Source organism: Alosa sapidissima, chromosome 9 (genome assembly GCF_018492685.1).
Source record: "Alosa sapidissima isolate fAloSap1 chromosome 9, fAloSap1.pri, whole genome shotgun sequence".
Classification (NCBI taxonomy): domain Eukaryota; kingdom Metazoa; phylum Chordata; class Actinopteri; order Clupeiformes; family Clupeidae; genus Alosa; species Alosa sapidissima.
The window spans coordinates 37398563-37458562 of record NC_055965.1 but is presented as its reverse complement, the minus strand read 5'-3'; the positions used below and the strand labels follow the sequence as shown (position 1 = coordinate 37458562).

Here is a 60000-nt window from a genome sequence, read left to right as displayed (position 1 = left end):
CACATACAGACAGACACTCACACACATGCATAAACATGCACACACACACACACACATGCATACACACACATGCATACACACTCACGCACACACACATATGCATGACACTCACACCCATGCATATACACACATGCACTTGCACACACATACAGACAGACACTCACACACACACACACACACATGCACACACACACACACACACACACATATGCATACACACACACACACACATACACACACACGCACACACACATACACACACACATACACACACACACGTGCATACACACACACATATAAACACCAGTGTTGCGCGGTCCGCCCGAAATTTAGCGGTCGCCCGCAGATTACGAGTCATAATTTTTCTTTTTTTATTATATACAGGTCATTTGTGGGCTGGTCAGTTAAAATTAGTTAAATATACATTTTTAAAAAATACTTAAAGTAACACTAGAAGGCTAGCATCAATATTTAACTCATAATTGCTTTTCAAAGATATCATTGGTTGAAGCATACAGTAGACCTACTCGCCACATGGGTGGAGAGGTAGAGATGGAGACTGTAGAGGTGGAGACTGTAGAGATGGAGACTGTAGAGGTGGAGAGGTAGAGATGGAGACTGTAGAGGTGGAGACTGTAGAGGTGGAGAGGTAGAGGTGGAGACTGTAGAGATGGAGACTGTAGAGATGGAGACTGTAGAGATGGAGACTGTAGAGGTGGAGAGGTAGAGGTGGAGACTGTAGAGGTGGAGACTGTAGAGATGGAGACTGTAGAGATGGAGACTGTAGAGGTGGAGAGGTAGAGATGGAGACTGTAGAGATGGAGACTGTAGAGATGGAGACTGTAGAGGTGGAGACTGTAGAGATGGAGACTGTAGAGATGGAGACTGTAGAGATGGAGACTGTAGAGATGGAGACTGTAGAGATGGAGAGATGGAGACTGTAGAGGTGGAGACTGTAGAGATGGAGACTGTAGAGATGGAGACTGTAGAGATGGAGACTGTAGAGGTGGAGACTGTAGAGATGGAGACTGTAGAGATGGAGACTGTAGAGATGGAGACTGTAGAGATGGAGACTGTAGAGATGGAGACTGTAGAGATGGAGAGGTAGAGGTGGAGACTGTAGAGATGGAGAGGTAGAGATGGAGACTGTAGAGGTGGAGAGGTAGAGATGGAGACTGTAGAGGTGGAGACTGTAGAGATGGAGACTGTAGAGGTGGAGACTGGAGAGATGGAGAGATGGAGACTGTAGAGGACTGTAGAGGTGGAGACTGTAGAGGTGGAGACTGTAGAGATGGAGACTGTAGAGGTGGAGAGGTAGAGATGGAGACGCTAAAGAAGCTGAAGACGCGAGAAGTTAAAATAATAAAGACACCCCTCCAGGAAAAGCCATATATGGGAAATATTTGGAAAGGTTCTTAAAGAAGATGACAGTAGTGCAAGATATATTTTATGTACTTCTTGCAAAGCCATTTAGAAGTATGACAGCCACAAAACAGGCACGACCAACATATAGTAACTCCTCACAAGCGCGACACTGGTAGACTAAGCCCTCCACACCAAACAGAGTAAGTGCAATTCCCAGACCTCAAGCAAGCAATAGATAGCTTTATATTCTAACCTGGAACAGCTTTTTTAGACTAGCAGCTAGGCGCCTGCAGGAATAAATGTTATGGTACACAGACTACACAGCCATATCTATCGGTATGTATAGGCCATATAGGTTTGCGCATGCATAAAAGTTACCTTAGTTTGTTGTGTCTGTTACTTTAAACAGTGTATGTGCTTCATTCAGCATTAGTTCTTATGCTAACATTTTGAACAGCAATATATCTCTCTTGCCTACCTTGCTGCCTTAACCATTTCTGTTTTCGAAAGAAAAATGTATGTCTATGGCCTTGAAGTCTTGTCTTAGTGTTTAGCTAATCCTTGGTGGTTGCGTGCGTGCTTGCGCTCTTATTCTCATTCTTTCTCCTGCGCAAACATTATGTCCTGCAAGCCTAGCTGTGTTTAGTTCTACTGCATAAAGTTTCGCAAATAAATTAGTTTGTTTTACAGAAATGGCCTGCTGTCACACTGCATGGTAGGCTATAACCAAAAGCACACATTTTGTAAATAATCGGGTCATATTGCGGGTCGGGTATAATTTTGTCTGAATTAATATTTGCGGTACGAGTTGCGGTCGGGTGATTAAAATATCGGGCGAGCTCGGGCCGCTTGTGACCAAATCCGCGCAACACTTAGGGCTTCTACACACAGTTGCGTTCCGTCAACACATGCCAGTGGGTGTTCCTGACGGTAGCTATGCAAATGACTTAAGTTATAACCGTAATTTGATTGGCTGGTGTCGTCTGTTGTTCACTTGTTGGTGGTGCCGTCCATCGGTGCAGCAACAGCTGAACTCCTCAACGCGAGCGACGGGAGCAACGCGACGCAAAGGACCCACAATTCAGTTCGGCAACGGATGACGTAAGCCCATGTAAAGTGAACCGGATGCGTCTCCAGCACTGCAACGCACGCAACTGTGTGTAGGAGCCGTTATAAACACACACCCACACACAACCCTCCACTCCCAGTAGTCCACACCCACCAGCCTCAACTGGAAAATCGAACCCTCAGCAGACTCCTCTCCTCTGACCTTGGAATGACCTTACCTTAAGCTAACCCTGGTCCAATGCTAATTAGGCCCTGAGCTAACCCTGGTCCAATGCTAATCGGGCCCTGAGCTAACCCTAGTCCAATGCTAATTGTGCCCTGAGCTAACCCTGGTCCAATGCTAATCGGGCCCTGAGCTAACCCTGGTCCAATGCTACTTAGCTGCCGTTTATGCATTGATCTATTGGTCTAGCGCCAAGCTAGGCTGACAGGAGAAGCGTGGTGAAGGCGTGTTTGGATATGCAAATCAGCAGCAAAGCATCGGCTTGTATAAATGGACAAACTCGACTCTGTGCTAGGCCAAAGTCTCCAAGCATGATGTAGCATTAGCAATACATGGAAGCCCTCTAGCATATGCTCTTGTGACAGGGCTAATATAAGCATGCAGAAGCTGGAGCTAGCACTACAATGCCAACAGCAAAGGCTGTAGCTAACGCTAGTACAACAGTGTCTAAAGCTAATGCTGTAGCTAGCGCTAGCACTACAATGCCAACAGCAAAGGCTGTAGCTAGCGCTAGTACAACAGTGTCTAAAGCTAATGCTGTAGCTAGCAGCATATGTGGATTAATGCAGTTTGTCGTTACTGAGTTTACATCCTCCTGTTCAAACCATGGGGCGCTTGCCCAGATTAAAGGAATTATCCAGAGTAAAATGCACTTTAGATCGATTTACGGATGATTGGGAGTACATACGTTGAGTTGACATCCAAATCATGTCATTCGGATGTGTTTTGAGAAAGTTCGATGTTACCGTTTTTAGTCAAAGCTCGTTAGCGTGGAAGTGAGAAGGGCATATTATTTCGCCACTACAAAACACTATTGTTATACCTCTTCTACAGTTCCAAACAACATTGCACTTACGTGGTAGTGAGTAGAGGGTCCCTAAAGCCAAACCGAAGTATCCCGAGGTCTTTATGTGGTCGGATAGAGAGTCCAGAATGAATTTCATCAAGCCAGTACCTGTTTTTTTTTTGTTTTTTTTTAAACGGCGACGAAATTGTGAATTTCCAGAGCACACTTGGCAATCGACTCCTACGGACTTTCCCCTTAATGTACTGGTTAGCACTCTGGACTTGTAACCGGAGGGTTGCCGGTTCGAGCCCCGACCAGTGGGCCGCGGCTGAAGTGCCCTTGAGCAAGGCACCTAACCCCTCACTGCTCCCCGAGCGCCGCCGTTGAAGCAGGCAGCTCACTGCGCCGGGATTAGTGTGTGCTTCACCTCACTGTGTTCACTGTGTGCTGAGTGTGTTTCACTAATTCACCGATTGGGTTAAATGCAGAGACCAAATTTCCCTCACGGGATCAAAAAAGTATACTTATACTTACTTATACTTAAGATGGCAGCAAAGATGGCAACATTTCCGGAAAGGTACTGTCTTGATGAAATTCATTCTGGACTCTCTATCCGACCACATAAAGACCTCGGGATACTTCGGTTTGGCTTTAGGGACCCTCTACTCACTACCACGTAAGTGCAATGTTGTTTGGAAATGTAGAAGAGGTATAAAAATAGCGTTTTGTAGCGGCGAAATAATATGCCCTTCTCACTTCCACGCTAACGAGCTTTGACTAAAAACGGTAACATTGAACTTTCTCAAAACACATCCGAATGACATGATTTGGATGTCAACTCAATGTATGTACTCCCAATCATCCGTAAATCGATCTAAAGTGCATTTTACTCCGGATAATTCCTTTAAGGACTGTGTTTTTTATCAGTGTATTGTTTTATCTTTCAGCGTGCATGTGTGTGTGGTTTTAGAAAAGTGTTTCTAGTGTGAGTGTGTTATGTGAAAACACCAAATTTTACATTCCATCACCTTGAGATGTCTGACTTTGTGTCTTCCAACTGTATATACAATGAAACAAAAACAACTGTATTTACAAACAACAAAAAAACATAGCATCAGAGTTTGTATTTATGAGTGTGTCTGTGGAGGGGGGTCATTGAGCAATAACTTTGTTTGCTCACTAAAGCTCTGTGTGTGTGTGAGTGAGACTGCGTGTGTGTGTGTGTGTGTGTGTGAGACTGTGAGTGTGTGTGTCTGTAGCATTAAGCATCAGCCCCATAACCTGCAGTCTGGCTCCCTCAATACCTCATCATCATTTGCTGTGATGCGGGACCTTTATCTGTGTGTGTGTGATGTGAGGTTTCTGTACATTCGACACCTCTGTATATTTAATTGAGTGTGTGTGTGTGTGTAAATAGCAGCAGTCTTCCAGATAGAATGCATATAGCATGTTAATGTGAGGGCAAGAACAACGTTCATGACTAAAAGAGAGGGATGAGAGGATGTGGAGGGAGGAGAAGAAGAGAGGTGATTAAATGTGTGTCAAGGGCTTCCTTTAATGGTACTCGCAGACTTTTGGGGAAATTAGCTTAGCATGTTAGCCTTTAGCTAGCCTATAGCTAAAAGGGAGCTATAGGCTAACTGGAACAACCCGCTTCCAGTCAATTATGATAAACTAGGCTAACACACAGACTTCTGTGGGAAATTAGCTTAGCATGTTAGCCTTTAGCTAGCCTATAGCTAAAAGGGAGCTATAGACTGACTGGAACAACCTGCTTCCAGTAAATTATGATAAGCTAGGCTAACACATGGACTTCTGTGGGAAATTAGCTTAGCATGTTAGCCTTTAGCAAGCCTATAGCTAGGCTAACAGTGTCAGACTGCAAATGCACACACTGAGAGGAGAAGGGTATGCCTAACTCTGGAGTAGATGGCTAATAAGCTAATTTCCTAAAATGTTGTTGTGTTCCTTTAAATCACTGATCCCCTCCAAGAATATTTTACTATGCAAGACAAGGCCGGGAATCCAGGAAAAACAATAACAAGTAAATAATAATTAAACAGTTTGTCAACTACAACGCATTGTGAACATACTGTTGAAAACTGGCACTGAAGTACTGTATTTATTTATTTTATTTTTTTGAGGACGGGTGGGGTTGTGTGTATTGTAGATAAACAACTGTTCTGACCCAAGATTGAGAAACACAAGTGGAGAAACACATTTGCAGTTACTTAAAGCAATTTAAGAAGATTATAAATACTTAGTGATTCTATTGAAGAAGAGTAGTGTATGGGAGATTATATATACTTAAAGCAATGATATTTAAGAAGATTATAAATACTTAGTGATTCTATTGAAGAAGATTATTGTATGGGAGATTATATATACTTAAAGTGATGCTATTGAAGAAGAGTATTGTATGGGAGATTATATACACTTAAAGTAATGCTATTGAAGAAGAGTATTCTATGGAAGATTATAAATAGTTAAAATAAAGAAGAGTATTGTATGGGAGATTATAGTGTATATACTTAAAGTGATGCTATTGAAGAAGAGTATTGTATGGGAGATTATATATACTACATTATGAGTGTATATGAGGTGGTGTATATGAGTGTATATGAGGTGGTGTATATAAGTGTATATGAGGTGGTGTATATGAGTGTATAAGAGGTGGTGTATATGAGGTAATGTATAAGGGAAATGTTCTGATGCATGCTGATGTGCTCATGGTATTAAAGCATTAACAAAGCCTCCAGTCTATTTGTGCTTTTTAAAAATGTGTCTAAAAGTGTGCGTGTCGTGAGTATTGTATGGGAGATTGTATATACTTAAAGTGATGCTATTGAATAAGAGTATTGTATGGGAGATTGTATATACTTAAAGTGATGCTATTGAAGAAGAGTATTGTATGGGAGATTATATATATTACATTATGAGTGTATATGAGGTGGTGTATATGAGTGTATAAGAGGTGGTGTATATGAGTGTATATGAGGTGGTGTATATGAGTGTATATGAGGTGGTGTATATGAGTGTATAAGAGGTGGTGTATATGAGTGTATATGAGGTGGTGTATATGAGTGTATATGAGGTGGTGTATATGAGTGTATAAGAGGTGGTGTATATTTAGGTGGTGTATATGAGTGTATATGAGGTGGTGTATATGAGTGTATAAGAGGTGGTGTATATAAGTGTATATGAGGTGGTGTATATTTAGGTGGTGTATATGAGGTGGTGTATATGAGCGTATATGAGGTGGTGTATATGAGTGTATATGAGGTAGTGTATATGAGGTGGTGTATATGAGTGTATATGAGGTGGTGTATATGAGGTGGTGTATATGAGTGTATAAGAGGCGGTGTATATTTAGGTGGTGTATATGAGGTGGTGTATATAAGTGTATAAGAGGTGGTGTATATGAGTGTATAAGAGGTGGTGTATATAAGTGTATATGAGGTGGTGTATATGAGTGTATAAGAGGCGGTGTATATTTAGGTGGTGTATATGAGGTGATGTATATGAGGTGGTGTATATTTAGGTGGTGTATATGAGGTGGTGTATATAAGTGTATATGAGGTGGTGTATATAAGTGTATATGAGGTGGTGTATATTTAGGTGGTGTATATAAGTGTATATGAGGTGGTGTATATTTAGGTGGTGTATATGAGGTGATGTATATAAGTGTATATGAGGTGGTGTATATTTAGGTGGTGTATATGAGGTGGTGTATATAAGTGTATATGAGGTGGTGTATATAAGTGTATATGAGGTGGTGTATATGAGGTGGTGTATATTTAGGTGGTGTATATAAGTGTATATGAGGTGGTGTATATTTAGGTGGTGTATATGAGGTGATGTATATAAGTGTATATGAGGTGGTGTATATTTAGGTGGTGTATATGAGGTGGTGTATATAAGTGTATATGAGGTGGTGTATATTTAGGTGGTGTATATGAGGTGGTGTATATAAGTGTATATGAGGTGGTGTATATTTAGGTGGTGTATATGAGGTGGTGTATATAAGTGTATATGAGGTGGTGTATATGAGTGTATAAGAGGTGGTGTATATTTAGGTGGTGTATATGAGGTAATGTATAAGGGAAATGTTCTGATGCATGCTGGTGTGCTCATGGTATTAAAGCATTAACAAAGCCTCCAGTCTATTTGTGCTTTTTAAAAATGTGTCTAAAAGTGTGCGTGTCTGTCTGTGAACGAAAGCTGATAATTGTGGTGTCACAGAAATGTGCTATTGTGTGTGTGTGTGCGTGTGTGTGTGCGTGTGTGTGTGCTATTGTGTGTGTGTGTGTGCGTGTGTGTGCGTGTGCGTGCGCGTGTGTGAGTGTGTGTGTGTGAGTGATTCTATCAGGGCGGGACCTCATCAAGCAGAAAGAAAGAAAGGGAGGATGGAGAGAAGGGGAGGAGAGGATGGAGAGAAGGGGAGGAGAGGATGGAGAGAAGGGGAGGAGAGAAGGGGAGGAGGGAGGAGAGGATGGAGAGAGGGGAGGAGAGGATGGAGAGAAGGGGAGGAGAGAGGGGAGGAGAGGATGGAGAAAGGGGAGGAGAGGATGGAGAGAAGGGGAGGAGAGAGGGGAGGAGAGGATGGAGAGAAGGGGAGGAGAGAGGGGAGGAGAGGATGGAGAGAAGGGGAGGAGAGGATGGAGAGAAGGGGAGGAGAGGATGGAGAGAAGGGGAGGAGAGAGGGGAGGAGAGGATGGAGAGAAGGGGAGGAGAGGATGGAGAGAAGGGGAGGAGAGAGGGAGCAGATAGAAGGGGAGGAGAGAGGGGAGGAGAGGATGGAGAGAAGGGGAGGAGAGAGGGGAGGAGAGGATGGAGAGAGGGGAGGAGAGGATGGAGAGAAGGGGAGGAGAGAGGGGAGGAGAGGATGGAGAGAGGGGAGGAGAGAGGGGGAGGAGAGGATGGAGAGAGGGGAGGAGAGAGGGGAGGAGAGGATGGAGAGAAGGGGAGGAGAGGATGGAGAGAGGGGAGGAGAGGATGGAGAGAAGGGGAGGGGAGAGAGGGGAGGAGAGGATGGAGAGAAGGGGAGGAGAGGATGGAGAGAAGGGGAGGAGAGAGGGGGGGAGAGAGGGGGAGGAGAGAGGGGAGGAGAGGATGGAGAGAAGGGGAGGAGAGAGAGAGAAGGGGAGGAGAGGATGGAGAGAGGGGATGAGAGGATGGAGAGAGGGGAGGAGAGGATGGAGAGAGGGGAGGAGAGGATGGAGAGAAGGGGAGGAGAGGATGGAGAGAGGGGAGGAGAGGATGGAGAGAGGGGAGGAGAGAGAGAGAAGGGGAGGGGAGGATGGAGAGAGGGGAGGAGAGAGGGAGCAGATAGAAGGGGAGGAGAGAGAGAGAAGGGGAGGGGAGAGGGGAGGAGAGGATGGAGAGAAGGGGAGGAGAGAGGGAGCAGATAGAAGGGGAGGAGAGAGAGAGAAGGGGAGGGGAGGAGATAGAGAGATATGGGGAAGAGGGAGGGGAGGAGATAGAGAGATATGGGGAAGAGGGAGGGGAGGAGATAGAGAGAAGGGGAGGGAATGGGAGGAGAGGGAGAGCCGATGAAGAGAGAGGGGAGGAGAGAGGGAGCAGATAGAAGGGGAGGAGAGAGAGAGAAGGGGAGGGGAGAGGGGAGGAGAGGATGGAGAGAAGGGGAGGAGAGAGGGAGCAGATAGAAGGGGAGGAGAGAGAGAGAAGGGGAGGGGAGGAGATAGAGAGATATGGGGAAGAGGGAGGGGAGGAGATAGAGAGATATGGGGAAGAGGGAGGGGAGGAGATAGAGAGAAGGGGAGGGAATGGGAGGAGAGGGAGAGCCGATGAAGAGAGAGAGAAGATGGAGATTTTAGAAGCAGCCTGTTGGGACGTTTCTGTGTATACCTTTTGGGTTGTGTGTGTGTGTGTTTTATTTCTTTTGGGTCGTGTGTGTGTGTTTTATTTAGTTTGGATCGTGTGTGTTTGTTTTATTTCTTTTGGTACGTGTGCATGTGTTTGTATTTGTGTGTGTGTGTGATTTCCTGTCGGGACGTATGCTGCAGCCTTCTGGACATAGGAGTAGGAACCTGCTCAGCGACTTCTGACAAACTGGCCAAAAACACACACACACAGACACAGGAGTAACAATCTCTCTCTGAGCTCCCTTCATCTCCTCTATTCACACACACACACTGACAACAAGGACAACAGCGTTCCTGGAATAACACCTCTGCTGGATTATCCTTCCTATCTTCATACACACACACACACACACTTCAGAATGAGAGCGTGGAGTCGGGAGAGAGCCAACACTCTTCATGGTGCGTGGTGGACCGTTCCTACGTGAGTGCCCACGTGTGTGCGTGTGTGTGTGAGGCAGCATGCGGGTGTGTAAGCGTGGCGGCCAGATGCTGATGACCACAGCCGGCGCGTTCGCTGCCTTCAGCCTGATGACGGTCGCCGTGGGAACGGACTACTGGCTGTACTCGCGCGGTGTGTGCCAGACCAAGAACTCCAACGACAACGACACCAGCCACAAGAACGAGGAAGTGCTCACACACTCAGGCCTCTGGAGGACCTGCTGCATGGAAGGTGAGTGGGTGGGTGTGTGTGTAAGGGTGTGTGTGTGTTTATTGGTGTGTGTGTGTGTGTGTGTTTATTGGTGTGTGTGTAAGGGTGAGTCGGTGGGTGTGTGTGTTTATTGGTGTGTGTGTATTTATTGGTGTGTGTGTGTAGGTTTACAAGGGAAGTAAAGAGACTAAGAAACTATTTTGAAAGTGTCCCCGCATGGTTCTGTGTCCCCACATGGTTATGTATGTGTGTATATCTGTGTGTGCTTCTGTGTGTGTGTGTGTGTCTGTGTGTGTGTCTGTATATCTGTGTTTGCAAGTAGGTGTGTAAGGAGGGGGGGGGGGGGGTTCACGTCTGAATGAGTCATTAACACCATGATACTGTGTGTGTATGTGTGTGTGATAGACAGAACAAGAGTTGAATGATCGGTTAAGAATTACAGGCGCAGGGTCCTCTCTCTCTCTTCCTCCCTCTCTCCCTCTTCTCTCTCCCTCCCTTTCCCTCTCTCTCTCCACCCCTCTCCCTCCCTCTCTCTCTCTTTCTTTGGGATAGCCGTGGCCTACTGGTTAGCACTCTGGACTTGTAACCGGAGGGTTGCCGGTTCGAACCCCGACTAGTAGGCACAGCTGAAGTGCCCTTGAGCAAGGCACCTAACCCCTCACTGCTCCCCGAGCGCCGCTGTTGATGCAGGCAGCTCACTGCGCCGGGATTAGTGTGTGATTCACCTCACTGTGTGTTCACTGTGTGCTGCGTGTGTTTCACTAATTCACTGATTGGGTTAAATGCAGACACCAAATTTCCCTCACGGGATCAAAAGAGTATATATACTTATACTATACTATACGAACCATACATACTATATACTATACTATATCTATATACTTACTCCCCCTATTCTCTCCATCTCTATCACTTCAGCATCAGTTTGTAATGGAATGTGTAATGAACCATGTGTGCTGCTAAAAGGACATCAATGACTGTGTGTGTGTGTGTGTGTGTGTGTGTGTGTGTGTGTGTGTGTGTGTGTGTGTGTGTGTGTTTCAGAGACAGACAGAGAGACTAATCAGTTTCCATTAAAAACAACATTAAACTAATCTGTGCAATCCACACACACAGGCACACAATCTCTCTCTCACGCTGAAACACAGGCACTCACACACACACAGACACACACACAGTGTACTATATTCTGTATTGACTGCTCTTCCTGGAGTGGATCCATGTGACACATGACCTCTGACCCCTTCATCACACACACACACACACACACACACACCACTCACATACACACACACACTCACACACACACACTCTCTCTCTCACACACACACACACACACACACACACTCTCTCACACACACACACACCACTCACATACACACACACTCTCTCACACACACTCACACTCTCTCTCACACACACACACACACACACACTCACACACACTCTCTCACACACACACACACACACACACCACTCACATACACACACACTCTCTCTCACACACACACACACACACCACTCACATACACACACACTCTCTCACACACACACACTCACACACACTCTCTCACACACACACACACACACACACACCACTCACATACACACACACTCTCTCACACACACACTCACACACACTCTCTCACACACACACTCTCTCACACACACACACACACACACATGTAACTTTGTCAGTGAGATGGCTAGAGAGGGAGAGAGTGTATGAGAGAGAAAGAGAGAGAGAGTGTATGAGATGAGCGAGAAAGAGAGAGAGAGTGTATGAGATGAGAGAGAAAGAGGGAGAGAGTGTATGAGATGAGAGAGAAAGAGGGAGAGAGTGTATGAGTGTATGAATTAAAGTAAGAATAAATATCTGGAACATTGGGATGATCAAACAAAATCACAATCCAAATTAGAATGTTACTTGTCACTAAAACGAGATTATGAATTGGCAGAGTACCTCTCCACCGTCAGAGATACAAAGCAGAGACAGATTCTTACCGAGTACAGGCTTAGTGGCCACAGCCTTGCCATAGAGAAAGGCCGGTACAAAAGAGCATGGCTTCCCAAAGAGCAGCGGCTCTGTGGTCACTGTACGACTGGTGAGATTGAAATAGAGATGCACTTTCTCCTATATTGTCCAAAGTTTGAATAGATTAGAAAAGGATATTTTTTTAAATTTTCAAATAAAATTCCAAATTTCAGCTCCCTTAAAGACTGTGATAAATTGGCCCACCTGCTAGGAGAAGGATTGACTGCTCCGCTAGCTGCAAAATACGTTACAGCCACGACATGAGGGACAGTGAGTCGGACACTTTGCCACAATGCCCGACCTAATGTCTGTAATTAATCCAATGTATTATAATGTGTTTGCTGCCCGTGTGTGTGTGTGTATGTGTGTGTGTGTGTGTGAGTGATCACATGCCTGTGTGTGTGTGTGTGTGTGTGTGTGTGTGTGTGTGGAAAAAGACAGAGAAAGTGAGGGTATACACATGTTACATGTTACTGTTTCCCTTAATGCCGTCAATGTTCTATTTGTTATGCTGTTTTAGATAGATAGATAGATAGATAGATAGATATACTTTAATTATCCCACAGGGAAATGCAGTTGTTTCAGCAGCCTTAAGAACATACAGCAACCACACATATAGTCCACATCCATAAACAAAAAAATACTTACACCCACAAGACAATTGCCTCCTAATTGCCAAATCCATAACCATAACCATATATACTCAACTATATACTGAAACACACACAGCACACAGTGAGGTGAAGAACACACTAATCCCGACGCAGTGAGCTGCCTGCTACAGCGGCGCTCGGGGAGCAGTGAGGGGTTAGGTGCCTTGCTCAAGGGCACTTCAGCCGTTCCTACTGGTCGGGGTTCGAACCGGCAACCCTCCGGTTACAAGTCCGAAGCCCTAACGAGTAAGCTACGCCTCCACTAAAGCTCCAAGCGGTTTTGTACACAAATATCTCAACCCGCTTTCACTCTCTATGGGGGACCTCACCGCCAGAATTTAGTAATTGTGTCGGCCATCAAGCTAAGCTAACAGGCTAGGATATAGGTGACTTTCCAATATAGTTGTGATTACTATAATTAGGCCTCTAATGTGTGTGTGTGTGTGTGTGTGTAGGTGCGTTCACAGGTGTGTGTAAGGAAATTGATCATTTCCCTGAAGAATCTGACTATGAGCAGGATGCTGGAGAATACTTGTTAAGTAAGTGATTGTGTGTGTGTGTGTGTGTGTTTGGGTCAAGAAAAGAATGAGTACACACTGAATTTGGTCCAAAATATAGGATTTTGAATTGGGATTGTGATTTTCTAAATATATAAATTCACTATATAATTTGTTTGTATGTGTGCATGCGTGCGTGCGTGCGTGTGTGTATGTGTGTGCATGTGCATGCGTGTGTTTGTATGTGTGCGTGCGTGTGTATGTGTGCGTGCGTGCGTTTGTATGTGTGCGTGCGTGTGTGTGTGTGCGTTTGTATGTGTGTGTGCGTGCGTGCGTTTGTATGTGTGTGTGCGTGCGTGTGTGTGTATGCATGTTGCAGGAGCTGTGCGGGCCTCGAGTGTGTTTCCGATCCTCAGCGTGGGTCTACAGTTTGCAGGAGGAGTGTGTGTGGCAGCCAGTGAGTTCTACAAGACACGCTACAACGTCATCCTTAGTGCCGGTATCCTGTTTGTTTCTGCTGGTAAGAGAGTGTGTGTGTGTGTGTGTTGCAGGCCTGAGTAACATCATCGGTATCATTTTGTATATCAGTGCAATGTGTTTTTGGGTCAGTGACAGATAAGGTTTGGTAAGATGACAAATTCAAAAATATGTTTAAAACTTTAAAACAAAAGTTAAAGTCTATACTTTGTATGTATTTCTGTTGTATTCATATTATTCAATATGACGTTTATACTATTTTTTACAAAAGATAGAACAGACAGCCTGTTAAATTGTCAAATGGTGGAACCACAAAAATGACAAATATCTAATATTTAACACCTCCTAGAGGTCATGCAATTGCTCTCATGAATTTAGTAGTTTATTTAGTAATATCCTAATATGTTTTATTATATTTATGTCCATATAAGTCCATATGCTGAAAACATCTTGTTTTATGTCTATTCTTTGACCATTTGAGTAAAAATGGTTTAAACAGCCATTATTTTACAGTGTGGTAGAGTATCAAATCATTATCTATATAATTTGTTTTGTACAATTTTAGTATTTTAGACAAAATACTGGTTACACCAACTGACATAAATCGGTTACACCAACTGACATAAATCGGTTACACCAACTGACCATAAAATGTCTAGAGCAATAGGACAAGAAATTGAAACAGAAAATAGGCATGAATTGGATATTTTAATATATATATATTCATATCATTCATCATATTCCATATCAAAAATAATTTCATAACATCAATGAAGCAACAGGATTAACCTGTGTTCTATTGGATTTCAGTTCAGTTCTCATACAGATAAGAGAGATAAAGGGCCATTTCGCGACACAAAACCCTGACATTATCCCGACGCAAAGCTTTTTTCTATCTTACACTTTACTTTTATTAAACAATGTGCCCCTGTGTGGCAATTAATAAGATGTGGTCTGACACATGATCTAAAAATCGTTGTCTTACACCATCTAAAAAACATTACGCCACTGACCAGGGAAAACCTTGTCTACAGCAAAAGGTGCATATGAAGCACAGCTGAAGAAGCACTGTCACGAGATGTAAGCAGCAACCCCTCTGCAGGATAAATGTCCTTAGTTTTTTATTCAGTCATTTGAACATTATTGGGGCAAGTGTTGATTTTAGATAGATAGATATATAGATAGATAGATAGATAGATATTTTATTGATCCCCAGGGGAAATTCAAGGTCTCAGCAGCATACAGACAACACAAACACATTCAGCAGAAAGAGTAATTAAAGTATATAATATAAAAACACAACTAAGCAATAAGGACAGTAGAAGATAAAGAATATGCTAAATATACTAAAATACAAATTATACTAACTAACACTTAATCTAAATCAATTCTAAAAACAGTATCCACATAGTGGTGATTAATCAATCAGATGCGCTTGCAATGACTGAGGCAGGGACTGAGCCTGTGATTCTCTGTGCATAGTAAGGTAAGGTAAGGTGCTCTGTGTGAATGAGTGTCATGGTGATATTGCAAATGAGTAAGTCCAACAGTGCAACAATGCAGAAATAAAGTAAAGTCTATTTAACTATTTTAAGAAAAGGTATAAGTGTGGCCACAGTTCGGCTGTGGCATGGAGGGAGGGGTTATGCATATGTGCTAATAAAGCATGCAAACAGTGAGGCAGAAAGACAGTGGTAAAGTGGCTAGTGGACAGACAGTATCCAAACATGGAGGGGGTGAAGAGGCAGACAGACTATGCAGAGAAGTCTATCTCTCCTCTTCCCTTAAGTGAGGCATTGAACAGTTCAATGGCCCTGGGGACAAATTACTTTCTCAGTCTGTCCGTTGTGCAAGGCAGTGAGCGAAGTCTCCAGCTGATCAGGCTCTTCTGCTTAACAATAGTGCTGTGGAGTGGGTGACACTCATTGTCCAAGATGTTGATCAGTTTGTTCAGGGTCCTTTTGTCTGATAGTGAAGTGATGCACTCCAGTTCAGCTCCCACTACAGAGCCAGCTTTCCTTACCAGCCTGTCAAGTCGCCCCACATCCTTCTTCCTTGTGCTTCCTTCCCAACATACTACTGCATAGAAGAGGACGCTGGCAACAACAGACTGGTAGAACATCCTGAGGAGCTTGCTGCACACGTTGAAGGACCGCAGCCTCCTCAGGAAGTACAGCCTGCTCTGCCCTTTCTTGTAGAGTGCATCACTGTTGGCTGACCAGTCCAGTTTATTGTCCAGGTGGAGACCCAGATACTTGTAGGTGCTAACCACCTCCACATTGACCCCATCAATGTGGACTGGTAGCAGAGTGGGCTTAGACCTGCGGAAATCCACCACCATCTCCTTGGTCTTTGAAGTATTGAGTTGAAGATGATTGAGTTTGCACCATTGCACAAAGTCCTCCACCAGGCTCCTGTACTCCTCCTCCTGCCCGTTCCTGATACATCCCACAATTGCAGTATCATCAGAAAACTTCTGCATGTGGCATGACTCGGTGTTGTAGCAGAAGTCAGATGTGTACAGGGTGAACAGGACTGGAGAGAGCACAGTTCCCTGTGGTGCTCCGGTGCTGCTGATCACAGTGTCAGAGAGACAGTTCTTCAGTCTGACGAACTGTGGTCGCTCGATCAGGTAGTCTGTAATCCAGGTTACCAGGTGAGCGTCCACACCCATCTGCAAGGGGCTGGATGGTGTTAAAAGCACTTGAGAAATCAAAGAACATGATTCTCACTGCACTTTTCCCCTTGTCTAGGTGGGAATGTGTCCTGTGTAGAAGATAAGTGATGGCATCGTATACGCCCACTTTCTCCTGGTCTGCAAACTGTAACGGGTCTAGTGCATGGCGTACCTGGGGTCTGAGCATACCTAAGACCAATCGCTCCATTGTCTTCATCACATGTGATGTAAGAGCGACAGGTCTGTAGTCATTAAGCTCACTAGGGTGTGGCTTCTTAGACATGATGTCTTCCACAGTGTTGGAACTTGTCCAAGGCGTAGGCTCAAATTGAAGATGTGCTTCAGTGGCTCCCCCAGTTCAGCAGCACAGGCCTTGAGTAGCCTTGGACACAGTCTGTCAGGCCCCGCTGCTTTATTGCTGTGCAATTTCTTTAGTTGGACTGTCACTTGATCTGTTGTAATGGTGAGGGGTGTAAGGGGAGGGGAGGGGGAGGGGGAGGGGTGCATCTGGGATCTGTGTGTCTGATGGCTGTTGACTGAGGTCGTTGTCACCTCATTGTTCATGATCGCCATGTGGGGGAGGGGTGCAAAATCCAGTGATGGTGGGAGTACGATAGCCTGTGATGATGGAGGTAAGTGTTGCACTGGTATTGAGGGGGTGTGGGGGTGGGGGATGGTGGACAGACCACCGCCATTGGAGCTGGAGCAGGGCAGTCAAACCTGTTGAAGTGGTTCAACTGGTTCGCCCTGTCCAGGTCCCCCTCCACAGAGCTGCTGTTCTTCTTTAGGCCAGTGATAACCTTCATGCAGTCCCATGTCTCCTTCAAGTTGTTTTCCTGCAGCTTCTGTTCCACCTTCCTTCTGTAGTCCTCCTTAGCTTCCTTCAGGTTGAATTTGAGTTCCCCTTGCACGCGCCTCAGCTCTGCCAGGTCCCCCTCTCTGAACGCCATCTTTTTCCTGTTAAGAAGGGTCTTGACATTGCTGGTTATCCAAGGCTTGTTGTTGGGAAAGCAGCGTACAGTTCTGGTGGGAACAACAATGTCCATGCAGAAGTTCATGTAGTCAGTTGTGCACTGTGTGACCTCCTCTAAGTCCTCTCCATTCTGTAACACACTCCAGTCAGTGCACTCGAAGCAGTCTCTCAGAGCCTCAAATTTGTGAGTGAGGAATCCAGTGTTATGTGATTGAAGTCGCCAGAGATCACAAAAAAGGTGTCAGTGTGTTGGGTTTGAAGCCTTGCGATTGTGGAGTGGATGACGTCACACGCTGTATCCAGGAGAGCTCGAGGTGGAACGTAAACACAGACAGCAATTGCGTGCGAGAACTCCCTTGGCATGTAGTACAGGCATTTAGTATTTTGTCAAGCTAAGTTTTCGATGGTAACAGATTGTCGGTCAATAGTGAAAGTAATTAACTGTGTATAACTGTTTTGTCGATGACTATGACACCACAATAAAGTTAGTTTCACTCTGCCTATGCGTTCAAATAACAGACGAGTGCAGACGTGTGAAACCTATACTCTGCTAGGTTTTAGTAAAGCATGGTTTAGTGTAATACCTGTTTCATACGGTCTTGCATGCAAGCAGATTCCTTCAAATGCTTCACTGACTATCAAAATACTGATGCAGTGTTTGAAGTTGCACTGCTTGCTGTTAACTCATTGAGTGCCATGCGTTGAGTGCCAAAAACGTAATATTGCGTTTTTAGCTTTTTTTTATTTTTATTACGAAACTAGACACTCTAACACACCTTATATGTGATTTTGGGAACTCTGTGATGAATGGAAATGAAATATATGACGATCGAAAACTCATGAAAACGCAAGATCTGGACATTTTATCTGGACGTTGGATCTTAACTCGGCTTTTGATGGTTGCCGCTTTGTTTCGAATCAGTCACTGATTAGCCTATGACATGCACGCCAGGTCAAAATCAGGTCATTTATTTTCGTGGGTTTATCACTAGGTGGCAGGTCTCGTTAGATCTCTTCCCAGAAACTTTGCAGGCAACACTTCTCAGGTGCTGAAGGGAGAAATGAAAAAGTCGAAGAAAAAGATATTGCAGCAGGTGCGTTTTCGCCAGACAACACTGGATGAGTCCACCACTAAGACAAGATGACTCTGACCACGACAGGTCAAAAACATTGAACACCGTGCTGAGGAGGGAGTTCCATCTCCAACACGAGCCGGGCCTAGCGGAGTGGGTGGTAGGCCGAGTCGCGCTTGCAAGAGGGCACGCCCTTGCCAGAGTGCCGAATATGTCAGTGATAGTGACTAATAAAAGACGCAATATCTCCATTTCTAGAAAAAAACAGGGATTTTGATGAAAACTAGCCACTGTTTAGCTTGGGATTTCTCAGGAACAGAGGTGTGTAGAAATACACGGTTTGCACCCACTGAGAGCTCTCTCACCTTTCAAACAGATTGCCATTGTATGTGTTCATAGCTATAACACAGAATATGCTGTGGCTGTACAAAAATCATCAACAATGGTCTAGATTGCTGGCACTCTAGGACAAAGCTTCCGAAAACAGCTTGGCATTCAATGAGTTAAAGGGAATGACAGATGTCATTCTCATTGGTTTAAAGGATGTTACACCCAAAACACACCCATGACTGATTAAGAAACATAAGAGCTGCCTTTTTGTGCCAGGTGCCTGACATTTGATAACAAAACCATCCTGAATGTGGCCTGGAAAAAAACCCTAAATGTATTTACGCTATTCGCTAGTGACCATGCGTTTTAGATCGCTAAAATAGGGCCCAAAGTGTGTGTGAGAGAGAATAAGAGTGAGTGAAAGAGTGGGTATGATCATCATCATCTTAACAACCAACCAGCAGCAGGATCTGCATTCACTTACACTCTGTGGCTAGACACGTTTCCCTTGCTTGAAAGTGGCATCTATTGGGGGACAAGAAGTACACTTTATTTATAATAAATGTAATTATATTATTTATTTATAATTTAAACATACTATTTACATACATTATAATAAGATATTAAAAATGAATTAAATTAATTTAAAATAAAAAACTTTTACATTTCAAAAATCGCTTAAATTACAATCTGATTAAACCCTTTTAAAGCTACTGTTCATGCTAAACAGTTAAACTCTATTTAAATTATTAAAATAATATAATTGGCACCTAAAATGATATACTCTTGGCCCTGAATCTGATCAAACTGGTCTCAAACAGAAAGGAGTCAAATAGTGTAACCGGTTACACCATTTGACATTTCTACTTAAAAGCAAAATTTGCAGGCATTATTATGGACAACTATGTACACACTTGACCTGTATGTGAGTATTCAAACACAGTTTTTACATTAATTAAACAGGCAAGAGTAAAAAAAATAGTAGTAAAGAATCATTTTATGTTACATTCTGTCTCATTTGCACCTAAGGAAAACATTTCCACACTCATTTTTGAAATATTTTGGATATTTTGGATTTTATGTATCTCCTGGGATACGTTGCCCTATTAAGGTATAAAAATAATCAAATTGGTGAACTTCCATTTCTCATTTGATACATACAGAGGGTCCCCATTAAAAATTGACACTTCATTCACGATAATGGTGATTCACGCAGCTGGGTGACATGTAAGTACAACTGCAGCCACTTGGGGGCAGCATAGTCCGCTGTGGCGTTCAACGGTCGAACTGGACAGCGCATTCGACAGCAAGGGCTGTGATTGGCCGAGTTTTCAGTGCGTTTCTCTGTTTTTAGCAGCCCCTGCAACATGCTAATCCACTGTAGCCTAAGCTTTGTACATAATGTTAAACATAGTTTTGGATTCAGTGGCAAGATTTCTTGAGTGTATAGTGCCTGTCTCTCAGTAATGTTTTAAAATGAGAGCTTCGTCAGCTGGCAGTAGGCTACTTTGTCGGTAGTCATGAGAAGTTCGCTTGCTAACAGAACATAAAAATGCTGCCCAGAAACCTTGTGAATAGTTCTGACACTAACGAGGTTGAAATATAGACTTTGCCTACAGCATCTCCTTAACAGTAAAGTTAACAAAATGACAGCATTCATATGACAAAGGAAAACAAATCCGGTCACTCAAGACTGTGCCGCAGCCGTGGGGCAGAAGACGCTTGGTGGCCGTCCACAACGTTATAAACTTAACCTAAATAGTCGGCTGCTGTAAGCTACAATCGGATTTTATTGTATACCCCTGTTGTCTCAATGATGATAACATCTCATTTCCGACTATATTTCAAAGTGTGCCGTTCATTTGCATTATTAACATAACATCGTATTTTGTCATTTTTGGCGAAGACATGCATTCCGTTAGGGATATTGAACATATTTAACATTCTCTAACCATCGTGATTTCGAATTGGTGCAGTTGTCAGCACAAAAACTCATTTTATTCTTTTGCTCTTTTGCATTGCTCTATGCTGTTCTATGGTGCTTTCTGCCTCTTGGTTGCGCACGCATGTTTTCGTGGCGTTTCATAGAAATCCATATATAATGAGCGCATAAAACGACTTGTTGACGTTTTTGGACATTAATCTACATGTAGGCTACGTTAAGCTTTAAGGATTGTATGTCCTTAATTTATTTATATAGACAAACAACGATACTGCTTAAAATAGACGATAGATCCAGGTACGGTGACAAATCTCATTTGTAGGCCTACTCTACTCTTCAAACCCAAAATCCCTGCGCAAAGTTTTCAGGAAATACTTGTATTACACGCGAGAAACACAAAGACGTGCATATGTAATGACGCGGAAGCGATGCAGGCCATAGTGTTGCAGAAATTGAAGCAGAAATTAAGCAGAAATAGGCCTACACCAAATGTTGAAAAACGTTCACGTGTGATGAAGTCTTAGGTAAGCTATGTTATTCACCTATTCTAATTCTGAAGAAGAATATCCTTTTGGAGATTATGATCGATCGTCTATGACAGTGATAGTCACGGTGCGTCTCTGAATGGAGGTGCGTGTATACAACGGTGTCCACTAAGCATACCATGCTTGTTTCGACCCTCTGCCCAACATAGCTTGGAGGTTGCAGTGGTAATCGTGATAATAGTGTCCGTAATGGATGTGGTACAGACAGCAGGGCTAGTAGAAATAGGGCTCTAAAGAACTACAAAGTCACCCGCAATATGATGCGAACTTCTGGGTACTGCAGAAAATATTTCTTAACTTCAAAAACTCAGTGTCTAAAACTCGGTGTCATTCAGACTCAACCCTCTTGACGTTTGGTGATTAATTGACAGCTGTTTTGGGACACGTTAAACTTTCTTTATAATGAGCGCATAAAACGACTTGTTGTTTGGGACATTAAGCTACGTTAAGCTTTTTCACGTTAAGGATTGTATGTCCTTAATTTATTTATATATTTAGGCTACTTGCGCAAACCCTGGATACTTTTATTGCCACACAACAATATTGGTGGTATTTGTTACATTAGCTTCAAAAGGCACCGCTTCAGAAAGCTGCACTGCTTGTGAAAGAAGGGGGTGGGGGAGGGGAGCTTGCAGCCAAGTGTCGGAAAAATGCATAGCCTACAACACAGAACCCGCTTCTCGCATTAGTCACTGACAGTAGACACGCTTCCAGCCTAATGACTTTCACACATTTTGAATGTCTTTCTATAGGCTAAGCATATAATGGAGATAGAGTAGAAAACTGGATTTAACTAAACAAATGTAACTAAGTAAACTGATTGTTTACTCTACAGTAGGCTATGTTCCCCCTCTCAGGCTGTACAGTAGGCCTATTGAAAGTAGGCTAATGAGCTCAATAGACACGTTAGCGCTTCCATTAGGAAACTTTCGTTGCGGACTTTCACAACTGATTGTTTAGCCTACAGTAGCCTACTGTAGGCCTACTCTACAGTAGCCTAGGCTATAGGTTATGTTCCCCCTCTCAGGCTGTACAGTAGGCCTATTGAAAGTAGACTAATGAGCTTAGACACATTAGCGCTTCCAGCCTAATGACTTTCACACATGAATGATTTACAGTAGACACATTAGCGCTCCACGCAGTGGCGTAACTAGGCCTAGTAGGTGCAGCAAGTGCAGTCGCACCAGGGCCTATGACCTCCGTCGCTACCCCCGCAATGCAGTTGCTGGAAAATTCTATACCGGTCCTTTCTGACTACCTGCGTGCCTTTGACCAGGCCAAGGCTACAGCGCAGACACTCGCAAATAAATGGGGGTTCAGAGTACATTTGAAAATGTGAAGAGTGAAGCGTCACTTTGACGAACTATCGGAAGATAAACGCTTAACCGATGCAGAGAGATACTTAAAAGTGCCGGTATTTAATGCAACTCTGGACATCATAATCAGTCAGCTCTCCCAAAGATGTGCAAGCATGCGGGAAACTTGTTATGTGTTTGAGTCTTTACGTCCTATGATCCTTCAAGTCGCCGGTGATGATGAACTGCTTGAAAAGGCAGTACGTTTGTCAGACCATTATAGCATGGACATTGCACCGACATTCCCAACACAACTCCTCTCATTTAGGTCTTGCTTTAAAGCAGAGATTTCACAGAAGTCATCTATTTTTCAACTTGCCAAAAGGCTGGTGGTAGATTATGACAGTGTAACATCCACATTCGGGGAAGTGTGTACTGCTCTCATGTTGTTTCTACATTGCCTATGACTGTGTCAACAGCTGAGCGATCTTTTTCCAAATGTTCAACAATTGCTGGTGTACAGGCTATAATCAATTAGCTAAATCATTTGTCCAGCTGTTTAAAAATGTTTTCGTGTTACATTCAAACGCAAAAGGTGCTTTGATATATTTTGTTTAAACGTTGGCAAGCAGGCATGCTGCGGTTGCAATGAATGAGGTTAATTGGTTTTATCTGCGGTGTTATTTTTTGCATTTTGAATATGACTCGCTCCAGCACGTCTACTTTTTTGCACGGTGCTTTCTTAAAGGAGCTGCACCATCTTACAACAATTGCATCTACATTTTCATATTAGAATGTTTTGTCAAGTGTAAGCTTAAACTACCGTGATCAAATGTGCCATTTCTGCTGAGAAAATGGGGATCGTGATTCCTGAAGGAACCCGTCCAAACTTAACGGGGACCCACTGTATAACTGATAAAATATTGCTTTCCTTCATCATTTATGTCATAAATACTATTTTTTAAATGGATTTCATATTATTTTTATCAAATTCTACTATATATTATGGAGATGACATCTCATCGGATGCTCTGAATTTACAGGCTTTTTGCTGTTGACAGGTGCTTAAACTTTCTCGCAGAAGTACACACAAAGTTATTAAATGAGATAACTTGGCAATTTGTCAGTATTTGTGTAAATTCATTTGGCTTTTCTTTTTGATTTACCAAAATGGCAGCAAAATATAGCCTGTACATACTCAAACAGTGTTATGCTACATAACAAGGGAACTTTGCAGGGAGCCATCCATACCAAGACCTTAACAGTCACCGCCCACTCAGGTTTCGGAAGTAACAATCTAATTCACATTCTCCTTTGAGAACTGGATTATAAGTCATAAATAACCATCCAATGTAGACTTAAAACCTATTTTATACAGTCTAAGGTTAAAATCAGCTATGGCATAATCAAGCGATTATATATACTCATATAGAACCTCACAGGTCTATGTGTGGCCATCCAATGAAAACTGTTTTGCTTACCTTGAAGTGGAAATGGCTAAGGGGGTTAAGGGCCATCTCAATTCTCTGTTTTACCCCTTCCCCTTCCCCTATCCCTTCATCTTACCCCTAGCCCTTGTCCCTCGAAACCGAGTGGCAAGACATAGGGGTGAAGAATATTCCCCTTGGAAATGAGATACCACTAGCCAACCATAAGGGAGAGCTGGATGATTGAAACACGTAATTTACAGAGATCATACCACACTGAAAGCTAATATTTTGTCACTAGCAACCTGTCTTCTGTCAAATAGGCTATAATTGCATTTTCAGCTCAGAATAAAACCGTTCAGGAATTATTTCAACAACAGCTGAACGTGCCTATGTTCGTTCGCAGCCTACCTTGGTCCGGGTGAATGAAACAGGGATGGGGGACAAAATAAACATGCAGTTTGCTATGTAAACATCCCACAACTCCTTTGATATTTTACAATAATATCCAAATGGTCGTTACTTGACATCAGAAGCAATCGCTACCTGCCTATGCGAGGAGTCGGCAGCAGTAGGCCTATGCAGCATTCATATCAGACGAGCGGTAAAAAAGTTCAGCGAATTTAGCTGCTGTTGGACTTTACATTTCTGACATGGTATGCTGCCAATTCGCGGGGTAGACATGGAAATATGTAAAATGCGAGACATTCGCGCAAATAATGATGTGCTGTTAACATTCACAAAACAGCGATTTTTTTAAAACCTCCTCGTGAAGAACAGGACCTTCAATATATGGTCACAAGATTGAATGCAACATAAAACAATTAGCGTTTTAATTTTATAATCCTTATTAATGCCAACATTTCATGTCAATGAATCTCTCGGTGTGCTTATTTTTCCGGTGTGAGCGTTGTATGTTGGGTATTTCTCTTACCCCTCGGTTTCAAGTAAGCTCCCGATCTTACTTGGTTTTAAGGGGTATCTACCCCTTGCCCTTATCCCTACCCCTCGATCGAAATGAGAATTGAGATAGCCCTTCGTCTCACGTGCACGCGCAAAACTAAGGGGAAGGGGTAAAATAGAGAACTGAGATTGGCCCTTAATGTAAACTGTGGAGTAAGTCATCTTGTCTTACAGTCAAAAATAAGTGCATTATTGCATTATTCGCAATAGCTGATCATGGGATTAGTAGTTCCTTCGATTGGAAATTAAATGAATACATATTGTATACATATGTATAATATAATGTATTTTTGTTGTTTTTCTATTAGTTTTTGTTTTGCACAAAATTAAATGTTGCACGATCACGATTCACACCATAGCTGGTCAGCCTAAGGCCAGGCCTAAAACCCTTTATACAGATTTTTCCAGACATCAAATGGGGAAAATAATGAGAACTTACATCCAGTACCTGACCCCTTAGGGAGGTGGGTGGTGACTGTTGAGTTCTATAAGGGACTGCTCATTGGTTAAGCTGGTTGGCCTGCTCACTTCAGTAAATATGCCCAAATGTCCCTCAATTTAAGCACTGTCACCTAAATTTCTTAGCTTTTTTAGGCATTTGTTCCATCGCCTCTTCTTCCTCCTCCTCCTCAGCAGAACTAACTCTCAATTCTACCTGATTATCCTCATCTTCATCACTAGTGCCTGAAGAGTGTTCAGGGATCTCCTCCATCATTCGCTCGCTCTTCAACTCATCTTTCGGTTGCCATAAAATGAGCTAACTGTGATACCCTGAAGGGCAATATATGGTTGTACTGTCATAATGTACATACCTGTACATGATAACATCTCTTTTTGCAGTGTATATTAGCATATCTTCCTGTTTGAAACTACATTTTCAATACTACACAGAATTCCCCTTGACCAAATTTTATACCCTAATCTGGCAACGTATCTTGGGGGATACATACATTTCAAAGTTGCTAAACTAACTCCACAAACACAGTTAGGCTTTTTTTTCTTTATCAATATATTTAGACAATAGTCATAATCAGTTATATGAGTTAATATGAATGATTTATTGAAAATAACTATGATTTATATGTAATTACTCACCACTTGGTTAGCATGTGCGCTACGGCTGGCGGCCATTTTGATTTCTGACCAAGCTAACTACATAATGACAAACAACCTGAACCAAGTCATGTGACCTACAGACTGATAACAGACAGGACTTTTGATCAATCATAACTTGATTTGGAATTTCTTTTAGAAATGCCCCCCAGAGGATGTTAAAAAGTATGTATCTCCTGGTGCACGTTGCCTGTTTAAGGGTTAAATTCAATATTTTATGATTATTATGATTTATCGATATTTTCAGGAGGTCATACCATTTGACATGTAACCTAAGCTGGCTGACCATAGCCTAAAACAATATTTTGTTACTTTTTAAAGAGAGTTACTAACCTTGACTCATAGCAGTGTGGGTCTTCAAGGGTCCTTCTCTGACATAATTTTCTGTCACATGATCCTGTTACATAATACTTACAAAATGGCTCCTTAAATGGTGGTTACACCACTTGACATTTCAAGTGCTTGATGTGACAGACATGATTCCCCATATTAATTAAAACATTCAGAACAATGGGGTTTCATTACTTCTATTAAATATAGAATAGTTCTTGTGCAAGATCATGCCAGATTATTTTAGAAGGGATTTTGGAGAGAATTTCACATTTTTTTCAGCGAGTGTAATTATTTGGTTCACGTTTTTGTGGTTATACCGTATTGACATTTTTACCCAAATTCAGTTAAATCCAAAACTTTAAGATTAGGGTTTGATGAAAATGATCATTGAAAATAATTTGTCAAATTATTTTCAAATTTTAACAATTTTAAATGTATCTAACCCATATGTACACAAAAAAATGAGCGTCACATCATTGACCCTTTTACACCAAAGGGGCTCTTTTTCCAGTATTAATGTGTGTGTGCGTGCGTGTGTGTGCATGTGTGTGTGTGTGTGTGTGTGTGTTTTACACCAAAGGGGCTCTTTTTCCAGTATTAATGTATAAGGTAGGGTTGAGTAGTTATTCAAACAAAGAAAAACACTTTACAATTGACTTATTTTATTGTTATTTTTTACCTTTAATGTTGTGCCTTTCTTTAGGGTTTTTCTACTAAATGCATAGTTCCATAGCCTAGCTCTTCCAGGGTCCATTTCATCGTTATAGATCAGGGGCGTCATTAGAGCTAGAGCTGCACTGGGGCACAGCGGCCCCTAGGGGGCTCCCCCATAAGAAAATGTTGTATATTTTAACGTTTCAATGCATCAATCTGGTGCACTTTGAAAAGAAATTCAGAGGTTAGAATTAATAATTACATAATATTATATACACTTATTATAAAATATATGGATGGAAATATAACACACAGAATAGTTATGATGATACTGCAATAAATTCTCAACCACAAAGCATATTTGCTGAGTTTCACTTTTTAGAAATGGTCAAAAATAGTGTACATTTCAGCAGTCCGTAAAATTATGCAGTAGCCTGTAGCAGAACAACCTGTATTGTTCAGCTAGTTATTCTAGTCATATTGGTCATTGAGTTATATTGGTCATTGAGTCATATTGGTCATTGAGTCATATTGGTTATTGCAATGGCCATCTATACATGCTTTATCTTCCTTTTTCAGGACAGCTAGTTAATCTAAGGCTTAAGCTAGTCATATTGGTCATTGAGTTATATTGGTCATTGAGTTATATTGGTCAGCAGGCTAAGTAAAATAGCGATGTTTCAAAGCTAAAGTTCATCAGAATCTTGGGATAGGCCCGCTTGACAACGGGAGAGATAGAACTAACGACTGGCCTTTGGCCGTAGCAACCATCCATTTAGAACTAGTAACGGCAGTTTGTCCTGCAAGTTGAGAAATTAGTTGATATGTTTCAGAAGTTCTACAAACAAAGCAAGAAGTTTTAGCAATTAAAACATTTAAATTTTAACAGGAAATGAACACAACGCAAGTGGCAACAGTGGAATAATCAGGATAATGGACTCCATTTCTGTTCACAGAAATTAATGCGCTTAATTAATCCGCTTCGCGTCGGGGCCGTTTTACAACCTCGACCGTGCATTAATTTCTGTGAACAGACCACCGTGTCACCCTTACATGTTACGTTATGTTATGTTATGTTATGTTATGTAATGTTATGTTATGTTATGTTTACAGAAACGTTTCTACTGACATACTGTGGGCTAAATAGTTTAGAGGAGAATACATTATAATTTACAGAAACGTTTGTACTGACATACTGTAGGCTAAATAGTTTAGAGGAGAATACATTAAAATTTACAGAAATGTTTCTACTGACATACTGTAGGCTAAAATAGTTTAGATGAGAATAGATTATAATTTTGGCCCAAAGTTGGAGACCATGTAGAAATGTGTTGCAATATCGGCAAGGTCTGCTGTTTATTGTGATATACGGTTCGGCAAGGTCTGCTGTTTATTGTGATATACGGTTCGGCTTGTGTTGAGTGAAGAGTTTGTGCAGAGATGTGTGCAGAATGCAAATATGATTACATTTCATTACAAGTTCAATGTTAAGTTTCTCGCGAACCATTGGCATTAATATCATTGGACAGCTTAGATTCCGCTCGTTATAATTTGACAGCTTAGATTCCGCTCATTCACGTGATATCTGTATGATATCTGTGTGACGAGTAGCTGCAAGAAATTTAGTTGAACCTGGAATTTTTACTGGGGCACAGCAGTTCAATGCTAGGCTAGTCTTGCTAATTATTCAGTCTCATAAGCCATGTATTTGCCAGGAGATGAAAAATAATTGTAGTGGAATGACCATATTTGGTGCTGAAGAATGAAAACTAATTCTACTGGAATAACCATATTTGGTGTTGTTGTGGACCTGAAGAGGCGGAGCTGCATTCTGATGTGCTCCGGCCCAATTTAACCTCTGGGTGTGGGTGTGGGTGTGTGTGTAGGTGTGTGTGTGTGTGTGTGTGTGTTGCAGGCCTGAGCAACATCATCGGTATCATCGTGTACATCAGCGCGGCGGCGGGCGACCCTAACCTGTGTGTGTGTGTGTGTGTTGCAGGCCTGAGCAACATCATCGGTATCATCGTGTACATCAGCGCGGCGGCCGGCGACCCCAACCAGAGCGAGTCCAAGCGCAGCCACTGGTACGGCTGGAGCTTCTACTGCGGCGCCTTCTCCTTCGTCGTCACGGAGACGGTGGGCGTGCTGGCCGTGCACCTGTTCATCGACGCACACCGCCGCCTGCGCCTGGCCACGCCCTCTCTGCGCAAGCACACACACACTCGCACCGGCAGCTTCCGCGCACACACACTCACGCGCAGCCTGCGGCGGTCGTCCAGCTACCGCTCCCGTTACCGCCGGCGACCCAGCCGCGCGTCCGAGACGCGCTCCGCACCGTCGCTATGGAGACCGGCGCCGCTGGCCGCAGACCTGATGCCGCTCTACGCCGTGGGTTACGGCTACACACACCCGCACACACACACACACACACACTCCGGGCCAACCTACAGTGGCCTCTCGCACACACACACACACGCACACGGCAACGGCAACAACCTCCACCACAGCAACAGCTTGCCCCACACACACGCACACACACACGGTCTCACGCGTACGTGGGACTCAGTCAAGTCGGCCGACTCGTTGGACCACACACACACACACGCTCAGGACTCAGTGCAGTCTGGCGGGGGGTTGACACACACTCATGAATCGGAGGAGGTCACACAGACGCAGAACAACGTCAGTCGCAACAACACACACACACACACACACAACTCTGTCACATCTGAGAAAGACACACACAGCTCCATGGAGGAGAATACACACACACACACACACACACACACACAGGGTGGACTCACACGGACAAGTACTGCCACACGCAGAACCACACCTGTGTAAGACACACACACACACACACAAACACAGAGAACAGATTTACACACTGAAAATAATGTGTGAATGTCTTCACCTAGACAACTACGGGAAACCAAGTGCTTGTGTGGACCAATGAGAAATGAGATCTGTGATTGTGTGAACCAATGACAGAGCACTGTGCTTGTGTGGACCAATGAGAAACGATAACTGTCCCCAAGTGAACCAATGAGAAAGGAAGACTGTGCTTGTGTGGACCAATGAGAAATGAGAACTGTGCTTGTGTAGACCAATGAGAAATGAGAACTGTGTTTGTGTAGACCAATGAGAAAGGAGAACTGTGCTTGTGTGGACCAATAAGAAAGGAGAACACAGATAAGAGAGATTGACAAAAAATGAGACTTGAAGCTTTATCATGGCCAATTTACCAAAGAATATGTGTGTTTGAAGCTTTATCATGGCCAATTTACCAAAGAATATGTGTGTTTGAAGCTTTATCATGGCCAATTTACCAAAGAATATGTGTGTTTGAAGCTTTATTATGGCCAATTTACCAAAGAATATGTGTGTTTGAAGCTTTATCATGGCCAATTTACCAAAGAATATGTGTGTTTGAAGCTTTATTATGGCAATTCACCAAAGAATATGTGTGTTTGAAGCTTTATCATGGCCAATTTACCAAAGAATATGTGTGTTTGAAGCTTTATCATGGCCAATTTACCAAAGAATATGTGTGTTTGAAGCTTTATCATGGCCAATTTACCAAAGAATATGTGTGTTTGAAGCTTTATTATGGCAATTCACCAAAGAATCTGTGTGTTTGAAGCTTTTATTATGGCCAATTTACCCAAGAATATGTGTGTGTGGTTTTAAACTCATAACATGAATATGTGTGTGTGTGTGTGCTTTTAACTCATAACATGATTAAGTGTGTTTATGTGTGCGTGTGTGTGTGGTTTTAAACTCATAACATGAATAAGTGTGTGCGTAGTTTTAACTCATAACATGAATAAGTCTGTGTGTATATGTGGTTTTAAACTCATAACAGGAATAAGTGTGTGTGTATATGTAGTTTTAACTCATAACATGAATAAGTATGTTTATGTTTGTGTGTGTGTGTATATGTGGTTTTAAACTCATAACATGAATAAATGTGTGTGTGTAGTTTTAAACTCATAACCTGAATAAGTGTGTGTGTGTGTGTGTGTAGTTTTAACTCAAAACATTAATAAGTGTGTGTGTGTGGTTTTCAACTTATAACATGAATAAGTGTGTTTAAGTGATTTGAAACTCATAACATGAATAAGTCTGTGTGTATATGTCGTTTTAACTCATAACATGAATAAGTGCGTTTAAGTGGTTTTAAGCTCATAACATGAATAAGTGTGTTTAAGTGATTTGAAACTCATAACATGAATAAGTGTGTTTAAGTGGTTTTAAGCTCATAACATGATTGTTAAGGACTGACAGCAGTATGCCTTTGCATTGCTCTTTCCTGCATAGAAACAAGGTCAACGCTGTTTATGTAACATTGTCATGATAATGTAGTCTATACCAGGACACAGGGCTACACATCTGTCTGTTATACAGTGTGTGTTTGTGTGTGTCTGTGTGTTTGTGTCTGTGTGTGAGTGTGTCTCTGTGTCTGTGTGTGTATGTGTCTCTGTGTGTGTGTGTGTGTGTGCGCGTGTCTAATGAGTGAACTGTCTAATGGTTGAACGGTGCCTGTGTGTGTGTGTGCCAGTATGAACTGGCATTTGCTTCAAGCTAACCTAGATAACCTTGCTGATGACCTGTCATAACCTTGCTAAATATCCACTGCTAAGACTGATTGTGTAATCCTAGATTGTCTCGCTAATGACTATAAACTGTGCTTGTCGTTATCTTATCTTGCTAATAGCTTATATTGCTCATGGCTATAAACTGTGCTTGTCATTAGCTTATTTTGCCAACCTTGCTAATGGCTTACTTTCTGGACTTTCTGGCTATATCTTCATTACTGCTAGCTTGTCAGTTCTAGCTTATCAGTTCTAATGGTCTGTGTCATTACTGCTAGCTTATCAGTTCTACTGGTCTGTGTCATTAATGCTAGCTTGTCAGTTCTAGCTTATCAGTTCTACTGGTCTGTGTCATTACTGCTAGCTTGTCAGTTCTAGCTTATCAGTTCTGCTGGTCTGTGTCATTACTGCTAGTCAGAGCCCGTTTACGGAGAGCCGGATCACTCCCTATTAACTCCATTGTACCTGCAATCTGTTGCAGTTCCGCTAGGGGCGATCACGAATAAATGCAAAAACAATGGGGGTCTATGGAGCTAGACGGCTAAATTTGTCTCTTTCACCTGGTTGTAGTTAAGAAATCGAAGATTTGATTGTGGTTTCTGCAAGCTCAATATGTATTATAGGTCAAAAGTTGAATGAACGAGTAGTCACGTCCTTTCTATTTCTTACAGGTTGGGTCGTTGTTGCCCACAACACACTAGCTTTCTGCTAATGAATGACGTCATTAACACATTTGAAAGGCTTTTTAGAACAAATGAGTGACTCAAAAAATATAATACTCAGCGGTTTGTATTTTCTATGCCCTGTTCAACTGCAACATTCGAATTTCTGGGCAAAAAATTATATCCCGTGAAAAGTGGATTTGAGGGGTACAGCTCCATAGACCTCCATTCATTCTGCACTTACTTGTGAGCGCCCCTCATGTGGAACCAGAAAAGGAACTGCAACCAGTTCAGAAACCGGAAGTTTCCCGAGAGTGGCGGTTCTCCCCTTATTAGACATTCTCTGCTGCTAGCTTGTCAGTTCTAGCTTGTCCAGTTCTACTGGTCTGTGTCATTACTGCTAGCTTGTCAGTTCTACTGGTCTGTGTCTTACTGGTCTGTGTCTTACATTACTGTGCTTGTCCAGTTCCAGTGTCTTGCTAGGCTACTTCATTACTGTTAGATTGACTGTTTTACTGGCCTGCTTATACAGCCATAATAAACATCTCCTATCGGTGTGTTAAGCTAACCACTACCTGAGTAGGATTTAGCACGAATAACAAACCAATCATACACCAAACAATAAAACAAAATTCAAAAGATTTCATGAGAGACTTTGTTTATTGGTTTTTCTTTGCTGTTTTGTCTCTATTGTCATGAAAACAACAGAACTGAGTACAATAACTGCAGAAACTAAAATTGGAGATGAAGAAACCTCGAGCAGATTCACGACTCAAGGGCCTGACCCATCTGCCTAAGGTCAGTACAGAATAGTACCGTCTGTTACATGATAAATGAATAAGTTAAGTGTAGAGAAAAAAAAACAGAACTGAGTACAATAACTGCAGTTATGGGTTAGTTTTACTGCATTTTTGTAAAGTTTACAATAATGTATTTGTGTGACAAAAATATTGCATTTGTGCTGTCAAGTGCAGTAGCCTACATGTAGTGCAATACATTTTTTGTGTCCAAAATACTGCATTTCCTGAACAGTAAATAATTCCTCTAAAACTACAGTTCTGATACTGCAATTTTGACACTTGCAGTTAATTTTTTCTATATGACCCATTTCATGGACCCTTTGAAATACATAGTGTGTATGTATGTGAATTATTAAATCAAAGAGACTGACTGCCTGTAATAGAAACTAAATTCTGACACTACCGGGCCGCGGGACATTCCTAACCGGGCCGTAGCCTACGACATGAGTTTTAAAAAAAATGCATGCAAACTAAATTAAATTTCATTCGCAATAATGTCACGTTTTTACATGGCATAGGCCTATATGCAGTTTGATTGCACGCATGTTTGCATTTTGCAAGGTCTATTTTCTTACGTCTGTCTGTCCCGCCTTCAACACTTTTACATACAGTATTGCCTTCAGCGCTGCGCAGCCTCAGGTCAGCTCACTTCACTTGATCAGTTCTTGGCAAACGGTAGTGTCACACGAAGTTAGCTAAACTGCTATAATGAGCAACAAAAAACAAGCATCTTTAGTAGGTCACTGGCCAGAGTGTTCGAGAGCCGCTGCAGAGATTTCTTACAGAAAAAAAGTCACCGTTAGCTGCATATTTTAGTGATGAGGACTGGGTGTCAAAACTCGCTTACCTGTATGACATATTCGGGTTGCTTAATGACCTAAACCTGTCACTTCAAGGGAGAATGACGACTGTCTTTAAACTGGCAGAAAGTCGCTGCATTTAAAGCCAAGCTTGATTTGTGGGGACGAGTGGACCGGGGTGTATTTAATATGTTCCAAACAGTAGTGGGGGTTTTGGGAGAGACTGAGGCAGGGCCCTTTCTCTCGCAGCTGGTGCGCGATCACCTTGTTGCGCTTTCAAATTAGTTTGAGCGTTACTTCCCATCCTCCAAAGATCCACGGCAAACCAATGAGTGGGTCCGCAACCCATTTGTCAATATCCCGAATAGTCCTAACTTGACAGCGCAGGAGGAAGAGCAGTTGATCGAAATTGCAAATAACGTGGTCTTAAGGGTGTGTATAAGGAAACCTCTCTGGCGGGTTTTTGGATCAAAACATTAATATCCAAATGTGTAGTTTATTGTTAAAAGAGAAAATTTCCACACAAACGTAACAACATTATTAAGACACGTGGTTATGCCACTCAGGGCAACAACAAATTGCAACTGTCAGGGGAAAGGCCATCCAGTAGGCCTAATGTTCGCTAGTCCATCATTAACGTGGAGTTGACAAATATAGCTATTGATATTGTGTTTGGAATGAGCGTTTTAATTAACGATGGATCGTAATTTACCTCTTATTTAAGATGTGGAGTGGAGACTTTGTAATCCACCGCTCTCTCTCCATTCAGTCAGCGAATGTCTGATGTGATGTCACACAGGAAGTGAACCTCAGCCGTCATGGTAACGTGCGCAGGAAAATAATTACTTTTTTTTTTTTAGGTAGTTAGGCAACGAAAACTTTGAGGAACGAAACCATTATTTTTAAATAAGTGTTCCTGTTCCAGAACATAAAAAATAATAACGTTTCCGGTTTCGTTTCTGTTCCCTGTAAAATACAAAAAGTTCCCGGTTTTCGTTTTCGTTCCTTGAACCGGTTCAAAGCCCTGGATCAAAACCAAAGCAGAATATCCCGAGATAGCCGTAAAAGCGCTGAAAACGTTGCTACCATTTCCCACCACGTATCTATGCGAGGCCGGGTGTTCTGCAATGACTGCAACTAAGACCAAATTGCGCAATCGACTGGACATTTCAAACACACTGAGGGTGTCACTGTCTTCCATCACCCCCAGATGGAACCTTCTTGTTGCAGGGAAACAAGCACAGGGCTCCCACTGATTATATTCGTAATGCACGTTATGTTTTGTTCCCATATTTTGTTAAGCATGTTCACACTTACAGATGTAGCTTCAAGTTGTTCAATATTCATAGTTCATATTGTTCAATTTTCACTTTTTCAAGTTTACGTTTTTCACATGTTTAAGAGATCGTTACCTTCACTGTTCATACATAACTGGATCTAGTTCTTTTCAAGTAATGCATGCACAACACATATGGAACATGGAATCCCCGCCGGTCCGTGAAAAAAAAATAGGAAACAAACCGGTCCATGGTACATAAAAGGTTGGGGACCCCTGATCTAAATGACAGGAGGCAGAGTAGGTAACTCAATACTCAATACGGATCCAAGATGGCGGCGCGTACACACGCAGCGACCTCTCTCTGTCCTAACCGTACGGTGTTTTGTTCGTTTAAAAAGTGTTTGTCCGAAAGTTTTACGTGTTCGTCTCGTCTTACTACGTCGTACTACAAGTACAGCAGGCAGTTTTTAATCGACATCTGCAAAAGCAAGTTTTGCAGCGTTCTGGACTTTGCAACAGAGACGCTAAAGGAACTCGGACTACTCCGGCCTGCAACAACACCGGACTCGCCTGCTACTCCTCCCCCGGAAAGAAAGCGTCGGAAGCGGTGTGCGAGGAAGCAGAAGAGGGGCAAGCGCGGAGGCGTCCGGGCCAGGCTAGCGGCCAGCCCAACTCGCCCAGCCATACCATCCATTCTCCTGGCAAATGTACGATCACTGGACAACAAAATGGATCACATACGACTGCTGAGATCAACGAACCGGACAGTAAGTAACTGCTGTGTGCTCGTCTTCACTGAGACTTGGTTAAATGACAACATTCCGGACTCTGCTGTACAACTGGAGCAGCTAGCATGCTATCGAGCAGACAGGGCCATTGTAAAGGGAGGTAAATCACGAGGAGGAGGAATCTGTGTTTACATCCGTGACGAATGGTGTCGGGACACTGTAGTAGTATGCAAACACTGCTCACCACTGGCAGAGTTTATGATCATAAAGTGCCGTCCTTTTTACCTGCCAAGGGAAATTACTGCGATTCTGCTAGTCGCAGTATACATCCCGCCTACCAACAACAACAGCGATAAGAACGCGGCTCTCAGTGAACTGTACCAGGCTGTCAGTGAACAACAGACGGCACACCCAGACGGTTTCACCATCTTCACTGGAGATTTTAACCATGCTGATCTTAAAACTGTACTTCCAAAGCTACACCAGCATGTTGATTTTCCAACAAGGGGAGATAACATCCTGGACCTGGTCTACACTACACACAAAGGAGCATACAAAGCTACCCCCCTCCCCCACATTGGACTTTCAGACCATATAACTGTTATGCTAATGCCCGCATACAGACAAAGGGTAAAAGCAAACAAACCGGTTCGTAAGCAGGTAAAAGTGTGGCCTGAGGGAGCCTCCGATGCTCTTCAAGACTGCTTTGACACAACAGACTGGGAAATGTTTAAGCAGGCAGCCACTTACAACAACCGGACAGACATAGAGGAGTATACAGACACTGTAACCTCTTACATCACCAAGTGCATTGATGATGTGACCCACACAAAAGACATCATCACTCGGGCTAACTGGAAGCCATGGCTGACAGGGGATGTCCTCAGGCTGCTGAGGGCCAGAGACAAAGCCTACAGAGCTGGGGATGAAGCTGGCATGAGAACAGCGAGAGCCAACCTGTCCCGTGGCATCAAGGAAGCAAAAAAGGAATACACTCACAAGATAACCACCCACTTCAAAGACAGCAGGAACGCACAAAGCCTATGGCAGGGCATTCAGGCCCTCACGGACTACAAGCCCGCGCCACAGAGCTGTGAGAGCAACATCCCTCTGCTCAACAACCTGAACTGCTTCTTTGCTCGCTTTGAAGCACAAAACAGCACCTGCCCACAGAAGACCCATCCCCCTCTACATGAGCATCCCCTGTGCCTCTCTGCCGACAGCGTGAAGAGGACACTTGCTGCTATCAACACCCGTAAGGCAACAGGTCCAGACAACATTCCAGGTCGTGCGCTGAAGGACTGCGCAGGGGAGCTTAAGGATGTCTTCACAGACATCTTTAACACTTCCCTGAAGCAAGCCATCGTCCCATCATGTTTCAAAGCTGCCACCATCATACCTGTGCCGAAGAAAACTGCTCCATCCTGCTTCAATGACTACCGCCCTGTGGCACTGACACCCATCATCATGAAGTGCTTTGAGCGGCTTGTCATGTCACATATCAAATCCATTCTCCCCCCCACCCTGGACCCCTTCCAGTTTGCATACCGAGCCAAGCGGTCTACAGAGGATGCAATCTGCTCTGCCCTCCACCCAGCCCTCACCCACCTGGAAAAAAGAGACTCATATGTGAGATTGCTGTTTATAGACTTCAGTTCTGCATTCAACACCATAATACCACAACAACTCATCAGCAAACTTGACAAACTGGGACTCAGCACCTACCTCTGCAACTGGCTACTGGACTTCCTCTGTCAGAGGCCTCAAGTAGTACGTGTTGGCAACAATACCTCAAGCAGCATCACACTGAGCACAGGGGCCCCCCAAGGCTGCGTGCTCAGTCCGCTGCTCTTCACCCTGCTGACGCATGACTGCACTGCAACCTACAGCAACAATCACATAGTGAAATTTGCTGACGACACAACTCTGGTGGGTCTCATCACCAAGGGCGACGAGACCCAATACAGGTTGGAGGTCGACCATCTGACCACGTGGTGCAGGGACAACAACCTCCTGCTGAACGTCAGCAAGACCAAAGAGATTGTTGTTGACTTCCGGAGAGGTCACACCCAACACCTGCCACTGACCATCGACGGTGCTGTGGTGGAGAGAGCGAGCAGCACCAAATTCCTGGGGGTGCACATCAGCGAAGACCTCTCCTGGACCACCAACACTGCATCACTGGCGAAGAGAGCTCAGCGCCGCCTGTACTTCCTGCGGAAACTCAGGCGAGCAAGTGCTCCACCAGCCATCATGACCACATTCTACCGAGGCACCATTGAGAGCATCCTCTCCAGCTGTATCGCTGTGTGGGGCGGAAGCTGCACTGAATACAACAGGAAAGCCCTGCAGCGCATAGTGAACACAGCTGGAAGGATTATTGGTGCTTCACTCCCCTCCCTGAAGGACATTTACACCACCCACCTCACCCGCAAGGCGACCAAAATTGTGAGTGATGCAAGTCACCCCGCTCACAATCTGTTCGATCTACTGCCCTCTGGGAAGAGGTACAGAAGCCTGCGCTCCCGCACTACCAGACTCACCAACAGCTTCATACACCAAGCTGTAAGGATGCTGAACTCTCTCCCTCCTCTCCCCCCTCCACCCTCAGCTACATAACATCCTGGACATTGGACCCACAATGGCCGCGTGCACTACTCCACTTGCACACTTGCACACTTGTACACTTTACAACTTGTTGTTGTCCTGAAAACACAACACATCTGCTGCTCTTACATAACTTGCACCACTATGTCACTTTCTTTCTTACTTAGGTCAAACAGAACTACACAAGCCTTTTATTGGCCTGACTTTGCACTAGTATTTTATTGACTGTCTATGCACAATTTCAACCAAATTTTGCTGCTCTTATTTTTTTCATTATTATATGTGCCCTCTTATTTACTTACTTTTTTGTTTACTTGAATGTTATGTTTGTCTGTGGACTTAAATTGGTAAAATATGTCTTGTCTTCACCGTGGGATAGTGAGAAACGTAATTTCGATCTCTTTGTATGTCTGGAACATGTGAAGAAATTGACAATAAAGCTGACTTTGAATACTGACTCCCAGTGGTGAAAAGCAGCAATGTCATCTAAATGACAGGAGGCAGAGTAGGTAACTCAATACTGACACCCAGTGGTGAAAAGCAGTGTTGTCATCTACATGACAGGAGGCAGAGTAGGTAACTCAATACTGACACCCAGTGGTGAAAAGCAGCAATGTCATCTACATGACAGGAGGCAGAGTAGGTAACTCAATACTGACACCCAGTGGTGAAAAGCAGCAATGTCATCTACATGACAGGAGGCAGAGTAGGTAACTCAATACTGACACCCAGTGGTGAAAAGCAGTGTTGTCATCTACATGACAGGAGGCAGAGTAGGTAACTCAATACTGACACCCAGTGGTGAAAAGCAGCAATGTCATCTACATGACAACAGTTGGTGGTCAAGCTGCCCCGCCCCCCTCCCCTGCATAAAAAGGAACACTGGCCACCACAATGTTCTAAAACATGGTGAGCATCTCCCCACGCACATCAAAAGACCTCAGCGTTTGAAAGAGCAGTCGGTTCTGCCCCTTCCTATAGAGGGCATCTGTATCAGAGGCCCAGTCCAACTTATCATCCAAGTGGACTGGTAGATGGGGTGCCCTGTTCCTCCTGAACTCCACCACCATCTCCCTGGTTTTAGCAGTGTTGAGGTGAAGACAGCACTTACTGCACCGGTCCCTAAAACTCTCCAGCATCTCCCTGGACTCCTGCTCCTGACCACTCCTAGCACAATAGCTGTGTCGTCAGAATATTTCTGTATGTATGTATGGAAGAAGAAGAGGAGGAGGAGGAAGAAAGGGAAGAGGAGGAGGAGGAGGAAAATGATGAGGAGGAGGAAGATGAGGAAGGTGATGAGGAGGAGGAAGATGATGATGAGGAGGAGGTAGATGATGATGATGAGGAGGAAGGTGATGAGGAGGAGGAGGAAGGGCCAATCTCAATTCTCTGTTTTACCCCTTCCCCTTCCCCTATCCCTTCATCTTACCCCTAGCCCTTGTCCCTCGAAACCGAGTGGCAAGACATAGGGGTGAAAAATATTCCCCTTGGAAATGAGATACCACTAGCCAACCATAAGGGAGAGCGGGATGATTTAAACACTTGAATTAACATAATTTACAGAGATCGTAGGCTACCACACTGAAAGCTAATATTTTGTCACTAGCAACCTGTCTTCTGTCAAATAGGCTATCATTGCATTTTCAGCTCGGAATAAAACCGTTCAGGAATTATTTCAACAACAGCAGAACGTGCCTATGTTCGTTCGCAGCCTACCTTCTGGTCCGGGTGAATGAAACAGGGATGGGGGACAAAATAAACATGCAGTTTGCTATGTAAACATCCCACAACTCATTCGATATTTTACAATAATATCCAAATGGTCGTTACTTGACATCAGAAGCAATCGCTACCTGTAATAGCCTATGCGAGGAGTCGGCAGCAGTAGGCCTATGCAGCATTCATATCAGACGAGCGGTAAAAAAGTTCAGCGAATTTAGCTGCTGTTGGACTTTACATTTCTGACATGGTATGCTGCCAATTTGCGGGGTAGACATGGAAATATGTAAAATGCGAATAATGATGTGCTGTTAACATTCACAAAACAGGCGATTTTTGAAAACTTCCTCGTGAAGAACAGGACCTTCAATATATGGTCACAAGATTGAATTCAACAAAACAATTACCATTTTAATTTTATAATCCTTATTAATGCCAACATTTCATGTCAATGAATCTCTTGGTGTGCTTATTTTTCCGGTGTGAGCGTTGTATGTTGGGTATTTCTCTTACCCCTCGGTTTCACCGATCTTACTTGGTTTTAAGGGGTATCTACCCCTTGCCCATATCCCTACCCCTCGATCGAAATGAGAATTGAGATAGCCCTTCGTCTCACGTGCACGCGCAAAACTAAGGGGAAGGGGGAAGGAGTAAAATAGAGAATTGAGATTGGCCCGAAGATGAGGAGGAGGAGGAGGAGGAAGATGAGGAGGAGGAGGATGATGATGAGGAAGATGATGAGGAGGAGGAGGATGATGAGGAGGAGGAAGATGAGGAGGAGGAGGAGGAGGAAGATGATGATGAGGAGGAAGATGATGATAAGGAGGAAGATGATGAGGAGGAGGAGACGGAAGATGAGGAGGAGGAGGAAGATGATGAGGAGGAGGAGGAAGAGGAAGAAGGTGATGAGGATGAAGATGATGAGGAGGAGGAAGAGGAAGAAGGTGATGAGGAGGAAGATGATGAGGAAGAGGAAGAAAGGGTAGAGGAGGAGGAAGATGAGGAGGAGGAGGAGAGAGAGAGAGAGAAACAGACAGAACATATAAACACACACACACACACACAGACAGACAGTTTGAATTCTCTGGAACACTTCTCTGTGATACTCCTGCCACATGATCCATGTAAACTCTAATTCTGAAAATAAAACTCTTAATATAAGAAAATAAGACACTTCATTTCATCATGCTGATAATAACTTTATTTCTCTCCTGGTTAACAGGTCACAGGTGCTGCAGCAAGCAATGTGTTTAGGTTGTGTGTTTATGACCACATACAGTACAGGTGTGTGTTTACCCAGGTAAAAAAAAAACTATTAAAAGTATACTTTTTGAAAGTGTACTAAGTACCGTTTGTACTTTTTTCGTAAAATCCAAGTGTAATTAAGTGTATTGAATTATGTATTAAGTGCAACTTAATACCAACTTGACTATACTTTGAGTGTAATTAGTGTGCTAAAATGAAACAACTTTTTTCAAACTTTAAGTGTTCTTAAGTACATTATACAAAAATATATTTTATGAGCATTCGAAACAGTCGCAGTACAATTTTGTAACATCCCAAGTGTATTGGAAATGTACTTAAAAGGCATTACAATATAACTAATAATAGTGTAGTAGTGTATTTTGAATACTCTTATCATCCTCATTTCTATTCATTTGGCATGCTTCTGTAATATTTTAAATTAACTTCAAATGTACTTCCTGACTACAATAAGTGCCTTGAAAGTTTGCAGTTATGTTAATAAAAGTATAGTCTTAAGATACTTTAAGCATTATAAAGGCATGCAATTTAAGTATAATATTAGTGTGCTTTAAAATTGTACTATTAGTACTCTCCTACCTATTCTGTTACATGACAAATTACACTTTGATTATGAGAAAAACATTTTATTGACATGAATGAAAACAAAACATAATATTCATCCATAACAAAAGTAAAACATTTTTCTGAAAGTTATGGATCTCTTATGCATATCTTTTCAAGTTGGATGTGGTAACGCGATAAAACATGCATTTGGCCGTATTATATTATTTCACATGCATAGATTTTTCGAGTGGCTGTTTGGAGCGCTGGTCAGATTCCTCCTCGCTCGCAGCATTTTCTTCCATGCTTGGGGAGCAGTTTCCTCTGAGTGCGCACGCGCAGAGAGAATTTGCGCGCACACATTTAATATCTACGTGTGTGAAATAATATATAATATAATACACCCGAATGCATGTTTCATCGCGCAAGTGCTTTTTGCCACTATTGTGTCGCGATACTCTACAGCCTCATTGGTAGACCATCAATTCAAAATGCAGATTTCATGAAAAACAAAAGTTGTTTACCCTCCTAGGTGAGAGAATTTGCCCTCTAAGCTTGAAATTGTTTACTGGACACCCAGCCTACAGCCAACAACTTAACAGTCTAACATGGCTAAATGTGTAATGCATGATCATTTATTGCTTATTTGTTTGCAAAGTCTTCTGGCCAAGAAAGAAAACCATGGTGGTTACGGATCATGGCTGAGGAGGAAAGGTACAGCTGGTAGAGTTGTGCAGTGAGTGAACTTCCCTCCCAACACTGAGATGTGGTGGCAAAAGCTGTGGTAGCTAGCTTCCTTACTAGCACACCATCTTCCAGTCCAAGATGCATAAAGTTTTCGGTGGCAACCCGGGGCTGGACAGCAGTCAAATGCATTGACCTTGGTATTAGAGAATTTGTCTCTGTTGTCTGTGAACAGAAAGAAGATGGAAAACATTTTACAAGATAAACAATATTTTACACAGAAATCCATTGGCAATGATGAGATTAATACAGATTATCTGTACCTATTTGACATTTACTTTTTATGGGTCAAATAGGTATTGACACCATCTGTTTGCCATCCTGGTATGGGTAGACCTGGCCAGGTAGTCTTTCCTTAAAGCGTTGTGCACCTTGGCACCGATATGAGTGCAACCACCCTGTTTTCTGCATTTGATTACCTTAGATTCCTTTGTTTCCAATACAACCGTATCGTTTTCGGGTCAAATGGCATTTTCAAAATAGTTCTGCCCCTACGACTCCCATTCAAAATGGCATTTGACCCAGAAACGACAATACAGTCAAGCTTAATGGTGGCGCTTCTGACTTAATTATGCTTTCAAACGAAAGTTTGACTCAGGTACATTCACAAAAAGACCCTAGGTTGCATTTTAGCTTGAGTTATGCCAGAGACGGTTGATAAAGCGAGACGATTCACAGAAGGGTTCTTCCTGTTCCCCTATGACGTATGGTTCACTAGCGCCACGCCTTTTTAGGAGACTAGCGAGAGATTCTTTACACTGTGGCCCTATGGAAGAAATCATTTTTTTCTCGGATTATGCCCCAGCCCTTAATTATACAGCTCGAGATTGGACATTTTAATGCATTTTCTGTAATTCACATGTGTTCCTTACATTCTGACACCGACATGGCGTTTTTCAGATGAACAGTTAAGGAGAAAAACGACTTTGTTTGCCACTTGTCTGTCTGTTTCTGTAACCCACTGGCACGCGATCTACTAAGTAGCCGAAGGTTCTCTGGAATAAGTTACCGTTGCTTACCACTTCGATGTTGATCACTCAATCGCGAAAATGCCTAAACTTTGGGTGCATAAACAGACACCTTTCTGTCTTCTCTTTCCCTAAGGACGTAGACATGTACATACCGTCATATTGACTGATCAGCATCGTTTTTGATGTCTGGATTGCGTTCAAATAGGCTGTATAGCAGACGGCCATACACATAAACTAGGGCAGTGGTTTCTCAACCTTTTTTCAGTGATGTACCCCCTGTGAAATATTTTTTCAGCCAAGTAGCCTTCCCCCTAACCAGCGCAAAGCATTTTTAGTTGAGAAAAAAAGGATTTAAAACAGAGCACTGTGCCTAATTTATTAAACTTCTAATCCAGTGTCTAATTTATTAAACTTTGGAACTAATAAACACATACAAAATTCAAACATTTGGAACATTTTAAATTTTAATAATCCATGACTACATTTATTGCTAATTATTTGTATATTTTAAAATCTCACGTACCCCCATTTGAGAACCACTGTACTATAGTATTGCATATTATTGTTTAACAAGTAGGTCATATCACATAATAATCTGGACAGCCAGGGGTGCGTTTCCCAAAACCATAGTTTGCATTGCAACCAACAAAGTAGCTAACTTAGTTAGCAACTATGGTTATGGGAAACGTGCCCCTGGTTAACAAGTTGCTAACTAGCACACCTAACCAGATGTCTGCTTTCTCAATTAGCCTTACCGCTGATGTTTGATAAAGCGCCAATCGATGTATCCCACAGCGCCGCCACACGGCCATATCTTTAGGCCTACTACCCACGCAAATTACAATGGAAATACAATAGGCCAACATCACTTATTTTTTCATTGACATACTGTAAGGCTAATAATATGATGAACACTGGCATTTCTCTTTCAGATACCATATTATTGAACTAGTAGAAGAAAGAGGTGGCTTGTTAATATAAGGAGTGCCGACTTGTCCATCCGATCCAAACAAGTAAACCTGAGGAAAGGAGGGTATGGAGTGTGTGAGGCTAACTTTGAATGGTAGGGTTTTATTTGAAATTCACATTTTCAACAAATCCCACAATTTAACACCTGCATACATAGCCACATTCTGCAGTCTACCCACAAGGAAAAGAATAGCACAACTGCCCTAAACCCCCTCCATCAACTGCCAGTAGATGTGTCCTGCATTGAGTGGTAGTTAAGCATTTACAAAACTAAATACTGTTATTGTCTTTGAATTAACTAACATCCTGAATGGAGTGTAGGAAAGCAGGATCTCTTCGTTTGGTTGGATGAAGGTTGAAGTCATATGGCCAGCATTTACAGCACCTAAAACAGAGACAACACCACACAAAGTAAAATAAAAAAACATCATGAATTACAATTATGTTCTTATGTTCTTGAAATTAAGTTACTACACCTGCACATTGCTTTGCTTAATATGATCCTTCCTACTATAAATGCTGTGATAACACAATAGGACTGAAGACTATGATACAGCTGGAGAGGCTGCCAAGTGAGGCAAATACTACGACTGACTTCTTTGAGGCCATGAACAGGCTTTTTGATGTCTTAAATTCACGGTATAAATGTCCATTCAAATACCCTACTCCAGTTTTAGCATCAGTCAAATTGTGATTACAGCACTTGATTACAAACACAAACACTTACTTCTCAGGCGCATCTCTGACCCCAATCCATGGCGTCGTCCTATAGGACCACAAAGCAGACATCAGATCCACCATCTTACGGAGAGCCTTCAGTGGATTGAGTCTTGGACCTTCAGGTTGCTAGAGAACAATACATATAGTGCAGCAATCATTCTCAGTGTGTTAACTAATGTTGAATAATAGATCTTTTTTTCCATACAGAGGGAAGTTTAAATCTAGTTACAGAGTTTCATAGTGACAGGCTGTTGGTCGAAACATGTTGGCCAATGCAGCCAAAAAGGCTTTTCCTTGGAGTGCCTTTTGTAGAATTAGTTTCAACTTTATTTTGGTAGTGTTTCATGAAGTCTTCAGGTCTGATTGTTAGTAGCCTATATGAAATTATATTTGATATGTTTAACTTTGAAAGTCTGTAACTTGTATAGGGCAATTCCACGCAAAACTGTCACATCCATAATGCCAACTAAATACCATGGCATTGTGTTGGTGTTATGGATGTTACAGTTTTGCGTGGAATTACCCTATACATTTGAATGGCCACAAGAGCGGACAGTTACAGAACACAGTCTATGTACATAGCATTGACTTATCCTCTGAATAACACAGGTTCAAGTTCATTCCTCCCTGTCATCGCGGGTTCATCCTCACCATCCATAGCGTCCTTCTGCTCGTCCAACAACTGGGGAGAGAATTAGCAAACATGACGTTCATTTTAGTGCTGCTTGATAAGGGTCTGTGCAAGACCATCCGAGAAAAACTACTCAGAACTGATGTAACGTTATTCAACACAATCGTTGAGCGCCACCCTGACTACACATTTGCCATCAGAGACAAACTTAATACAAACATATGTAATGTGCAGGATTGGGGCAGAGATCAGTAGAGAAAATCGTCGCGTCATCGAGGACAGACAGAGAATATGGCGTAAAACTAAATGTTTCACTACGCTAGGCTGATAATAAAATTCAGTGCACCAACAACTGTGTACATACGATACTCATTTTTTACTAGCAGCTAAACACATTTCAAAATTTTCTAAATCAATGTCGCTTGCAGTAGATCTGATCCACAAGCTATAGTGATGCCGATTTAGGTAGAGCAAATATCAGGTTCGTAAATTATCTTTGTAGCCTAACTACCAAATTAATCTGGTAGCTAGTGCCTCAGCTAGCTCTGCTATAGGTATCAGATGGTTAGCTAACGTCAACTAACGTTACTCCTCAATGAGCTAACATTCATGACGGCGACACGAGATAATAATGATGTTATTACCTAAACTACGCAGACATTTTACTACATAGATAACTCGTTACACAGACACAGACACAGACTAATCACAAATACCTTGCCACATTTCAAACTGCCACTTACCTGGAAATCAGACCGCATCTTGCCACGACGATGTACCAAATTCAGTCAGATTCAGTCACCCAGGCCAGCTCCAGTTGGTCACAGCAAGAGAGAGGCGCGAAAATGAAAAATCTTTGACGTTTTCATCAACGAGGTAGCGTCAGCGCATTCTGACCACTCCTTTTTAGGAGGCAGGAACTGTGTACAATTCCATTCCATTGTAGAAGCCTGTGCCGATTTTCTTGAGCCGATATTTGGAGTCAAATGTTACAAGTTTCAATAAAAAAAAAAAAAAACATTTCCACTCACTGTCATGGCATGTGCAGTAGGCTACCCTAACACCAATGTAATGTGTAGTATACCCCCCCTCCCTCCCATTTGGCCATTCAAACATGTAGATTTTTATTCACATAATTACTAGGTTGTTGCCTTTTCTATCCAGTAGGTGGCAGTCCAGGATAAGAAATAGAGCAGTTCAAGTAGAAAAGGATTTCTTAACAGTAGGAAAAACGAGACTCCAAGTAGGGAGAGAGGGAGACACACCACACGCGTCCAAACCTCAGCCAGGTGGTCGCTGAATAAAATTACCACAAATACAACGGAACGACATCGACATTAATCCTTTGACCAGTGTTGGTAACAGCCTACAACTTAGCTTTTTGCAGCTCCCTAAATACAATGGCAAGCAGTTTTATAGACGAGGCATTCACGGTTTCCATTTGGACCCACAAACTTGCTTAGCTATAGTTACAAGCACATATAGAACATGTTTACACTTTAAAGTGTATGGCAATATTTCAGGTAAGTCAAACAGTTAAAAGATGCTTTGAAAGTTTAAAACATGCTGTTGGCTTGAAGAGCTCTGTTAGTGGGGGAGGGATAGTCGAAACGTGAACTGCAGCGTCTCCAGCAACACAGAGCTGCCTGTAGTCGCCTGTCTGTAAATAATGCTGGAAAAAAAACTATTGGCAAACGCAACAAAAAAAACCCCGCAAATATCGGTCGATCACTACTAAAAATGCTCTATTCGTTTACTATCGCGATTTTGAAAGTCGCACATCTTCTGTTTTCAAAATTATTTGGGGGCACTTGTTCATTTCCAAGTTCAGCCAGGCACATGCCAAAATTAAACTGCCAAGAAAAAACGTTGCAAGCTAATGAACACAATGCTTAGCTCATGAAATTTCGAGAATAAAGCCTAAATTTAAACTTACCTGATTAACTGTGGGGGGAAATTATCAGTATATTTACCTGAGGCAGCTGTCAGAATAAAAGCCATCCTTGCCTGATTAAGTTACTGAAGGTGACCTAGTACTGAAGGTGACCTCAGTCTTTTCTTTCAATTGTTGAGTTTCATACTTTACTAAACAGTCGTATACTCTTTAGCATGTGTATGCCTCAGGATAATTACGCTTCAGTAATATAATCTGTAATATTTGACTGATCTATACTCACTGCCCACTTTACTAGGAACAGCTGTGCAATCTAATGCAATCCAATACAACGGTTTTGCCATAAAGTCTATTTTTACAAAACTTAAACATTTTAGTTTTTTGTTGACATTGTCTGAAAGGTGATAATTCTACTTTATGTTTATTATTGAGTTCATAATGGTAGTGTACTGGAGTGCGTTATATTGAGCAGAGTTCCTTCTACTTTTGTCCAATCGATTAAAGCAACACCAAAGAGTTTTTTGTACCTTAAAATAATGTTTCCAGTTTTACAAATAATGTTTTCCATTTCAGTGGTTCATCAACTCCTAACAGGGTGAACGGCACTTTTGCATTCGCTTTGCGACCCTCTATTGGCTATAACTGCAGTTTGCCAGATTGGGTAGTGGATCTGTAGTTGTGGAATGTGACATAAGAAACTACAAATTTGACTTGCTTCTGATGTCGCAGTACATCATACTTTCATAAAATCATGCAACATACTCTACCTTGTCTGTGGACATCGTTATTTCCCAAGCCGGTGCTGGATAAACAAATAGCGTGCGTACACAGAGGAAAAGTGCTTTGGTGTTGCTTTAAAATATGAGTGGGACAAAATCTCGACTCTTTTCAATATATTGCACTCCAGTAAACTAGCACCACCCAGCCACCCAGTACAACCTCAATAATAAACATAAAGTAGAATTATCACCTTTCTGACAATGTCAACACAAACTGAAAATGTATAAGCTTCCTAAAAGTTGAACGTATAGTAGAGCTGTTGTATTGGTTTGCATTTGATTGCACAGGTGTTCCTAATGAAGTGGCCAGGGAGTGTATACACTTATGTACAATTTGTGCACAAAAGTCAATCCCAAAATTGTGCTGTGTGTTGTTGGGATTTTTGTAATGCAAAGGTTCTATACACTTTTTTTATAAAATTCATACACTCTAAAGACTCAATGAACTCAAAGATGTTAAAAGTAATCCTCAGTGGAGAAAGAATGGCAAATTACACCATAGCAACAAATGGCTTCTGGTGTTGACTTACTTGAATATTTCCTTGATTTGATTACATTTGGTATTACAGCAGAAATTGATTGGTCTTTTTTGGTTAAACTTTTGAAGAAGGACGGACAAGCAGACGGAGACAGAAGCGTTGCTCCACTGAAGCGAAGCGTCCGACTGTAACGTAGCATCACACTGAATCTCGCAGCTGTGTCCCATCCTAACCTCCTCCAGAGAGACCACTGAATTTGCTCCTCTTTTGGGGTCTGGACGTACTTGGATTTAGCATCTGGCTTTTACTCTTCATGGGATGGATTTGCAAGATTTGTACCTTTGTTGCGCCTGAAACAAATGCACTTTTGAGGCACTACAGGTTAAGGCACAACCACAGTGAATTTCTTCCCTGTTTATACGCTGATTGCCCCTGCTCCTTCAAAACCTGGAACACCTTCAAATCACATTTGTCAAGGAAACATTCAACTAATAAGTCAACACCAGAAGTAATTTTCAATTGTGAACTTTGCAGTTCTTGTTTCTCCACTGAGAAGGATTACTTCCAACATCTTGGAGTTCATCTTAGGAAAAATCAAACTGTGCACTGTGTCTTTAAAGAGTGTGATTTCTACACAAATGTGTATGGAACTTTTGCATCACATAGATCCCGGATACACACCGTACATTCTTTGAATGATTTTCGACCACAAATTGTACATAATACACATATCACAGATATTGCTGAAGCGCATTGTTCTGCATACGAGTGTTCAGAAACATATGACTGCATAGGAGAGTATGAAACGGAAGAATTGAAAGGGGATGAAATTGAACTGAACTTAGGCCACCTTTTGTTAAAATTGGAAAGCATTAATAATGTGCCAAGCAAGTGCATTTCTGAAGTAGTAACAGCGCTCCAGTTTATATCCTCCTCGGTGTCAGGTCCTGACATAAGAAATACTGTAAACTTATGTTTAAGGAAACATGACTGCGTACTTGATGACCTAGTAGTCTCCGATTTAGTCAAACATTTGAGTGAGTCAAACCCAATTAGCACAGCTTTAAGAGCTGATGGTCTTCTTGCCACATCTTACAAAAGAAAGGAGTTTTATAAAAAGACTTTTAATGTGCTTGAGCCAGTTGAATACATTCTGGACAAGAAGGAAGGTAAAACCTTTCAGTATGTTCCCATTCTCCAGTCATTGTCACAGATATTAAGCCTGAAAGACATACAGGAGAAAGCTTTCAATTCTTCATACTCTTCTCACGAGGGTAGATATGAGTCATTTCATGATGGAACACACTTCTTTCCACTGAAAGCATAAACATTTCTCTTCTTCTCTACATTGACGATTTTGAGGTTTGCAATCCCCTGGGAACATCTCGAAAAAAACACAAGATTACTGCAGTGTATTGGGTATTGGCAAATGTTCCACCACAGTTTCGCGCTACACTAAAGTCAATTTATTTAGCTGTGCTTTGCAAGGCTGTGGATGTAAAGAAGTATGGTTATAAGGCAGTACTTCAGCCACTGTTAAATTATCTTGTCCAGTTGGAAGAGGAAGGACTCTTTATCCCTGTGTTTAGAAAAAAAATCAAGGGCACAGTAGTTAGTGTAATAGCTGATAATTTAGGTGCCCATTCCATTTGTGGCTTTTTGGAAAGTTTTTCTGGATCCCATGTCTGCAGGTTTTGTTTGGGAAGGCTCTCCGAGTTTCAGGAAAAGGAAGTAAGAACTGGATCCTTCCAAGCCAGAACAAAACAGGAACATTCACTTCATCTGAAAGCAGTTTCAGAAAGTCTCACTCACTGCTTTGGTGTGAAAAGGTTAAATTGAAATATTTTCATGTTTTGTCAGGGTATCCACCAGATCTGTTACACGACCTGTTCGAGGGAATAGTACCTTTGGAGTTGGCTTTGTGCCTTGATGTTCTGATCAAGAAAAAACACTTTAACTCAATTACTTACTCAGACAGTTCCCCTACAAGTGGACTGATAAAGCTGACAGCCCACAGCCTGTACCACTGAATTTTGCCAAACGGAAGAGCATAGGTGGAAACGCTCATGAAAATTGGAGCATCTTGCGTTTGCTCCCTCTGATCATTGGTTTCAAAGTGCCAGAGAGTGAACCAGCATGGCATCTTCTAATGGATCTGAAAGACATTGTGGAGCTAGTGGTTTCTCCAATTCACACTGATGACACAATTAGATACTTGGACACCAAGATATCAGAACACAGGCATAGATACTTCCAAGTTTTCCCAGAGGCAAAACTTCGCCCAAAGCACCATTTCCTGGAGCATTATCCTCAACTGATTAAGGCATTTGGACCCCTTGTAGCTCTGTGGACGATGAGATTTGAAGCGAAACATAGCTTTTTTAAGCGAGTCGTTCGACATACAAGCTGTTTTCGCAACATTTTACTGTCTCTTGCTCATAAGCATCAGTTGATGCTGGCTTATCATCTGCACGGCACAGACATACTCAAACCTGCCCTTAGTGTCTCAAATCTGTCCACAGTGCCTTTGGATGTCCTCAAGGAAAACTTACAGGAAGCAGTGCAAAAAAAGTTTCCAGGAGAGACGTGTGTTCAGGTGGCTAATACAGTGACTTGCTATGGCACCAAATACTCAGTGGGAATGATCTTGCCCTATGGATCCACCGGAGGGCTTCCAGATTTAGTTGAACTAAGTCTAATCCTCATTGTGAAAAGCCAGCTTGCATTTGCGGTCAATTGTCTACATTCATGGTACAGTGAGCACCTTAGGTCTTTTTGGAATCCACAAGACAAGTGACAGTCCTCGAGCAACAGGAATTAACAGACTCCTACCCTCTTGTAGCATACACTTTTGAGAAAAAGCGATTTGTCACCTTGAAGCATCACATCCCCCTGCAAGATTAGGTAGTACAGTATATAAGCTTACATTATTACATGTACTTACATTTTTTAAATTGGTTACTACAAAAGTTTACACTGAACTTATTTGGGTTTACCGTGTAGAGGTTAAAAGATAAAAGTAGGAATATAATATAACATATAAGCCAGGAAAATTTAAAATGTATTAAATTAATACCAAAAAAATGAGTAAACTGGAAGTAAACTTTTAAATGAAAGTCTACTTAAAATCATTATTACATGTACTTACCGGTAAGTACAGAATGCCTCTTGCCTCTTATGTGTTTTAATATTACTATCAAAACTTCAAAAATCTTTGTAATAAGATGTAATTTCATTGTTGCATGCCTAAATTCAACATAACTTTTGACCTTTTGTCTTTTTTTCCTACTACAGAATGTCTGTCAGGCTTCGAGTCATACTACAAGAAGAAATTCGCAAGCTTTCCTTGCCCTCAGGTATCCCTCAGACTGTGGGGGAATTGAAGAATATTTTGCAAGAGACATTTTCTATTGAACAAGAGTTTGCTATTCAGTTTCAGGACGAAGATTTTGATGGTCAGTTTTTTACTCTCCTTGAAACTAAGGCCATACATGACAAAGACACTATCAAAGTGGTTCTTACTGAACAGGTTATTACACTAACATATGAGGATGCTCAAGTACTCGAAGAGAGCATTGGAAGATGCCTGTTCCACAGCATCCACCATAATTCTGTCTTCTCCAGAGAGCACCTCCTCCCTTCGTTTTGAGTCCTGGCCAGCTCAGTTTGAGATACCCACCTTCTCCTTTGACACTGAACTCATTCTGCAAATGCAGCTTACAGAAAGGAAGGAACCCTACTCAAGAATCCTGCTGTAAAGTCCAACATTCTGGACAAACTAGCAGATAGCATCTTCGTCTACACTGCCTATCCTTCACAAGCACAAAGGGAGCAGGTTGCTGAGGCCCTGGTTCTGAAGCACCCATGTTTGAGGGACCCAGTATCCTTCAATGGTTTATATAGTTGGCACAACAGCTTGAAGTATAAGATAGGCAATTACAGAGCAAAGGTGAGACACCTTGGACTACCAGAGCTAAATGTAAACTCCCGAAAGACAAAATCGTCTGCAGACTCCAGCACTCCAGGTAGAGGCTTGAAAAGGGCAAAGAAATCTGAGGTGAACTACCTCCCGCCTCCTCAAGGTGAGACTGATGCAACGCTTGAAAAGGAGCGAGTGGAGCTTCTCTATGAGTACCAGAAGAGAGACAATGACAAACTCATTAATGAGAAGATGGCAAAAACTTGTCGAAACGATGTAATCCTCCAACCACCTGTGATTTCCTTCAAAGCTCGATGGCCTGCCTTGTTTGAGTGTTCCCAGGTACGTTGAACATTTTGATCATGTCTTCTCCAATACAGGGTGTTGGCAAAGTTTCAAAGTGAATTTCGCTATTTTGAATGAATAATTTACTTGTTTGACCATGCATAGCTCATGAAGCTCTGAGAATAAAAACTAAACTTATCTGATTAACTGTGGGGGGAAGATTAACAATATATTTACCCGATGAGGCTGCCAGAATGAAAGCTATTCTTACCTGATTACCTGTGGAAAAATTATTCAGTATTCTTACACTTCCGGTGCAGCATCCCTAATCACTTAAATGTCGATTTCAGTGTAGGCTTTGGATTAATTTGTCCATGTCTTTGTTCTGTTTCTCTTGCCCATGTGTGTCTGTCTTATTGTGTTTCTACATCTCCATGTCTTGTCTACATCTCTTGGTCTCTCAGATCGAAAAGGAATTCCGCAGGATCACACTGAAGCCATTGCAGTCCACATTCCTGGGCAAGTTGGACCAACACACACCCAAGCTGTTGCCTGTACAGGAGGAAGGGTGGAGCCGTTGGGAAGAAACTTGATGAGACCCTTGACATGTTAAATGAGGCATGTATTTACAACAGTGTGGTAGTAATTAGTTGTATGTAGCTTTCTGACGTCTGTAATCTCATATTTTATATTAATCTCATATTTCTCGTATTATTAGTAATCTCATTCCATATTTTTGTAGGACAACACAATTGAGTTGCGAAGAGAAGTTGTGATCAGAGGACTCACACTCTACCTTGGTGAAAACACTGGAGAGTTAATGAAGGACTACCAGGTAAAGAAAATATTACTATGCATGAAGGACACAAAGTACAATCAAGAATAAAAAAAAACACAAAGTTCAGGACTTTTCTCCATTGTGGTACTGATAATATTTTAGTATTTAATTATTAAAAATGCTGCAGTGAAACATGGGAAATCCTCACAGATATCTAGTGACATGTACACGAATATCCTAGGGTTTGTTGATAACACTGATGTATAACCATTTGTATAATTATGTAGTTAACAGAACCAAATATATGATACTCTTTATACTGTATAAAGCTGCATTGCTTAATTAAATGAGCAAAGATGATTTCTCCAACAAATTGACTTAAAATGGCCTTAAATGGCTTTTAATTGAACTCCGTGATACCTGTAGACACCCTTGTTAAGCTACAATACTACTCAAAAGTACCACATAACCATCTGATCCTCTGTTTGGAGAGGGGAACAAAGAGTTATGTATCCTTCACATTACTATACAATAAATACGTTTTATTGTATTTCACAGGTTTTTAATGATGACGATGCTGCAACCATCCAAGAAGCTATTACTACATTTGTCCTCGGCATCTTTGTTGTCAGCAAAGCCAGGGATGGTCTCCCCAAGCAAGCTGGAATAGCCATCGAGGGAGCAGAAGTCCTTTTTGGTATCCCAGATATGGCACATGCTTGCACCTATCTGATGGGCCTTATCTATGCTTTGGAACTGAGGTACTCTAATAAACTGAAATACACGTTTGAAGTCTTTCAGAAGATCTTCCTAGAGCTAGAGGATGCAAACAAAAAAATGTCCTCCAAAGTCCACGATCTCAAGGTCTGTTTGCAAGCTTAAAAGCTATACAGATGGTGTTGAAGGTGTAGGATTTGAGTGAGCTCACTCTTATCAAGTTTTACAGAGTTTTACAGTTGTTCTGAGATTCTCCCAATGCACTCTCTCAGGTTACATTAATTGTTTTTTTGTTTTTGTTTTTTGTATTCTATGATGTTGGTAAATAATTCATTTATAAATAAGAGTTTGATGATGCTGGCGCATACTATGTTAGGTTACAGTTTCAAATTTGAGAGCTGCTGGATTACTGCAAAAATATGTATTTTTAAATGTCTGGTTTTAAAAAAACAATTGCCAAAATTGAAAACAATAGAAAAATTGTTAGTTACTGTTTATTAAGAATGAATATATATTGTTGTTGAACTCTACTATTATAATGATTCTGGCGCATGCTATGTTATGTTACAGTTTTAAAATTGAAAGCTGCTGGATTACTGCAAAAAATGTGTTATTATGACCGCCGCGCAGCGAAGCGGCGGTCATATAGGTTTAGTCAGATTTTTTTTTTTTTTTTTTCTTTTTCGCATGCCCAAATTTCCGTCAATGATTCCCGGGACACTGAAAGACCGGGGTACACGAAACTTGATGGGCATGTAACCCCACATGGATAGCATGGAACCATCGTTTTTCGTTTTGATCTGTAGCCCCCCCGCTGGACTGGACCCCCCGAAAGGAGGGTAGGGCAGACACAGTTTTCTGTGAATATCTCGAAAACCGTAGGGTTTAGGAGGACCTTTTTTTTTTTGTATGTTGATCTCAAGGGGCCATGTCAACCCATTCCATAACCACTCATTTCATGTATAGCGCCACCTAGTTAAACACAAAAAAGTAAAAATTAGGTGTTGTAATTGAAGGTATCTGTGACCTAACATAGTCAAAACTGCACGAAATTGGAAGTGTAGGATCATTATGACACCCTCTGTATGCACGCCAAGTTTTGTGGAATTCCGTTCATGGGGGGCCACACAATAAATTAATTTATGTTACTATACACCAACTGGCCTGTAGGTGGCCGGAGACAGTTTTCTGTGAATATCTCGAGAACCGTAGGGCCTAGGAGGTCCACCTTTTTTATGTATGTTGGTCTTAAGGGGGCATGTTAACCCATCCCATTACCACTTATTTCATGTATAGCGCCACCTAGTTAAAAATTAAAAAGCAAAAAATTAGGTGTTTTCATCACAATATCTCTGGCTGACAAGGTCAAAACTGCACAAAATTAAAAGTGTAGGATCATTATGACACCCTCCGAATGCATGCCAAGTTTTGTGTACTTTCATTCATGGGTGGCCTTACAATAAAATAATTTATGTGTACATTTAGTGACGTACACCAACAAGGATTCCCGGGACACTGAAAGACCGGGGTACACAAAACTTGGTGGGCATGTACCCCTACATGGATAGCATGGAACCGTCATTTTTCGTTTTGATCTGTAGCCCCCCCGCTGGACTGGACCCCCCGAAAGGAGGGTAGGGCAGACACAGTTCTCTGTGAATCTTTTATGGTATGTTGGTCTCAAGGGCCCACATCAACCTGGCTCATAATCACTCATTTGTGATTTGCACCCCCCCCTCCCCCCCCCCCGGTAAAAAATGAAAATGCAATATTATTCTGCTTTAATCGCCCCTATCTTCAGTTAAGATGTTCAGAACTGCACCAAATTTTATGTGTATGATTGACCTGGCATTCTCTGGGGTTCTGGGGGTATGCCAAGTTTCGTAGAATTTCATCCATGGGGGGGTCTAAAAAAATTAGGTTATGTGTACATTTAGTGACTGTACACTCATTGGCCTGTAAATGGCGGTGCACACATATAAACATGCACACACACAGGCACCCACATACTATCGGTATTAGAACGGCCGATACATAATTACAAATTCAGTAGGATCAAAAGAAAGCCAAAATAAATATTCATCATCATCATCATGGCTGCATTTTCAGTATTGGCGATAAGTAGTCGTTTGTCCACTAGATGGCGCATCGTTGCAGTGAGATGTAATTTTGTTGGAAGTTAAAAGTGGGTTGGAAAAACAATGGACACTTCCTACAAGGACTGTAATTTACCGCAGCGAACATCTAATAAGGACAGGACGATGTTCACATGAAGTGTAATTCCCATTTCTTCTTGAAGCCGAAATAAATCTGAGGATGTTTATCGGACATGCTTGGTTTTTACTGCAGGTACGTTAATCTTGTAATATCAATAAGGACCTAGGTAATGTTACCATTAGCGTTGGTTGAGTGATGGAGGCCCATTTGATTGATTGCATTTGTAGAAAACTATAAATGCGGTTATACCAAGCAAATGTATAGCAGCACTGTTTGTATCTTTCGACTGTCATTTATTGCACGTGCTACAAAATCATTCTGTGCAATGGAAGATTTACCAACGTTACACCGGTCTGATACAGTTTTGCCTATACATGTGTGAGACTGAGACGCCTGTTTATTTTGTTTTAAGTGCGTGCAGGGTGTGAGAGGGGAATCGATGTGCTTTGATTCCAGCTTGGTAGTTGTAGTCTGTGAAATTAAAAAGCACGTGTGTGTGAAGTATCCAAACAATGACACCTTCATTTCATTATGGCTGCTTTAGCAACACACCTTAAGCTACTGTGTAGTGGGTCCCATTTAGAAGTGGCTACTTCATTCGCGCTTTCCTTGACTCATGGAGCTGCGTGAATGTTATTACAACTTTGCGCCACGATATGGCAGTTTAAGTACGCTTGATACTGTAAGGCGTAAGCCATTGGTTTCCAAAGGAGATTTTATTTGTGTCGCCAGCATAGCCTATTGACAATTTATGTTGTAAATAGGCCTACCTTATAATCCTACCTGTAGCTTAGGGAAGCTAACAGCTTTCTATTAGGATCTAGTTTGTTAGTTACCGTTTTGTCATAACTAAATGTTTGCATTTAGAATAGCCAGAGCGTGTATATCTCAATCGGAAAATTAAACAATATCGGGTGCCTATGGACTAGGCTGGGTGAACCCAGCCTGATCTGCCCGCTATTTATTTTTTGATTTCTTAAAAGATTGAGCTTGGTCTGATGAAAGCCAGACTAGCCATGGACCTCAGTTACACAATGCAAGGGAACAATCAGCCTATATTTGCACGAACAATAACGGACAGTAGCTCTTCAACTTTGGCCCGTTAAAATGTGTATGAACAGTCTAGCGACGCATTTCATCAAGGCCCATTTGGACATGTCAGTTATTTGCACCACTGGTTAGATGTAAAACAGCATTTCGTTCCAGACTACTGTTACTTAATTTGTGCATTAACAATAACGTTTCAGACTACTGTTACTTAATTTGTGCATTGACAATAAAGTATTACATGAACTAAAGATGACTAAAATCTTATGTAGAAGAAGAAACATCCATCCATCCAAAAATGACCTTTGTTTTTGATAGCTGTTGAAAATGGCATGGAACTTACAGAGATGTTTTTGTTTATAAATACATAAATAAATAAATAAATAACATTATGCTGATACCTTTTGCTTTTCCCAAATACAATGTAGCCTACAGGTGTAAGTGACCTTTCATCAATCCAGTTGCAATGGATCAACTGTGATGAACTGCCCTACTTGTGATTGTTTAGAGATTTTAAAGGTTTTATAACAATGCTACATCTTCTTTGGCTATTCTACAATCTATTCACCTTTTCAGCACCAGTAGGCTACTTTCTGTGCAGCCGCACACACACACACAGGCATGCCAAACAAGCATACACAAAAGTTTCAAGAGTGGGGGATGGAGTAAAATATGGAGACAAATTGAAGTGTGATTTATTTTCGCGGAACGAATGTCCAGGACTGAGCGGCGGTCATATTTTGTACCGCTATGCGGTACATCTAGTTTTTAAATGTCTGGTTTTAAAAAAACAACAATTGCCAAAATTGAAAAAATGTTAGTTACTGTTTATTAAGAATGAATATGTATTGTTATGGAACTCTACTATTTTAATGATATACTATCTACTGGTATAATACTACTATCTTTAAAAAAAATCTTTGTAATAGAATGGATTTGTTTTTTTGGCTTTTGTCAAATAAATTTGTTTATTTGAGCTAAACGACTTCCAAGTCTTGTTTTGGGTTAAGATGCATAATTATATCTGAGATTGTTTGGCAGCATATCTTGACAAGAGGATTGTCTTATAACACATAGATGACGCTTAAGTTTTTACTTAAGTTTTTAAGTAGAGCAAACATGATACAAAATATTGTGCCTGATCTACTTAAAAAAGGTAAGGCAACTTTTTGCATCAGATGATTATGTATATAATGCAAGGCTAGTCTTTGTATAGGCTACTTAATTTCTTGAATGTAAGACATGAGTTTTGGAAGTAAAGTCTACTTAACTTTGCAAGTAAAGTCAACTTGGTTTAATTAAGTAGAATTTACTCATAAAATTAAGTTCAGTCATTTACAAAACTAAGTTGACTTTACTTGAAAAATTAAGTTGAATTTACTTAATAAATTTATATTGACTTTACTTCCAAAACTCATTTCTTACACACAAGAAATTAAGTAGCCTATACAAAGACCAGCCTTGCTTTATCTACATATTAATCTGATGCAAAAAGTTGCCTTACCTTTTTTAAGTAGATCAGGCTCAATATTTGTATCAGTGTAATAATGCCCTGAATGCTACAAAACTTCTGCAGTAGTACAACTACAACATTTAGTCCAATAACGAGGCATTAGAAAGTTTATAAGTGCACCAGGAGTTTATTTAAATAAGACTTGCCTGATTATCTGCTACTATACCGCTGCGTCAACGTTTCTTCCGTGATTTGGGAAAAGCCTGTCTCTCTCTCTCTCTCTCTCTGTGTGCTATTGCTTATGCTGTTATTCTCTCTCTCTGCTATTGCTTATGCTGTTATTCTCTCTCTCTCTCTGCTATTGCTTATGCTCTTATTCTCTCTCTCTCTGCTATTGCTTATGCTGTTATTCTCTCTCTCTCTCTCTCTCTCTCTGC

General features: G+C 41.9%; 1 protein-coding gene and 1 long non-coding RNA gene across 2 annotated transcripts; one reads left to right on the top strand and one right to left on the bottom strand.

Moving 5' to 3' along the window:
- Positions 1-9429: 9429 nt before the first annotated feature.
- LOC121719012 (voltage-dependent calcium channel gamma-3 subunit) lies at positions 9430-30216 on the top strand. Its single transcript, XM_042104512.1, has 4 exons — positions 9430-9998; positions 13121-13204; positions 13542-13682; positions 28964-30216. Exons 1-4 carry the CDS (start codon positions 9788-9790, stop codon positions 29806-29808), a joined length of 1281 nt encoding a protein of 426 aa, XP_041960446.1. The 5' UTR covers positions 9430-9787; the 3' UTR covers positions 29809-30216.
- A 14510-nt stretch (positions 30217-44726) lies between these two features.
- Positions 44727-46848, bottom strand: LOC121719013. The gene is made up of 4 exons (XR_006034065.1): positions 46739-46848; positions 46016-46046; positions 45372-45490; positions 44727-45029 (listed from the first exon to the last, which is right to left on the bottom strand). It is a non-coding gene; the product is annotated as an uncharacterized LOC121719013 (long non-coding RNA).
- Between the last annotated feature and the right edge of the window lie 13152 nt (positions 46849-60000).

Excerpts from the sequence above, each read along its gene's own strand:
- LOC121719012 (XM_042104512.1), top strand. The coding sequence starts at position 9,788 with ATGCGGGTGTGTAAGCGTGGCGGCCAGATGCTGATGACCACAGCCGGC. Across the intron at positions 9,999-13,120 it reads GAGGACCTGCTGCATGGAAG|GTGCGTTCACAGGTGTGTGT; the intron begins GTGAGTGGGTGG and ends GTGTGTGTGTAG. Across the intron at positions 13,205-13,541 it reads TGCTGGAGAATACTTGTTAA|GAGCTGTGCGGGCCTCGAGT; the intron begins GTAAGTGATTGT and ends TGCATGTTGCAG.